Below are 71,292 nucleotides of genomic sequence, written 5' to 3'. Positions count from 1 at the left end.
ATCGAGAACATCCATAAGTGAATCAATTCCGCGCTCCGATAAGTAATTTTCGTTGCTTATGAGTTTAATAATCCTTGAAGTCATTCCTAGCCTGATTGACTATATCTTTATCGTGCTAAATTTTAACTGTGCTACCTGGTTCTTTATTCCCAGAGCACAATTTTTGATGATGCGCAAATCATGCGTCGATCTTCCTCGTAATATCAATTCTCCTTGAAGAGAAAACTTGATTTCAAGTTTGTGTCGTACCCATGGTTCCAATAATCTTTCGCTCCATCATTCATTTGACTTGATGTCATCGCCGACTGATTACATCTTCATGAAACCTCTCAACAAAATTTGTCATGATCATCATCAACATTCTGAGTTCTTCCAGGATATCAATTGAATTCATGATGAGAGATACCATCCTTGCCCCTCGATGATTTGTGTTATCATCAGCAACATTCTTGCCTTCCCCCAACACAAACTTGTTCATGTTTGTTGTTGTACCTTGATTTCCTTGCTATCTAGCTTAGGTTATGATATACCTTGTAGTATTACTGTCTTTTATATCAAGAATGTTGTGAGACTTTCACCACCTCTTAGGAAATTCTTGATGCAGTAATACTTCTCGCCATCGCCGTTCATATCTTGGTCCCGTGTTGTTTCTAACCGGATTACCAACCATTGAACTATGAGGTGTGAATTCAAAACTTCTAGTAACCCTATTGCGTTGAAGTTAATGGTCGACATTTCATTCTTAGACCATTGGTTATCGAATCACCATTCTAACATCGGTCATGCTACATAAGCCCATATTCCGGGTCACCTTTCAACTGATGTTTAATTGGGTATGTTTTCCTCGAGCATACATCATTATACCATTTGACCTGGCAAATGTTATCTCCTTGTTCACATAATTGTGGGAATCCTTGTTGGAAATCTCGATGAATTGTCGTTGAGACCGTCAGCCACCTCCTCATCCTTTCCTTGGGTTAATGATGAACTCTTGTTTTGGAACTCGCTCCCATAGTTCATTTCCCGAGAATCTTACATTGTCTTCTCGTCAATTTATGTTGCACCTTTCTTCTCATGCATCCCAAGTCTGAGGCATCCTGGCACCAATCAGATCTGGATCTCGGTCAGATATGATGGTTGAAACATATTTTCAAGAGTTATAACATTGATCCTCATATGACCCGGTAAGGTGATGTCATGCCTAACACACCTGACCGGAGGACCTATTATTATAGTTTCCTTTTTAGCAAGGTTATTCGTTCTTCCATGAGGAAAATTGTAAGACTTATTCTATAAGTTGTTTTTGACGATCCTTTGTGTATCCAAAGTCTGACCTTTGCTTGAAGACCATGTCAATGCTATCTCGAAGCATGTCTGTGGTAATCCAATTTTCAATAAGAGCATTTGAAGCACAATGCTAAATTTTCTTTAGCATTTATCCTAACATCGTTGTATGGGTAATATCATGAGATTCCTTCCCCCTTACCTAAATGGTTTTGTACTTTCTATCCTGTCATGGATATCATGCTCTGCTTATCCTTGGGAAGGATATACCCCCGAAATGTGTGTATACGCATTTTCCCTTCCATTGTTCTGTTTAAACCTGATAACCACTTTTCCTTTCCATTGGTTTGGTTAAACCTTCTTGTGATCTATATTATATAAGCAATAATATTTCCCTGCTTATCACCTCGTTGTACAACTCTGTTAGCAAGACCCTGTTACTATTGTTGATGACATTCTGGTAGCCACCGATGGACGAGAACTTTGCCTATTGGCCCGCCTCGTTCAACGAGTAGGAAAATGGTTCTCTTCGTCCCTCGCCCTTGTTACCGGTGTTGTTGCTGACATAACTGACAAGCGATACTCTGACCTGCCTTGCTATCTTGACCGTGCAAATTGATCAGCGCCATTTCTACTTTCAACCCACATGGTGGGCCCATAACCCACAGTTCCACAGGATCGAAAACTGACTCTCCTGCACTTCCCTGTTTCTAAAGGTATTCCTCACGCTTGGCTTCGTATGAAAGATCACGAGCAACCTTCCTAGTGATCTATTCGGGTATCAGACACAATACTTATTCCCATTGCTTTGAACCCCTTTTCACACCCAGTTCCAGGCATCGAACGATCGCCTGCCCGCTCGAAACTTCCCATGATACCACCTTACTTTGCTCTCGATATTTTTGTAAGTTTCAATTCGAGAGTTACTCCCGCCACCTTCCTCGATATTATCGACCAGATAGTCGACCTTGCAGAGGTCTATTCTCCCAGAATGCCCACCCTTTTTTCTTTCGTAAGTACGATGGAGTTCCTGAAGGAAGGACGCCGACTTCATCATGATGACTTAAAGCAGAGAAATGAAGACATCAATGTATTGGACCGGCCTCTTCGAGAAGAGCAAGCCAGGATGAGAAGACCCACTAGTTTTGTAACCACAATTCCCCCCCTTACACCCCTCTTAAATCTCGGGACGAGATTTCTTGTAGTGGAGGAGAATTCTCACGCCCGGATAATTAAGCTACAGTAACCCCCTCGTAATGATGCCACGTCACCTCTGATACTGTTGCTAGTCTATCGTTAGATCTAAACCTGTCCAAAATTCAAATTTAAAATAAAGACAAACAATAAAAGTTTTCTAACATTAAAACTAAAATGTTCAAATTGGGACAAATAAATCCTAAGTAACAATGGTGGAGAGACCACACTTGTAATAAATGTGTAAATACTCAAAATGAATAAAACAACAGCAAAATAAATTAATTAAATGCCTTTTGTATTTTGTAAAATATTAAACTATTTTATTTAGCTGTCCAAGTTAATGTGGTAGTGGCATATTTGGTAATATCAATTATGGTGCCATTTTGGTATTTTACTAAAACAAAAATAAAAGGAAACTAAAAGAAAATAGTAAAGAATAAATAAAAACAGAAAAGGAACAAATAAAAGAAAGAAAACAAACACATCTAACAAAAAGAAGAACCCCCCTCCCCCTGGGCCGAATGGCCTAGCTAGCCAGCAGGCCAGCAGGCCAAAAGGCCCAACCGTCCCACCCCCACTCCCCTTATCCCTGGACCCGAAACCCTAACCACTACCCGACGCCCCACTCTTCCCCCCACGTCGTTCCCCTCCTCTCCCCCCGATCCAGATCGAATCGGGGCTCGCACGCGCGCGCCTCGGAGCCCGGCGACCCTGCCGCCTGGATCGACGCCGCCTCGACCTCGTCTCGTCCGCACCGGCCTGCCTTCCCATCGCCGCCGTCCCCGTCAACCACCTCGCGCCCCACTGCCTTGACCCCACGATCACCGGTGAGGCCATGGCCTCTTCTCTCCCATGTCCCCATATGCATGCCGACTGTCTTCCCCTTCTCTTTCGTCGGGTTGCCATAGTCCCCGCCGATCTCACCCGCGGTTGACGCGCTCTAGCCGCGTTCGATGTGCGCTCACCGCGCCGTGCCCGCGCCTGCACCACGCTCGGCCACTGCCCGACCTCGCCTGCGCCTCACCGTGCCCTGGCTATGTGCGACTGCCGGCCCCGCCCGCCGCTCACTGCCGTTCTGCTGCTGCTGGCACCGCCCTCGCCGCGCGCACCTAGCCGCTGCCCCCGTGGCCGGCGACAGCGGCCACCGCCCGCGCCTACCCACTCCGTCGCGGCCTCGCTGCATCGCGCACCTACCTGCGCTGTGGCGCCCGCTGCCCACGTCGCATGTTGCGGCCTCACGGCCCCGCCCGGGTTCGCCCCCGCTCCGGCCCCTTACCCCGCCAGCCGCGGTGGCATCACCGCGCTGGCCGCCCACACCCGTGTCCCCTCATTCGGGCGGTTACGCCCGCCCAGATGCGCCCCTGCACCCGATCCGCTAAGGCCCCCGGGGCCAATGACAAGTAGGCCCCTGCCCAGAATGTTTTAATAAAAAAATATAAAATAATAATAATAATAATAATTTAATTAATTAAATTAAATTAATTAAGTTAATTAATCCTACTTAATTAGTCTAAATTGACCTGTTAGTCTAACTAAGCAGTAATTAGTTAACCTAACCCTAATTAACTAAACAGTGTATGACAGGTGGGTCCCATTGGGCCCACATGTCAGTTTGACTTAGTCAATCCCTGTTGACTGCGGATGTCAACATGACATCATGCTGATGTCATTAATCCAATTACGAATTAAATTAAATGATTAATTAAATTCCAAAATTTAGTAAATCTTTAGAAAATCATATATTTTAATCCGTAACTGGGATTAAATTATTTTCAACATGATAGTTGCTCAGAACGACGAGACCAATCCGGATATGCAGCCCGTTCGTCCGCCACACATCCCTAACCTATCGAACTCGCAACTTTCCCCCTCTAGTTCATTTGTTCGAAAACGTGAAACATCGGGAATACTTTTCCAGATGTTTCCCCCTTTCGCCGGTATCACCTACTACCACGTTAGGGCACACCTAACACCTCTAATTGTCATGTCATGCATCTTCATACTTATGTTTGCATTGTATTTACTGTTTCTTCCCCCTCTTCTCTCTGGTAGACTACGAGACCGACACTGCTGCAACCCAGTTCGACTACAAAGTTGACGACCCCTCCTTCTTGCCAGAGCATCCAGGCAAGCCCCCCCCCTGATCACCAAATATCGCCTATTCTTCTCTATACTGCTTGCATTAGAGTAGTGTAGCATGTTACTGTTCGGTTGCTACAGTCGTTGATACCTTACCCGCAATCCTAAATGCTTAGTATAGGATGCTAGTTTATCATCATTGGCCCTACATTCTTTTCAGTCTGCCTTGCTATACTATCGGGCTGTGATCACTTGGGAGGTGATCACGGGTATATACTATACATATATACATACTATACAGATGCTGACCAAAGTCGGGTTGGCTCGTTGAGTACCCGCAAGTGATTCCAATGTGGGGCTGAAAGGACAGGTGGCTCCATCCCGGTAGAGGTGGGCCTGGGTTCCCGACGGCCCCCGACTGTTACTATGTGGCAGAGCGACAGGGCAGGTTGAGACGACCTAGGCGAGAGGTGGGCCTGGCCCTGGTCAGCATCCGCGGTTATTTCATAATAACACGCTTAACGAGGGTATTTGATCTGAGTCTGGCCACTGGCCTATACGCACTAACCAACTATGCGGGAAAGATATGGGCAGTCGACGTCGTGGTATCACCCGAAGCCTTCTTGACGTCATCGACGGAGCGGCGCGTGCCGGATTGGACTGGATTGCCTGATCTTGTATTAGGGAGGCTAGGTCTGCTGCCGGCCGCCCTCGCAACGTGCAGGTGTGCAATGGGCGATGGGCCCAGACCCCTGCGTGCATAGGATTTAGACCGGCGTGTTGACCTCTCTGTTGTGCCTAGGTGGGGCTGCGACGTGTTGATCTTCCGAGGCCGGGCATGACCCAGGAAAGTGTGTCCGGCCAAATGGGATCGAGCGTGTTGGGGTATGTGGTGCACCCCTGCAGGGAAGTTTATCTATTCGAATAACCGTGTCCCTCGGTAAAAGGACGACGCGAAGTTGTACCTTGACCTTATGACAACTAGAACTGGATACTTAATAAAACACACCCAGACAAGTTCCAGAGACATCCCGGTGATCGCTTTTCCACAAGGCGACAAGGGGAGGATCGTCGGGTAGGATTATGCTATGCGATGCTACTTGGAGGACTTCACTCTACTCTCTTCTACATGCTGCAAGACGGAGGCTCCCAGAAGCATAGTCTTCGATAGGACTAGCTATCCCCCTCTTATTCTGGCATTCTGCAGTTCAATCTACTCATATTGCCTCCTTACACATATACCCATGCATATGTAGTGTAGCTCCTTGCTTGCGAGTACTTTGGATGGGTACTCACGGTTGCTTTGCTCCCTCTTTTCCCCTGTTTTCCTCTTCTTCTCGGATGCCGCAACCAGACATTGGAGCCCAGGATCCAGACGCTACCGTCAACGACGACTACTACTCTGGAGGTGCCTACTACTACGTGCAGGCCGTTGACGACGACCAGGAGTAGTTTAGGAGGATCCCAGGAAAGAGGCATGTGCCTCTTTCAATCTGTATCCAGTTTGTGCTAGCCATCTTATGGCAACTTGTTTGCTTATGTCTGTACTCAGATATTGTTGCTTCCACTGACTCGTCTATGATCGAGCACTTGTATTTGAGCCCTCAGGTCCCCTGGCTTGTATTATGATGCTTGTATGACTTATTTATGTTTTAGAGTTTTGTTGTGATATCTTCCCGTGAGTCCCTGATCTTGATCATACACGTTTGCGTGCATGATTAGTGTACGATTGAATTGGGGGCGTCACAACAGGCGAAGGCTAGCAAATAGGTTGAGAAGCGGCCAGCTAGAGAGCAACAACGATCATGAACATGCATTATGCATAAGTAACATTGGATACTAGCATGAGTAGGATATGAACCATGAACATAAATATAATAGAGGCTATGTTGGTTTTGATTCAACTACATGCATGAACATGTGCCAAGTCAAGCCGCTCGAACATTCAGAGGAGGATACCATATCATCATACTACATCACAATCATTTTAACGCAATTTTTATATCCAAGATAAGTCATTATTCACTCCTAGCTACTTATGCATGGCATGATAAACTATAATGTCTAATTGTCATTGCAAACATGTTTGATCATAATAGGCTGAAGCATGGATACTAGGTTAAACATATTTACAAAAACAGAACAAGTCGAGTTCATACCCGTTTCGGCCAGTTCATCTAATATCATCATTATTGCCTTTCACTTGCACGACCGAATGATTTGAAATAATAAAAGTGCAAGATTGTCGTGGACTAAGCTGGAATTTACAAACATTTTATTCAAGAGGAGAAGAGAAGGTAATACGGGCTCTTTGTTAGATCAACATAATGCAAATGAGAGCCGGTCAACATTTTCATCGTGGTCTTCTCCTCGGTGTGACTCGGTGAAAGAAAAAGAAATTTAGAGAAACACACTGAAATATTTTTGAAGTTTTTGGTTTTTCGAAAGCAAGCAAACGAAAAAAGGAAAGCAAAAACGAGAAAAAACTATTTACACGGGAGAGCTCTCAACAAGCAAAAGAAGAACAAGGAAATCTTTTTGGGTTTTATTTTAGTGCTACAATAACTTAAACTAGGAAGAAAAATCAAAAAGAAGCAAGAAACATGTTTTTGGATTTTCTCAAAGTTTTTCAAACACACAAGAAGAAAGCAAGAAAATAAATTAAACATGGATGATACACTGAAAAAACGTGGACACTGACAACTTGAATGAAATGTGTGAACATGAATGGAATGTCGGTGGGAATACATACTCCCCCAAGCTTAGGCTTTTTGCCTAGCTTGGTAATCAGTCAGTAGCCTGGATGGTAGTTGGCATGGTAGCTCACGGAGCCCCTAGGTGCCGATGCCTCAGCCCGCCGTGTTGCCTCCACTTCTGCGTTGTTAGCTCGAGCCTCACTCTCCAGAATATAATATCTTCCCTTGCTGTGATAGTCAAAAAGAGCAGGCGCAGGCAAACATGTGTGCACAACAGAAGTTTGGATAAACAACAAATTATACGTGAAGTCATGATTTTTTCCTTGAGGATCTTGTGGCCTTTTAAAGCCTCAAAATCTAAATACTGCATGGGTAGGATAGTGTCAAAGGGCAAAGGTGAAACACCCAGCTCCCGTGCTAGACGCGTGGCATAAATTCTACCATAAAAATAGCGACTGCTAGAGTTGTGTTGCAGTCTGCTTGCCTACTATGCATTTTTCATTGAATAATGCACAATACTAAATTGCAGGAAAATGTATGCTCTTTATTCTACCTTGTGCCACCCCTAGTTTCACCAAAGCAAAGACTAGTTAAGAAAGACTCAAACTCAGAACTAGGTGGCTCATCGAGTAAACCCCACAATGGGATTTTGTAGAGGTGAGCAAAACTTTTTAGAGAAATGGTAAATGGATTATCATAAAGTTTAAACGACACCCTAGACTCCCCGGGGGTAGAATTTAAATTCTTCAATGAATGATTCAATAAGGAGGAGTTGGCGCACTTATCTGAAATGTAGGGACCGAGTTCGGCATTGTGAACCAGTTGCTCAAATTCTTCCTTAATACCAACTCTCACCATGTAATCGTCACATGGCCATAAGCATGTTTTGGTTGTGGCACTTCAAATAGATTTTTCGCTTGGTTTAGTATAGGACCGACGAACGGAGCTGCTACTAGAGGATGCCTCTGAGGATCTCCTCTTCAAAGAACTCCTTCCAAAGAAGTTCATAATGTTCGCGTACAATTTTCTAAAAAAGAAATTGGTCATGAAAAATTTAGTAACAAAACTTCACAAAATTGATAACAACTACTCATAGGGATGTATAGAGGCCATAGCAAGCATTCAAACTACTTAGAACTCTAAGAATTCAACATGCAAGCTCATCTACAGTAGCACCAAGAGTAGCTAATTATTCTAAGTATAAATTAATAAAACAAAAACTAATTGGACACATGGAGCAACCCGAATGCAGCGAAACTTTTTGGAGATTTTTTTGGACCAAAAGACATCCAGTGGGCCAAATAAGTACTCGAGGGGGGCTCCTAGGGGAGAACAACCTACCAGGGCGCGCCCAGGTGGGTTGTTCCCACCTCGGTGGCCTCCCGCACCGCCTCTTCGCCCTATAAATTCCCAAATATTCTAAAAAGCCTAGGGGAGTCGATAGATCAGAAGTTTCGCCGCCGCAAGCCTCTGTGGCCATGAAAAACCAATCTAGATCTTGTTTCGGCACCATCCTGGAGGGAGAAATCATCACCGGTTGCCATCTTCATCATCTCGGCGGCCACCATGATGAGGAGGGAGTAGTCCACCCTCGGGGCTGAGGGTTTGTACCAGTAGCTATGTTTTTAATCTCTCTCTCTCTAGTGTTCGTGAGATGGCATGATCTTGATGTATTGCGGGCTTTGTTAATATAGTTGGATCATATGGTGTTTCTTCCTCTCTATCTTGTTGTGATGAATTGATTTTCCCCTTTGAGATTTCGTTCTTATCAGATTGGATACTTTTATGGATTTTTAGAACACTTGATGTATGCCTTGCTATGAATACCCATGGTGACAATGGGGTATCATACTGATTCACTTAATATGTGTTTTCGCATTCAACTTGCGTATTCCCGAGGTGACATTAGGGTAATCTGTGCATAGGTTTTGGTGCACGTTCTCGTCTTTGTTTCTTCGGTGGAAATCTTGGGGCACTCTTTGAGGTTCTTTGCGTTGGATTGAGTATTATGAATCTGAAATTGTTTTGGTGTTATTTCAGTAGGAACACTTGAATAGATCAATCGGAAAGAATAGCTACAAATAATTTCTTCTTATATTCTCCGCTACATAAGAACTTTGGAGTGATTCTTCATTGCATGTTGAGGGATCGTTATGTGATCCAATTATATTAGCATTGTTGAGAGATTGCACTAGCGAAAGTACGGACCCTAGGCCTCATTTTCAAGCGTTGCAATACCGTTTGTGCTCCGTTTTGTTAATTGCTACCTTGTCGTTTTTTATTGTTCCTATTACAAAAATCAATATCTACTATCATTACTACACTTTATTCACCATCTCTTCGCCGAACTAGCGCACCTATACAATTTACCATTGTATTTGGTGTGTTGGGGACACAAGAGACTCTTTGCTATTTTAATTTTCAATCACGTGATAATTATTTTGTTGAGTTTGCTCCCACTACTATTCATGAGAATAAATTTGCTTATGTGGAGAGTAATAAAATTTCTATGCTTGTGGATCACGAAAAGAATGCATTATGTGATAGTTATATTGTTGAATTCATTCATGATGCTACTGAAAATTATTATGAGATAGGACATATGCTTGTAGGCTTTTCACTAATATCAAGTTTCCTCTCTTTATGTTGAAAGTTTTGAAGTTGCACTTGTTTTGCCTTTCTATGCTAGTTGATTCTTGTTCCCGTAAGTTGTTTGCTCACAAAATCCATATGCATAGGAAGTGGGTTAGACTTAAATGTACTAGTCATATGCTTCATGATGCTCTCTTCATTTTACAGTTCTTATCTTTTATGCGAGCATCATTAAAATCATCATGCCTAGCTAAAAATGCATTAAAGAAAAGAGCTTGTTGGGAGACAACCCAACACATTTACCTACTATTTTTGTGTGTTCACATGATTAGTCTACTATAGTAATCATCTTTATAGCTTTTGTTTCAGTAAATTTCCAAGTAAAGCCTTTGGGATAGTATGGATGATAGCTGACTTGATTCTGTGCAAAAACAGAAACTTTTGCGCTCAGTTCAGGAATTTTGAAAATTCACTGGAACGTGCTTCTGATCTGAATTTTTTTGCAGATGATTGATATACAAATTATCTAAATTTTCCTAATGATTCAGAATTTTTGGAGTAGCAGAAGTATGGTTAGAGTACATATTACTACAGACTGTTCTGTTTTTCACAGATTCTATTTTCAATGCATAGTTTGCTTGTTTCGTAGTTTCTATGGCTTCTATTGCTCAATATCAATTGTGGAAATGATAAGGTACAGTACGAATTGTGTGAGAATAATTATGAATATTGTATTTGACAGTACCAAAGTGAATGATTTGTCTTTATCATACTAACCCATCTCACAAACTTCCGTTAAGTTTTCTGTGATTGAAGTTTTCAAGTTTTGGGTGTGATATCGATATGAGGAGAATAAGGAGTGACAAGACCCTAAGCTTGGGGATGCCCAAGTTACTACCAAGGTAATATTCGAGGAAGATCCAAGCAACTAAGCTTGGGTATGCCTCGGAAGGCATCCCCACTTTCGTCTCCAACATTATCGGTAACCTCACTTGGAGCTATATTTTCATTCGTCACATGATACGAGTTTTTCTTGTAGTGTCATTATATATTGTTAGGATTCAATTGTTGTTATTTATAATAATGTTTTTCATCTTTCATTTCAATAAAAATGTCAAGTATAGCCTTTACCATGCATATTTTACAAGTCTATATGTGGCTGTTTGAAAACAGAAAGTTGCACGCTAGTGCGTCAATTCTTGAAAAAATTTAGAATGTGATAAAATGTTGAAATTTTTGCACAATAAGATATGATAAATTTTCTACAATGCAGCAATTTTCAGAATCTTTGGGTTAAATAATTATTGATATTCTTGCTTCCTTTACAGACTATCCTTTTTTGGTAGATTGTTGTTTTGTTTGCATATGTTTGCTTGTTTAATGATTCTATTTGAGGATAGGAGTATTAAATATGTAGAGGTATTTAGTATGCAATGTTAAATAATAATTTTAGTGATTTTATACAGTAGAGAATGATAAGGTTTTTGCATTGATTTATACTAACTTATCTCACGAGTTCTTGTTGAGTTTTGTGTGGATGAAGTTTTTAAGATTTAGGGACACCATGATATAAAAGGAATTAAGGAGACACAAAAGCTTAAGCTTGGGAATGCCCAAGGCATACCAAGATAATATTCCAAGAAGTCTCAAGCATCTAAGCTTGGGGATGCCCCGGTAGGCATCCCACCTTTCTTCGTCGACAATTATCGGTTAATATCGGTTGAGCCTAAGTTTTTGCTTCTTCACATGAGTTTTGCTATTCTTGGAATGTCACTTTTTTTGTTTTGCTTTCTGCTTTAAAAAAATACTTAGATGTGAAAGTTTTAAACAAGAGATAGTCCTCAATTAGCTACCCGTTCACTTAACTACTCACTTGATCTTCACTTATATCTTTTTAGAATAGTTTGTCATTTGCTATAGTGCTTCACATATATCTTTTTTAGCACGACGTGCTTTAGAAATTTTGAAGAAAAACTATCATGCTTCACTTAGGTTTATTTGAGAGTTAGTAAATTTTTGAAGAAATTCTCTCATGCTTCACTTATATTATTTTGAGAGAAGAAAAAAATGTATGCTCATGTTCCTCACTTAAATTTGTTTGAGCTTATCAAAAGCAACATATGAAACTAGTACCAAAGTGGTAGATATTCAAGAGAGATATAATAAAAAAAATTCATGAAGATCATTGGACAAAATAAAGTTGATTCTTTGTAATAGTTTTGAGATATGTTGATAGTGATATGTGAGTCATGTTGGTGAGTAATTATGCTTTATTAAGAATACTGGTGTTAAGGTTTGTGATTCCCTATGCCAGCACGAAAGTCAATAGTTATGCAATGAAATTACATCCTACTTGTGGTGCTTTATTCGGTGTTTGTTATGCTTAATGCTCGCTTATGTGATTTTTCGTTTCTTGGTTGGTTGCTTCTCAATCTTTTTGCTAGCCTCCACTTGTAATAAGTAGAAATACTACTTGTGCATCCAAAATCTTTAAACCCAGTTTTGCCATATGAGTGCATTATAGCTACCTATATGTGGTATTTCCGTGTTGTTCTAAGCAAATTTGTATATGCCACCTCTAATTTTCAAAATGAATTTCCTTTTTGTGTGCTCGTACTGCTCATGAAGCGGCAGTGGTGGCCAATATTTTCCATGCTAGATGTGTTATTCTCAAGATGAATGTTTATTCACTTGTCATTGCATGAGAGTATGGCGGTAATAGGGATGCCTAGTCCCGAAATAAAAAAGTAATTTACTTTATGTTGTCAAATAATAAATTCCTTGGGAAGTGTTGGTATGGAAGGCACCCGTGGATACGGCTAGCCATGGATTGTGAAAAAATGGTGGAAAAAGGAATAAACTTTATTTTCTGTTTGGGAACCGCCTATGGTATATCTAGCATGGAAAGTGTTGGGAATTACTCGGTTGTTTTTGTTGACGGGAAAAGTATGCCTCTCAAAAAATTTATCTCTCAATTTTTTCTTTCAGCTCTAGCACCTCTACAAATCCCTACTTCCCTCGGCGAAGGGCCTACCTATTTACTTTATGCAATTTTTATTTTTATTTTAGTCTCCATCTTCTCTTATAAATCACCAATTGGGTAGCACTATGATCATACTTAAGCATTGGATGTAGCTAATATACGAGTGTGTTTCATCAATGGATCAATGATTGAGCATGATGGGCTAGGGATAACTTTCTTTAGTGTTGATATTTTGAGAGGCATGGTTGCTTGTTGATATGCTGGAGTATTCAAATCTTCATGTTAAAACTAGATTATTGCTTCGAACCATATAAAAGTCCAAATGTCCATGCTACAAAAGAAAAGAATATGTGATGAACATGTTAGGCAACATTCCATATCAAAAATTCTGTTTTTATCATTTACCTACTCGAGGACGAGCATGAATTAAGCTTGGGGATGTTGATACATCTCCAATGTATCTATAATTTTTCTATTGTTCCATGATGTTATATTATCATTCTTGGATGTTTTACAATCACTTTATAGAAACTTTATATCATTTTCGGGACTAACCTATTGACATAGTGCCCAGTGCCACTTGATGTTCATTGCTTTTTTTTACTATGCGGAAAATCATTACCAAACGGAGCCCAAACGCAGGGAAACTTTTTGGATATTTTTTGGACCAGAAGATATACAATGGGCCAAAGAAGTACAAGAGGAGGGCTCCGAGGGGAGCACAACCCACCAGGGCACACCCAGGAGCCTAGGCGTGCCCAGGTGGATTGTGCCCACCTTGGTGGCCTCCCGCACCGCCTCTTTGCCCTATAAATTCCCAAATATTCAAATAACCCTTGGGGACTCGAACAATCAGAAGTTCCGCCGCCGCAAGCCTCTATAGCCACGAAAAACCAATCTAGACCCTGTTCCAACACCCTGTCGGAGGGGGAAATCATCACCGGTGGCCATCTTCATCATCCCGGCGGCCACCATGTTGAGGAGGGAGTAGTCCACCCTCAGGGTTGAGGGTTTGTACAAGTAGCTATGTGTTTAATCTCTCTCTCTCTCTCTCTCTCTCTCTCTATCTATCTATCTATCTATCTATCTATCTATCTCTCTCTCATGTTCTTGAGATGGCACGATCTTGATGTATCGTGGGCTTTGTTAATATAGTTGGATTATATGGTGTTTCTTCCTCTCTATCTTGTTGTGATGAATTGATTTTTTCCTTTGAGATTTTGTTCTTATCGGATTGAATACTTTTATGGATTTGAGAACACTTGATGTATGTCTTGATGAATACCTGTGGTGACAATGGGGTATCATATTGATTCACTTGATATGTGTTTTCACACTCAACTTGCGGAGTCCCGAGGTGGCATTGGGGTAATCTATGCATAGGGGTTGATGCATGTTCTCGTCTTTATTTCTCCGGTAGAAATCTTGGGGCACTCTTTGAGGTTCTTTGTGTTGTATTAGTATTTTGAATCTGAATTTGTTTTGGTGTTATTTCAGTACAAACTCTTCAATAGATCGATCAGAAAGAATAGCTACCAATAATTTCTTCTTATGTTCTCCGCTAGATAAGAACTTTGGAGTGATTCTTCGTTGCACGTTGAGGGATGGTTATGTGCTCCAATTATATTAGCATTGTTGAGACATTGCACTAGCGAAAGTACGGATCCTAGGCCTCATTTTCAAGCATTGCAATACCGTTTGTGCTCTGTTTTATCAATTGCTACCTTGCTGTTTTTTATTGTTCCTAGTACAAAAAGCAATATCTATTATCATTACTCACCTTTATCACCATCTCTTCACCGAATTAGCGCACCTATACAATTTACCATTGTATTTGGTGTGTTGGGGACACAAGAGACTCTTTGTTATTTGGTTGCAGGGTTGTTTGAGAGAGACCATCTTCATCCTATGCCTCCCACGGATTGATAAACCTTAGGTCATCCACTTGAGGGAAATTTGCCACTGTCCTACAAAACTCTGTGCTTGGAGGCCCAACACGAGTCTACAAGAACAAGTTTTGTAGTGGACATCACCCGGAAAGCCTCGCCGAGGTGAATTATTCTTCAGAGGCGGTCTCGGCCGGCCGGGCTCTCCTGCCCGGCAAGGGAGGCCTCCTTAAGGTGATCTCCTCTGCTATTTGCTCTTCATGGGTTTAAAACGCCCAGCGGGGCTAGCTTGACCGGGAGGCTGCATCGGTCTGTGCACCAGTCAAGGGGAATCAAATACCCCTATTTGTCTACACCGACAGGTGATCTCCGACCAATGCTTCTTGTCCAGGTTACAGCGATTCAACTTGACATAGCAACTGCTTCGGGCACCGATGAGCATTGTCGCCTCACCCCTGCCACACTAGTCCTCGCAGTAAGGCAAGTTGTTGTTCTCTCTGCCACAACCACAACCATCTCTCTCAGCTCCATATCCACTCAGATCTCTAACAAGTTTTCTTCTTGTAAATCATGGGTCCACTAAGAACACTGGTTCTAATCCCAAGAGCCCAAACAGAAATCTCATGATCTCATCATAATGCACAAAAATGGAAGAAACACTATCTTTTAAGTGTATGGAGGAAAAACTACTGACAAAAGAATACATTCCACAACTAAAACAATAAGGATACATTAGTGTTTCTCATTAGTCATTTGAATGCAAACACAACAAAGCTAAAGATATAAAAACACTAGTAACACCTATAGGGAAATAGTCACATAATAGTAGTTTAGTAGATTTGAGCCAACATGAAACCTAGGGGAACTGACCATCAGAACTAGAAGTAAAGACTAAAATCGTGTCGATACGGCAAAATATCTAGCATCAATTCCTGAAACTAAAATGAAAAGACAACAAACGCCAAATTGTATCTCAACAAGGCACCAAACATGATAAAATTAACAAACATAGCCTGGTATAGATTGTATTTGTGGATACAATAACATAATAGGCACAAGGCCTTATTTATGAATGTCACCGTGCAATAGGACCAACACTATCAAAGTAAGTCTCTCAACTTCCAAGTTCTAACAAATTAAACATAACAAAGTCCAAAATCTACAATGTGGGGGAGACATCATGACTACTGGAAAAAAATGAAGTTCTATTTATTTTGCTATATAACGCGTCAATATTAAACAGGAAAAATGTGAAACACACTTCTGCAAATTAAGCTGACAACATGCTTAGATCGATTAAATGTGGCTACACATTAATTAATTATTGCCGAGCACCACCAAGATGAAATCACCTAATATTGTGTGAACCCATATTGCTTACAAAACACACATCAATACATCATCGGGACATCAAGACCTTCCAACAAACTGAAATTTCCCTTACTCAATGCTACTTGTGAGTAGCGTTGGGATTTTCTCCGAAAAGGAATGGTGAAGCAATATAGTAGCGGATAAGTGTTTCCCTCAATGAGAACCAAGGTTATCGAATCAATAGTAAAACCACGCATATTCTCGTCGTCAGCACCTTTTGGGTCGGGTGCCCATGGGCGACGCTGCCCATGGGTCGGATTGCCGGGTTGAGGCGCCGGTCAGTCCGGACGTTTGAGACTCGTTTAAGGCGTCTGTCTAGATAAAAAACCGTTACCAGTTAGTGACCAGACGGGTCTCCCGGGTGTTTGAGACCGGTTTGGGGTGCCAGTAGGTAGACGCTCAAAGTGAACCTACGAACTGTACAATAATTTGAGCTTCGCGCGATCTACGTCCCGTCTCCATCGATCCGGCAGCAGAGCCGCAACCTTTCCAACCGGGTGATTAACCGGCCGGCATTGAAGCCTTTTCCATTTTCAGAGAGCAATACGTACGGGGTCCTCAACATAGCGCCGAAGCCTGACCGGGGAAGTCGGCATGGCAAACTGGCAATGTTTCTCTGCGAAACTGACTACCGGCTCTGCCTCTAGAAACTGACGCGGATTCTGTCACGGAGTGATCCCATGTGCCAACGCACCTTATCAACAGCTAGTATTGAGTACACCGTCCTGTTTACGATGCTTTCCTCTCCTTTGTTGTTGAAGTGCCGAAATGTGCGGGCGTCAGGTGTGAGTCAAGGCTCAAGAGGCGTGAGCAGCGTGCGATTCTGTCTGACGTACTGACGAGTAGCAACGCAATGATCCATGAATGAAGTTTCTAACAGCAAAGGGTAACGTGACAGCGAACTCACTGTCACAAGGTTATTTTCGCCCAGGTCAACCTCGTAAACGTCGACTAGTACATTTTTTAACTGAAACTCAATCGCTATAATTAAGGGGGTAGATTCTAAGTAATTTTAATTTGACGAGAAGAAGCAGACTAATCAACCGCCCCCATTGAGCTGGTGACCATGTGCGGCGACGAAGGCTTAATCACGCACTACACACTGTACTCGTAAACTCTGAAGCCTGAAACCATGCGACGCAAGAGTATTGCTATGCAGTAGAGTACGGGGAAGCGGCAAAGTCAGAGCAATGCTCTTGTGCTTCGCGGCGATGAAAGGTCGTCGATGAAGTCAGGCCGCACGCCGAACCCGACAACAGATTGCTCCATTATTGATGGCGGAAAGTCGAAATCTAACCTCCGGCTCCGAGGGACACTAGCAGACGACGCTATCCACATTGTCTTCACACCCGAAATGGCACTAAACTACTATTACTCTCCTTAATTTAAAAACTCTCCCGATCATCTCCGATCACGGGTTGCTCCGGCCTCGGGTGATCAATTCTTCCCGTCGTCGGGCTCGTACCTTTGGTGGGAAATGTGGTGATTTAGTCCATGGTAGTAGCTATTTTTCCGTTCAGCTAACTAGTCTCTCCCACTGGCGGAGCTATGTGTAATTGCCCCCCCCCCCTATCCTGTGCTAGCTCCGCCACTCGTCTCTCCCACAGTCGTATCATATCGTATGGTTAAACTATAAAAGCCAATTAATCATCAGATTGAAGGTTAACACGCTAAAGCAAAAACATTGTGTTTAGTCAAACAAATATTCACCTTTCGATCGGGATCCGAGACCTGAGAGCCCTTCCCCCTCCTCCTACGACCGCAATGTTGGCAAAAAAAGGCCGCTTCCACCACCCGCCGCCGGAGGTGCCGTCACTCATGCCTCTTCTCCGAAATCGGCGAGCACCCCTACCCACCATCAAAACCAGTGACCCCTTCGCCAGACCTACTGGTGACGACGAGACCAACCGCTTCGTCCCCATTTTATGGCATGTTCAAGCTCACCTCATCGATGATGCTATGTCGTGACGTCCCTGTCTTGGACTCAGGCTACGCATGATTTGACCGACCTACCCAAAAATCGCAGACAATTGCATAATTACGAACACATATTCTTTTTTTTCTTCCCATTTCCTTGTAGACTCATTGTCGCTTCCATAAACCGCATTTTAGAAACTATAAACACTATCTCATCAGGGAAAAATTAGGCACCGTTTTCTTAAGTTCTCCCCCACACACATCGTTTTACATTTTGTCAGAAGTTGGCCACCGCACATGATGCATTCGTTAGGTACGAACGACATATATATAGTAGGACAAAGTAATGCGCAGATCGATGCGTCCACTGGCACGCCGGGCCCCATGTCAGCCTCATCCGGCCGCTTTGTCCCGCGGCTCATCTAGGCGTGAGCGTGACGCCGTACGTCGCCGTCCATCGCCACCTCGCCACCCGGCCACCACACATGGCCTCCTGCATGCGGGTCACCTGTCGCGGCCTCATACGCCCCGGCGGCCCGCGCCAGCAGCCGTCGCTTCCTCTGGCTCAACGGTCCAGATCATCTCGCCGCCATTTATAAGTACCACCGGCACACGCGCGGGCAAGCTCACTGTACCACCCCTGCCTGGCCAGAGAAGGGAGAGAACCGGACGATGGAGCTGGAGGCGGCGACGCGGCGCTTCCAGCTCTGGCTCCGCGGGCTGCGGTCGCTGCGCCGGGACCTCCGGACGGCGCGCTGGGCCGACGACCCGGCGCAGCTCGCCAAGCTGGTGGCCGGCTACGTGTCCCACTTCGCGGACTACTGCGCGGCGCGGGCGGAGTTGGACCCGGTGTGGACGCTGGCGGCGCCGTGGGCGAGCCCCGTGGAGCGCGGCGCGGCGCACTGGCTGGCCGGGTGGCGGCCGACCACGCTGGTCCACCTGCTCTACACCGAGTCCGGCCGCCGCTTCGAGGCGCAGCTCCCGGACCTCCTGCTCGGCGTGCGGTCGGGCAACCTCGGCGACCTCAGCCCGGCCCAGCTGGCGCAGATCGACGAGCTGCAGCGCCGCACCGTGGCGCAGGAGGACGAGCTGTCGCGGGAGATGGCGCGGGTGCAGGAGGGCCACGGCGCGGTGGGCGCCGGCGGGGAGCTGGGGGACGTGGGCGGGCTCGTCGGCCGCGTCGGCGCCGTGCTCGCCGGGGCGGACGCGCTGCGGCTGCGCACCATGAAGCGCGCCGTGGAGATCCTCGAGCCGGCGCAGGCGGCCGAGCTGCTCGTCGCCGCGGCGGACATGGAGATCGGGTTCCGTGAGTTCGGGCTCAAGTACGACGGCGTCGGCGCCGGCGGCTCGTAACGTCCAGCTAGCTAGATCGGTCACCATCGGCGCTCGGCAGGTCCAGCCCGGTTTTTTTCCAGGTGAAGTTGGTTTGACTGGGACAGGGAGGCTTTCCACTCTTGTAATCTTGTTGCCGCGACGATTGTCCGCCAGATCGATAGATCGACGGCTGTCGCGCGGTGAGTGTTTCGTCGTAGCTGGGCCGTGTCAGGGCGTGCTGTTGACCGAGAGACAAGTAATAAAATGCAGAGGCACACGCTGCATGCTTTTTGGGACTAAGAAAGTACTTTTTTTTTTTTGAATCATGGTTTCGTTGACAAGTCGGCCTTTGCCTCTCTTCTCGTCTCGTGGTAGGAGGTAAAAAAAGTATGACGTGAAAGCGGACGGATCAATGAAAACTTGAAAACTCATATCATGGACCGTCGGATCTATAACGTGCGCTATTGATTAAGGCTCATGCTAGGATTTCGCGTGGGCTACTGATGTTGCGCTTGTCGGAGCATGGACGTTGCACTTAACCAACTGTAAAAACTAAAAAGAAAAACTGTAAAGAAAAGAGACAATTGTAAAAGCTATCGCCATTTTAGGATTTATAAATGACGTGATAGGCACTCGCCATTAGACACAAGATCTAGTAACAGCTGAAGAAACAATAGTTGGAGCATCACCTCACGGTGCACATGCTTGCAATACTTCAACATCGTTCCAAGTCGCCTCACCAACAGCCCGCCGACTGCTTCACTTGATTAACACACTAATTTTCAAGATCTGAAGAGAGCAACAGAGCCGGCAACACCTGCCCTCATATGCCCTTTGTCGGCGCTGGATCAAGTGTTGTAGAGGTAGTGAGAACCTGATGATATCTTCCAACAGCTCATCGCTGTCTGTCACTAGTCGATCAATGCTGTCAGGAAACCAAAACTTGAGGGAAACAATGACCTGCTAGTATCTTCATTATTTTGCCATTGCGAGAAACTTGCATTGGAAAGAGGAGGAGCATTGGTCGGTAATGTTTTTGCGTTGTTTCTCCTTTTGCATGTTGGGTGATTGATCTTCAGGTTCCACCTTTCGTGTTATGCCATGCTGCAAGCCTCTCTGTAACTTTTTCTCAGATTTGCTATTGTGAACACAAGAGAAGTTGTTGGTTTCTTGTTTATTCATATAATTTCTCCTGCAATTATGTGTGCCCTATTAGCCAAGTCAATCATACTTTTGGTTTTCACCTAGTCAAGCTCATTAGCAATGTTACACAAGATTTCATTTTCTGGGTTTGAAGTTAAAATTAATTTATGTTTCAATACATATGCTAGGAAGGTATTGAAATTGCATGTGCATGTAGCTCCCAGTGATACGAAAGGCGTATTGGCCTAATACTTATCTGTATCGATGCATTTTAGCCGTAGGGTGCTTGCGCAAATGCCAGTACGACACATGCTTCTCCAAGCGCGACAACAGTGGTGGAAGAGAATTGTGCCCCCATGTTTGGTTTTGATAATTGATGACAATCTTTATGGACTAATGGTTGCCTTGAGTTATATTTGAAGGGTTTTTTCATAGGCATTCTTGAAGTCCATTTGATGGTTTCAAAGAGATTATGTGATGACCAAGGTGCTATTCAAGGAATTATCTAAAGATTGGTTAGAGAGAAGACATGATACAAGGTTGATCAAAACTAAGTCAAACAATGAATCAAGTTGATCAACACACAAAGCTTACAAGATGTAGCGAGAAGGATTAAGTGATCCCATGGTATGGTAAGCACTATCCATTACGCTTTTGTGTACTAATCCATGGTCTACATGAGAGTTCTATGTGAGGGTTAGGTATGTTTCCATGAGTTTGCGTCAAGAGGAAGATCTCATGCATCCCATGGAGGATGACATCAAGTGGTGATCGTCATCAAGATTGCGGTGTGCAAGTTTAAGTGAAGCATCATGAAGAGGTCATGCTTGAAGCTTGTCGTTCATTGTGGTGACAATAGACTTGTGAAGATGTGTTGATGAGTGGCTCACCCATAGTGGAGTATGGGGGAGCAATCAACTAGTCTTCATCGAGCCAACACAATCAAGGTGGTCCACCTTGAGGAAGTCAAGATCGTCATCATCTAGCTCAAGTGGACTATGTGCCAGGAAATTTTTTGCCCTTGATAGGTTTCCTATTCCGTCGGTCTCATGGTGGTAGTTGGGAGACCGGGTTGTAAGATCGATTGTCGTCCTATCAAGGGGGACTCTCAAGTGAGTAGCTTGATCGTATCGTTCGTAGAGAGCTCAAACCATTGCATCCTTGCATCAGCTTTCTTGGTTCTTGTTTGGTGTTTCTCTTTTTGAGGTTTAGAGCTTATGGTCATCTTCATGACAAGCTCGAGTTCATCGAAAACGGAGTTCATATGCATCTTCTATGATGTTTTCGATATTGGAGTTTATGTCGGTTCTTCATTGATAGAGGTTTCACACCTCTATATCATAGGCATACCTCTATAACCAGTCGCTGTTGGATATTATTTGTTGTCATCTATGATCTATCCAACAAGCTTGAGTTTGTTGTATTCAGAGCTCATTTGCAGAAGTTATGGCAGTTATGGTTTTCTTGCATCCATCTGTTTTGCCTAGGCTATTTTATTGCACTCTAGCGGTACTACCACTCTAGGTAGCGGTAGTGCCGCTTGATCGGTACTTCTGCAGTCCAGTGCCGCAGGCAGTACCGCTTGTTTGTGGACTATTGGACTCATTTCGCTTCGACGGCAATTGGGCACGGTAGTACTGTTTCAGACGGTACCACCGCACCTACCAACGGTAGTACCACTTGTCGTGGTACTTTCGCTGGCAACTATCGTCACACTTCCGCTTATCTCTTTGCTTCTGTAGTCCCTTGCAGCCTCCACGGTAGTAGAGCGGTAGTAGGGTGCGGTAGTACCGCTTTATGCTGTACTACCGTCCTACCCTTCCTCTACTACCGCTGGTTCTCTGTGTCCTGGCGATAGTACCGCTTGTGAGGACGGTAGTACCGTTCCGACAGCACTACCACACCTGGACTTGCGTTCTCTCAATCATACACCTCGAACTACCGCCCCAAGCGGTAATACCGCTTGTGTGCGGGCTGAGAGCAGAACGGTTGGATTTGTCCCCACCTATAAAAGGGGTCTTCTTCCCCAATGGACATAATCCTTTGAGCTCGTGTTTTACCCCCATTCTTGACCATCTACGAGCTTGCTTTATCTTAATCCCTCCAAAGATTCTTGCTAGTTTTTGAGGAAAAAGAGAGAGGAGATCTAGATCTACATTTCCACCAATCACTTTCTCCTCTATGTGAGGGGAACCCCTTGAATCTAGATCTTGGAGTTCTTTGTGTTCTCTTCTTCATTCTTCCTCTCATTTTCCTCCATAGCATTAGTTGTTGGGTGGGATTTGAGAGAGAAGGACTTGGGCACCAGTGGCGAAGCCAGGAAAAATGTATAACATGGGCCGACTGAAGGGGACAACACTTTTGTACAATTTTTTTGCCAAAAAAAATAGCGAAACAGATGTAATAGCAAAATATTTTTCATTGATTACACCACCATTCATCGCCGATAACTACCGGATATGCAATTTTTGAATTGTACATCACACAAAAGAAAAATCTAGACAATAGAAAGATAGAGAAACTAAGTTGCTTTAGGCCTTCAACTAAATGCCACTCGACGTGTTGGTTCATCGAACTCGTCTATAATTGCATCTATTGCTATTCCAACAGCAATCTCCTTTTCAATATAAATTAGTAAGCAATCCCTTAGAAATCCATCTTCCATTTTATTCCGAAGCCTTGTCTTCACAAGTTTCATGGCAGAAAATGCACATTCTGTCGTTGCCGTTGAAACCGGTAAAGTAAGAACAAGCCGAATGAGTCTGTTCATTAAGAAGTAGATAGTAATTTTAGCAATAAATAAATCAAACCAATATAGCAGGCTAGCAGCAGAGAACATTAGATACCTATCAATTAAGTAATATTTCATCTGATTTTCCACTAGATGCAAGTTGTCGACAAAGTTCCGATATAGTTGTCAAATTCTGAAAATTTGGGCTTGTGGGTACAACATTCTCATAATGTTGTAACTGACATCTAAGATTATTCATTTCTTGTTCTTTAAAATCAGTAGGATAGATCTTTGAAGCCAAAGAATATATATTATCAATGTTAAATGAACGGAATGAATCCTTTGGGTCCAAGGAAGCACATAGGATGAGAAGCTCTGTTACTTGTTTGTTGAATATGCAATTCAGCTCTTATGGTTGCTGATCAACAACAACCATGAAAATTTCACGGCGATAATGATGCTCAACTGTAGTCTCGTCCTCCACACGAGAATTGATGAAGTCCACATATAAATCACTTAAAGGCAGTGTTTGAACTCCATGTTTTGCACAAAATGAAAGCACATCAACTTTAAGCTTGTTCCAACCATTATGTCTTAGCTCCTGGATCAACATTTTGGTAGTCTTAACATCATCCATGGCATTCACAATATCTTAAGACTTCTGTTGCAACTTTTTGCATAGCATGTGTGTGATTCCCATAAGTTCTTTCATGACATGCAGAATAAATATGAAGTCAAATGACATCATCAACTTAACAACACCAGAAGCCTTTGCTCGTGCGGAAGGTGAAGTACCTGATCCTTTAGAAGTTGCGATGCTTTTAAGTACCAAAAATGTTGGTTTGTACAATTTCACAAGGTTGCAAACAGAAGCATGGTGTGAACCCCACCTAGTGTCACAAGGCCGTTGTAAAGTTCCGACTTGATTAGCCCCACTTCCAGTTTCAAGCTCGCCGAGCTCAATCAGATGCTCCATTTCAGCAACTTGATTTGCTTGCAACTCATCGTTTTTCTTACTAGAAGACACAACCGTATTGACAACAAGGGCAAGATGATCAAAAAAGTTGTGAACATCAGCTACTTCTTTAGATGTAGCAGCAGGAGCTAGCTGCAATTGATGAGCAAAACAATGGATATAATATGCATAAGGACACTCCTCGATGAACTTTGCTTGTAGTCCATTCCACTCTCCACACATGTTACTAGCACCATCGTATCCTTGGCCGCGAAAATTGTTCACATCTAACTGATGTTGAACCAAAACATAATATATCTCTTCTTTTAGGGTAGCCGAAGATGTATCAACAACATGAACAATATCAAGAAAACGTTCACGAGTGAAACCAGGTTTATCAACAAAACGAATCACTATTGCCATTTGCTCTCTTTTGGATTCATCTCTTGACTTATCAACAAGCAAGCAAAACTTAGCATCTCCTATTTCTTTTCGAAATTCACTTTGCATGTTAGAAGCAATGATACCTAGAAGTTCTTTTTGAATTGTAGGCGATGTGTACTTAGCATTGCCTGGAGCATTACCCAACACTACAGCACCAATTTCCTCATCATAAGAAGCTATCAATTTCACCATTTCAAGGAAATTACCTTGGTTCTTTGAATCAAGACTTCCATCATGTCCTCGGAAGGGGCAAGCTTGGAATGCTAACCACCGTATTGAATCAATGGTTAGTCTAAGCCGCAACCTATTCCTTTTGATATCCCCTTCTGTTTGCTTCACCAGTAATTGTTCCACATGGCATGGCTTATTCTTCAGATTATCATAACATTTTGCAGCATAATTGTGAGCAGATTTACTGTCCTTTTCCATGTGAGTTAAGAATTCACATCTCTATCCGTCATTAACTCTCTTCCATTTTTTGAATCCTTTCACTATAAACACATCAGACCCTTTCTTTCCGAGTGGCTTCTTACAAAATAAAAAGCATGGAAAATAGTAGACTACATCTTTATCTGGTGAATACTAACCAAGGGAAGCTCTTAAACCAATGATACTGAAACTTGCGTGGATGGGTCACCGACTCATCGGGAGGATACTCATCCATTTTAAAATGATATGCCCCATGTTGTATATATGCCATTCGAGCTTTTTCTTGATCGTTAGGAGGATAATCTGAATTTTGGCACCGTGGACTTGGTTCTCTTTCTACCACCAAAACAGCGGCATCATCATTGCCTCTTCCTCTCATAATCTGAGGTGGTGCTGTTGATATTGGAGTTTCTTCTACTTGTTCTTGTTCATCTACTTGTTCTTCTTCATTTACCAAGGCAGGGGCATCAACCAAATTAATCTGTTCTAGAACATCAGTTCTTCTTTTCTTCTCAAAAAAAGAATGCAGTGTTGCAAGCTTTCTTTTATTTTTGGCCATGGAGACAACCGATTACCCTAGAAGAATTGAACACGAACCACTATAAGACTATCCAATTTAGAGAATTGAAAAGGCAAACAAAAATTATAGAACAAATTTCAGATATGTGAGGCAGAGAAAGAGGGATCTCAAATCAAGAATATATGCCTCTTCTTGTGTGCTTGCAGCGTCTTGAAGAAAGATGAGTCGTCCAGCCAGCCGGCGGCACTGCAGCAGCCACAAGAGAGAGCAAATAGAAAGATTTAGGAGATTTGGGGGCTAGTGGTTTATCTCCATGGATGATCAGAGCAAAGGCTGTACCGCAGGGGACCAAGGAAAGGGAAAGGTGGGAAGAGGAATCACGTGTGGCTGGGAGCCGGGGTGGCTTTTGGGATAGAATGACACTAGGGAAAAGTCAACCCTTGTACATGATTCATTGTGCCACTTTTCTTGTTGCTCATCCGTTAGGGAGGGCCACAAGGCCCAGAACAGCATAACACACAACTTCTGGAAAAAAACGCTGCTCTAAATTTTTTTTGGCATGTTGGCCCGGGCCTTGGCCCTTGCTGGTCCCCTGTTGTCTCTGCCATTGGTGGGCACTCCGTTTTCCCTTGTCATTGCATTTGGTGCATATGTTTGAGTTCTCCATGGTGATACATGGAAGTGAAGTTGAGTAGCTTATTACTCTTGGATGGTTGGTACCCTAGAGCTTGTTCCTCTTGGGTGCTTGGGCGCCCTAAATGGTTGTTGGTGTCGCGGAGCTCAATTATTGTGGTGGAAAGCTCCGGGACAAACGTCGGTGTTTTCAATTAAGTTGTGGAGACTGCCCCGAGCAATTTGTACGGGTTTCGGTGACCGCCCCCAAGGGTTACTAAAGTGTAAGGGTTCGGTGACTACCCCCCCCCCCCAAGGGTTGCCACTTGTACGGATTCGGTGACCGCCCTCAAGGGTCCCTTAGTGGAATCACGTCATAATGCATTGTGCGATGGCGTGAGGAGATTACGGTGACCTTAATGGCATTTTGGGGAGCATTGTGCATCCACACTGCTCCAAACGGAGATTAGCATCCGCAAAGGTGTGAACTTTGAGATACATCATCGTCTACACATGGATCGGTTATCTCTTACCCGAACCCTTTACTTATGCACTTTACTTTGTGATAGCCATAGTGTTTCATGTTATATATCTGGCTATCAATTAGTTGTTTATCTTTCTTAGCATAAGTTGTTGGTGCACATAGATGAACCTAGTTGTTTTAGGTTTTGTGCTTGACAAATTAAGCACTAGTTTTATTCCACATTTTTCAAGTCTAAACCGTAATTATTTTAAAGTGCCTATTCACACCCCCCCCCCTCTAGGAGACATCCACGATCTTTCAAGTGGTCTCAGCCACCTCGCAGCTGTTAGTGCTCCTTCATATCTTCCGCTCGCTCTCTATTCTACCATACATAGCCTCGGTCATGCCGTCCTACCACTCTTCTACACAAATTCATCTGCCCCAAACCTTGCATTGCTCAGATTCCATCCCACTTGGCGTCGGCTTCCAAATTGATATTGTTGACTCCAACCTCTGGCCCGCATCCATTGGCTTCTCCTTAGACCCCACGCCGGGTGTTGAGTGTCTTGACTTCCAAGAACATGGATAAGAATAAGTGCACGGCTTGGATGATGAGACAGATGACACGAGGAACCGCAAGAAGCTGTTCTACAAGCTGGACGGAGGGTCCAAGGAGTTTGAGGAATATAACTTGCCCTTGCACCGCAGATGGAAGAGAGATAAACCCAATGCCAAGAATCCATCTGATTGCAAGGTGAAACCTGACAATGCAGCCCGTTTGAAGGTTCCAAAGCTGAAAGCAAAGCCTGCAGTTCATAAGGATGACATTGTTGAGTTGAAGAGGGACCGAGTGCCAACCTTTAACCAGATGGTTGATCCTTACCACCACCCTTTCTGCCTAGACATACATGTCCCGAAGGGGTGGGTGCGTGCTTGCTTCGTTCACCGAATGACCAGCAGGGTTGTGTCCGTGGCTCACTCCATATCAAAGGACATGAAGTTTGATCTGGGTTCAAGGAAGGGTATTAAGGCATGTGTGGCGGTTGGGACGTTACTTGCGAGGCGTGCGATAGAGGATGATATTCACTATGCAATTTATACACCTAGAAAAGGCGACAAAACTGAAGGAAAGATTGAGGTTGTGTTGCATGGAATAATTGATAATGGAGTTGATGTGAAGGTGAAACTCAAACAAAGGAAGCTAACAACGGTATGTCATGATTATTTATTATTGTACTTTGCTTGTCATGATGATATTTGTAAATTTTCTAATACATGTCTTAATCTTTTTTTAAAGCTATTATAATCTTTTCAGCACATAACATGTGGAACTAATTGAAAAATACTTGGTTTATACCATGTGTGCGAATTTAGATAGGGCAGATTTTAGCCGCGTTTTTTTCTTTCCTTGTTGTGTTGGTTTTCATCTGTTTTTCTTGCGGTTTTTGGTTATGATGCCTTTTTGTCGGTTTTCTTTATTTTATTTTTATTTTTATTTGTTTTCAGTTTTTCTTTCTTTCGTGTTTCTTTACTGATTTTCTTTGGTTTTTACCTTTTTATTTTCTACAAATACATGCCGTCTGCACGAGCCTAAGAGCCATATGCAGAAAGAATTTCTGTATTTGTCCTACGAATAATCGAATATCTTTTCAGTCTTGTAGGATTCAAAATGCGATGACATTGTAATCACACATTCTGCCATGCTTTTTTGGTTCTGGAGCTAAATGTCCGTGCTGAACGCTTGTGTTTATTTTAGAGTACATCAATGATATACAATATTTTTTTATACAAGAGAGAAAATGATAATTACAAGAAGCCTAAAAGCTCTATACAAGACAGAAATAATAATTACAAGAAACCTGAAAGCTCTGCAAGCAGCATGTCAGAGCAACTCTAACATAGTTGTAGTATATATCAGTCTCATAGCCAGAATAACCGTCTGTATAATGATTTTGGAAAAAAAAGAAAAAGGTATGATGATTTTGGACGAAAACAACAAAATAAGAAAGAAAAGTATGGTGATTTTGGATGAAAAAACCGGTCTAGCAGAATCGTCATCCTGCAGGAGCTATGGTAGCACAGATGGGCCAGCCTAATATGAGTTCCTGGGGTAGAAGATTTTAGCCAGTTTTTTTTTTCTTTACTTGCTGTGTTGGTTTTCATCTGTTTTTCTTGCGGTTTTCGGTTATGATGCCTTTTTATCGGTTTTCTTTTATTTTTATTTTTCTTTGTTTTCAGTTTTTCTTTTTTTGGTGTTTCTTTACCCTTTTTTTGGTTTTTATATTTTTATTTTCTACAAATACATGTTTACTTTTTCAATGCATGTAGTACATTTTTTATACATGTAACATTTTTTGATACACATTGAACATTTTTAAAGTAAATGATCAACATTTGTTCACAAATACATGCTTGAACATTTTTTGAATTAATGTTAAATATTTTCAAATGTATGTTGAACTTTTTTTGAATGATACAAAACATTTTTATAGAATGTATGGTTTTTTCTAAAAATGCCACATACATATTTTTAGAAATGCGTGAACATTTTTTTACAATGTTGCAAACATTTTTTTTGAATGGTACTAACAGTTTTTTAAACATCACATATATTTTTTGCATAAATGTTTTCCTAAATGTCATGAACATATTTTGGAAAGCATGAAGAAATTTTTGAAGTGTCACGTACATTTTTCAAATGGCATGAAACTTTTTTTAATTACGTGAACATTTTTTACATTGTCACGAACATTACTTTTGAAATGCTTGAACAACTTTTGAAAGTCACGAACATTTTTTGAATGCTATCAACATTTTTAAAAGTTGCGCGAACGAAACATTCACACTGTGTTGACCTTTTTCCAATGTGCAGTGAACATTTTCAAATATTTAAGTAAAATATTTTTGCATTTTAAAATATAAGTAAAAGTAACCAAACAGAAAAAGTAAAATACGAGCACTAGCGAGCCAATGCTCCTTCTGCGTTGGGTTGGTTCATTCAGGGAGCGCTTGAGGCGAGGGAACATTCGGTCTCTCTATAGTGAGACAATGTCGTTATTCCGCCCTTCATCGTCTTTCTTTCACAAGGCTGCTTTAAATGGAGCTCGCGAGCCTCCATAATTGGAGGGGGGAGTATATCGCTCCCTTCATCCACCAAAATATTTTAAATCGAGCTCGCGAGCCTCCATAAGTGGAGGGGATGTATAGCGCTTCCTTCATGGACCAAAGTATTAGTGCCACAGACATTTCAGGACGTGCGCCTCCTTACGCAGCCGCCCACTTCTCCGCACCACCACTGTTTGCTGCCACCTTTGCTCGAACCACCATGATTTGGCCCTACTCACCTCCACCGAGTCATTCCCGTACCTACCATACTTCGCCGCACCCCGTTTCTACTTCCCACCATGGTCGCGCCATGAGATATCCATGCAAGCATCTCTCTACCTTGTATCCACCCTTTAATGGATTGCTGAGGAGGGCGGCGTCATGAGCCGACCGTTCGTCGTCGCCAACTCCATCTCCCGTGTCACATGCAACATCTCCGGCACCCAACTTAAAGGTGTTCGCCGACTTGCCTGAAGGTATTTTTTTCTTAAATTTTGTTAATGTATACCAGTCTAGTGCCTCGTAGAATCGTGTAGATGACATATATTTTGGTAGTTGGAGACCAAGGAGTTTATTGGCGATTCATCGTCGTTTTCGAGCGACGAGTCTAGGAGTGAGGTGATGGACAGTCAAAGATGATGCGATTGTGTTGATGGTTGCTCAATAGATACTGTCAACCAAAACGAAGATGAAGCGAGCGAGATTGCACATGGGTTGTTTGACATTTCACCGGAATAGAGTCTACGGTCATAATTGGCTAATAGACGAATACTTTGTGCCTGTTGTACCTATCTTGCCTACCTATTTCGGCGACGCTTTTACATGGCCACATTATCCACATAGTTGTTCTTGTTAGCCTCAACCATCAATTAGCTAGCTCTCCCGGGATCGAACGAAGTGGATCAGAGAAATATTCCTACTAGGACGGATGAACACCAGAGTTGTACACTAATGCACACACACGCACCGGAGATGTTGCTCACGTAGTGCTACCAGTGGTTTTTAAGCTAAATTGCCTGTCTTCACAGGAGATGGATACATGTCCTTTTATAGGACCCGGGAATGGTACTTACGTGACTACTACCACGAACATGCACAACATCTTCCTATCTACACTAGAAACTACTCTGGCATGTACAGCTAAAACAAATTCCGGTCAAGTTCCTTGCACCAGTCTACTTCCTTCCTAAGTTAGTTACCATCTAAGTATTTGCTGCCCACGTGTTTGGAGACAGGGGTGAAGTCCATAGTGTCCCCCTCAGCCCTGTCGATCGGGTTGGATGTTGACGGTCCCGACCTTGTCACGCAGCTCTTGGAACAAGACACGGGCTCTGGCAAATTCACTGTCAATTCCCTCTATAGAGAGCTATCCCGCGGTCAAGTCCCTTTGGCTGTCACGGGGCTTTGGAAGGCTAAAATTCCGCTCAAGATCAAGGTCTTCCTCTGGCAACTTTGCCAAGATCGCCTTCCTACCTCTATCAATATAGCTAAACGCAATGGTCCCGCCTTCGGTCCTTGTGCTTTGTGTGGTGTCCCGGAGGATGCGGACCATGCTTTCTTCCAGTGCTCTTTGGCGCATTTTGCCTGGAGCGCGGTTCGTGAGGCCGCGGGCGTGGATTGGGATCCACGCTCCCGCTCCGAGTTGGTGTCCTCTCTGTCCTTGGTCCATGGCCCTTCTCGCTGGGTCATGTGGACATGTGCGGCGGCCATGTTATGGGCTCTATGGCATACTCGTAACAAGTTTACTATTGAGGGAGTGTTTCCCTCCCACCCTGCTGACGTTATCTTCAAATGCATCGTGTTCTTGCAGCAATGGGCCCCGCTGGGAAGACAACAGGACTCTGATCTTCATCGCCAAACTCTTGTACGCCTTTGTTCCGTCTACTCGGCGTCTCGAGCTCCATCGCCCGCGTCTGCTGCCTCATAGGGATGCGCAACCCCTTTTGGTCGAGTTTCCTCCGAGCCTGCGTGCTCGTTTGCTAGGCCGGTTGTGCCTTGTAATGCACTATATTTCGCCGCCGTTTTCTTAAGTGCTGTGCTCTTAGACCCTGCGAGACTAGTTTGTGGTTCCGAATGTTGGTTTGTTTGTTATGCACGCTGCCTATGTTGTGGGCTTTATTAATTTAAAGCCGGACGTCCCTGACGTCTATGTTCTAAAAAGAACAAGACACGACCAGTAGCCTTTGCCAGGATATCCTCCTTCTTCTCACCAGTCCTGATGAACTCCACGGCCATCCTGCCCTTCTTGATGTACTCACGTATGAAGTGATACGGAGATTGATGTGCTTGCTGTGGTCGTGAAGCACTGGGTTCTGGTAGAGGGAAATTGTAGATTTGTTGTCGACAAAGACGAGCGGATGAGCAGCGTCTTAATTCAGCATCTCGTCGAGGAGGCGAGCCAGCCATATTCCGTGACATGCCGCTATAGTTGCCGCAATGTACTCCGTCTCACACGAAGGAGTTGCGAAAACCTTATGCCTCACTGATTGGCAGCTGATGGGGCTACGTACTCCCGAGGAAAAACAACATGCCAGAGGTACTCTTCCTGGAGTCCAGTTTCCCTGCATTGTCGTTGTTGCAGTAGCCCACCAGGTTCTCGCCGCCGTCATGGCGATACACCCATCCCTGCGTGATCATGTCCGCGATGTACCGGAGCATGTGCTTGATGGCTGCGAGATGGTCACTTGCTGGAGCCTCCATAAACTTGCTTAGGTACATGACAACGGACAAGATGTCAGACCAGGTATGCACGAGATACTTGAGGCTCTTGATAATGCTGCGGTAGAATGTCACGTCCACCGGCTTCTCGGGGCTCTCCTTGCTGAGCTTGAGTCGTGCCTCCATCGGGGCTTGCACGGCATGCCTATCCTTCATTCCTGCTCTATCGAAGCATCTTGGTGGTGTAGGCAGCTTGCGTGACCATCGTGCAACTATGCTCCTGCTTCACCTCCAGTCCAAGATAGTACCGGAGCAGACCGAGGTCGCTCAAGTTGAAGTGGTGCTTCATATCCTCCTTGAAGTGGAGTACCTTGATGTGCTTGGTACCAGCGATGACGAGGCCATCGATGAATAAGATGCTGACGATGAGCGGTGTGTCACCGGTCCCGTGTGCATACACACCGTGCTCGGGAGGCGCTATGAGTTAAGCTGAGTGAGGCCAAGCTTACGTCCAGCTTGGCGTTCCACGCCATTGGTGCTTGCTGGAGACCTTACATAGCCTTGTGTAGCTTGTACACGCCCTGCTCGCATCCTACGACGATGAAGCTAGGTGGCTGGGAGACATAGAATTCCTCCTCGAGGTCATCGCTAAGGAACACCGACTTGACGTCCAAGTGATGGACCTCCCAGCCTTGATGTTCCGCGAGGGCAAGGGTTATTCGAATGAACTCAAGCCTTGCCACAAGTGCAAAGACTTCCTCAAAGTCCATCCCTGTGCATTGCACAAACCCTTTTGCGACGAGTCGGGTCTTGTTCTTGATGATGACGCCATGCTCGTCCTTCTTTACCTTGAACACTCACTTGAGCCCAATAGCTCGATGCCCTTCAAGCAGCATGGTGAGTGTCCAGGTAGCATTGTCGTCGATCGACGACAGATCATCCAGCATCGAGCAACGCCAGTAGTTTTCACATTCTACTTCGACGAACGTGGTCAGCTCCTCGCCGGCCATCAGATGCGGCACCTCATCGTCATCGAGATTCTCCACCAATTATGGCAGCTCAGTGAGAAGGTCATCGATATGATGGTAACGGTGTAGGGCACCGATACTATCATTGACGTCGAGCTAGTCTGACTGTGTTGTCGGTGGAGTTGCAAACTACACTGGCAACACCTCGCTTGGGGTATCCATGGTTGGTGAGCGCAGGGCTGCTATGTTCGCTGTGCTTAGAGCTAGTGGACTTGGGGTTGCATTGCTCGAGGTTGTTTTACCCAAGGCCATTGAGCTGAGGGTCACTTTGCCAGACATGGTCGCTAGAACCCGCCTCTGATATCAAGCGTTAGAGCATCTCCAGCCGTTGGCCCCCCAGGTGGCGCGTAAAATCGTCGCATGGGGCGCCCCGGCGCAAAAAATCGGCCTGGGGGCGAGTGGGTTCCCAGCCGCCGACCCCAGGACCGCCCCCAAACGCCGTTTATGTAAAAAAATAGTATTCGACAAAGTTCGGCTAAAATTCGGCTAACTTGGCATATATTAGACATATTCAACATTTTACATAGCAAATTTATTAAAAAAAGGCCGGAACTACAACTACGGGCCGAAGAAGTCGCTGAGCACGGTGAAGTCGCCGCCGCCGCCGCCATCCTCGCCGTCGTCGTCGGCGGCCTTCTCCTCCTTGACGCGGCCGCCCCTGCTGGACCCCTGCCCGGCGTCGCCTTAGCGGACCGGTGGCGGTGGCGGCGCGCCGTGGTTGTCACGGCGACGCCTCCTTCGTCGCGGCCCCGGCGCCGATTTTCGAAGTGCTCTAGGGCGTGGCGCTGGCGCTCCATCTCCATGTGCACCCAGTCATCGCGCGCCCATTTCAGGGCCGCCGCCTCGTCGAGCTCCCCGGCGCCGTGCTCCGTCTTTGCGGAGGGGAGCCCCGGCTCCGTTTTCACGACGGCGAGCCCCCGCTCTGTTTTTGGTTTGACGAAGCACAGAGGAGCCGAGGAGGAGGCACGCCGGCCACCCTCATTTATGACGATGTCGGCACTGCGAGTGCCTTGGCCGAGCGGCGTCTCCGCTGCAGGCTCGGCCTTGACGCTGAACACCGCCGGTGAGCCGGAGGAATGGGAAAAGGAGCGGGAGGAGGAGTGGGAGGAGGAAGTTGAGGAGGAACCGAACCTCCTGGGTATCCATTGCCCGGCGCTCCGGCGGTGGACCGGGGCGCCTGCCGTGGCAGGGTATGCCAGCGGCGGGTTGTTGCCGCCCTCGAGGTGCTCCAGCACGTCGTGGAGCATGCGTCCCAGGGCGCCCCACCATACACGGCGCCCCTCGCCGTTCTTGACGCCGCCCACCACCGGCGCCCCGTTGGTGGACACCGCCCACGATGGTGCTGGAAGTACGCCGCCATGACGCGTGGTTGTCGGCGGTGTACTGGGGGAGGGCGAGCTGCTCCTCCGTCAGGGAAGCTCGCACACGGTTGACCTCGGCGGCAAAGAAGGCGGGGCGCGCCTCGACGTCGGGCACCGGGGGAATGGGCACACCCCCGTTGCTGAGCCTCCACCCCGTCGGCCCGGTGCGCATGTCTGGTGGCGTCGGGATATTCGCCTTGAAGAGTAGCCAGGCCTCCCACTCGTGGAGCGAGCGGCGGCCGAAGCTGTTGGCCGTCGCCGCGTCGCCAGGGAATCGCACGGCCATCGGGCTCGGGAGAGAGGAAGAGGGAAGGGAAGAAACGTCGGCGAGCGGCTGCGCACGGCCGAGCGAGGGAGAGCTCGACGGCAGTCGATGGGCGGGTGTGGGCTGGTGTGGCCAGAGGCGAGGGAGGCCACCGGCTTATATAACCACGCCGTGTGTACGCGTGGCGGGAGGGGAGGCATCGCCGTGCCGCCCGTGACGCGCCGCCCGTGAGGAATCAATGGCAAGGCTGACCGGCGGCAGCCTTGCCATTGATTCCACGCGGGAAACCGAGGCGTTTCAATGACGACGAGGCGCTCGTCGCTGACTCGGCAGGCCCGCAGCTCTTTCACGCAAAAAACCGCTTGCCCCGGGGCGCCCCCCAGCGTGCCGGGTTCGGCCTGAGTCCGCCGGCGCTAATTTCGGTCCAAGCCGGCAAAAAATGGGCTCCGGGGGGCGTGACTGAGCCGTTTTTTAGGCGTCGGCGCAAAAAAATCGCCTTGGAGGGGGGGTGCTGGGGGCGCGGCTGGAGATGCTCTTAGCCTTAACTATCAAGTAGCTAGATCTCCCAGAATCGAACGAAGTGGATCTGAGAAATATCGAGTAATAAGAATGCCAGTGAACCTCCCGGCTCCTCAGCCGCTTGGGGTTCCTGGCCGTCGGATCTAGTGCCTTGATCCGATCTGGGCCGTCGGATCGACCCCTGGAGCGACCTCGTCGTCGGATCAAAAAAAGTTACTGATGGAATGAATAGTTATCGTCGTTCATGCCACCACGCGTAATTATCGTGCCCCCACCGGGGCATTTTGGTCATTTCGCTGAGGGGTGGTATAAAAGGGGCGGCTCCCGTGGGAAAAAACCCTAGTCGGCTCCCCTCGCGCGCGCCTCCTCTCCCCTCCCCTCCCACGCGCCTCCCCTCCTCCCACCCACATCGCCGCTGCCGCCACCCACCGCCTCGAACCGCGCCGTCGGCAGCCAGATCCCCGCAGTAGAGCCCCCCTTCCAACGACGACGAGCAGCAGCGGAGGGAGGATGCGAAGCACGACGGTGGCGGCGGCGGGGAGCAGCAGCGGCAGGCCAAGGTGGCACAATAGCAGGCCTTGGGCGACGGCGACGAGCGACGAGCACGGCGGCGGCGAGCGCTCCGCCATCTCCATCGCCACGGCCCGCCCTCCTGTCCGCATCTCCCGCGGCTGCTCCTCTGGCAGGAGGAGCAGCCCGACGGCTGCCTCCACAGCAGTAGTGGAATCACATCCCGCACGCACCGGAAGGCGACCGGAAGGTGGCGAGCGGCAGCCTCACCATCGACACACTCGCCGCTGACGCCGGCGGCAACGAAGGGATCCTGGCCGTCCCCGTCTCCTTCACATCAAATCCGTCAAGGTCAAGTGGATTGCATCACGGCTGGTGTGCGGATGGGCACGGAGCCACGAACGCACACCTCTACGGCGACGCTGCCGTCTCGGTGCTCCTCGCCTCCCACTCCGACGACGACAACTTCGACGTGCTCATACACCTCCTCGCCCTCATCGCGCAGGTCCGTCCCCCTCCTCTCTTCTTGTGTCTTCTCACCCGGATTCCGGCGAATGAATTGCGCGCGTGTGTGCTTGCTGTGCAGGCGGTCAAGAACGCGGTGGTGCAGTCGCTTGAGCTGAAGACGCTCGTCCTGTCTACCTCTACCTCTGCCTGTTCCACTATGCCGAGAGGTTAGCTCAGCCCCGTCCCCTCATCTGCACTCCTCTCTGCCTGTGATAAGTCGTGTACTGTAATATTTATTCAATGTAAAATGCAGATTTTCAGAAATAACAAAGTTTGAGGGAAGCATATTTAGGCCTGAAACTTTTATCTTGCCAAAACTTCCGTGCATATAGCGTCTGTTTGATTTTTTTTTTTCTGCTTCTAGGAGATGATGAGGGTTCTGAATTTGATCACCATCAGCATAGCTAGGCATGGTAGCTGGATTGATCATTGGATGAAGAGAGTGGAGATTTATGCCTATTGTGGTTGCAGTTCTGTGAATCAAAGCGCCATTCTTAAATGCTAGATTAATTTGGTTGTCTCATCTGTCACCAGATTCCAGTTTCTAATTAGCGGTCAAGGAGTGGATAACTGCACAACTTTGGAAATGCATGAGGTGAGTATGCATGTAAATCTGTCTCAATATTAACTGATAGGGCAACTAATGTGACCGTTTTATTTTGCAGGTAGTGGCTGTTAAAAACATACTCCCTCCGTTCCTAAATATTTGTCTTTTGGGAATTTCAAATGGACTACCACATACAGATGTATATAGACACATTTTAGAGCGTAGATTCATTCATTTTGCTCCGTATGTAGTCACTTGTTGAAACCTCTAGAAAGACAAATATTTAGGAACGGAGGGAGTAGATGACTGTAACAAATAATGTGTGAGAACAAGGAGCCAAAAATATTGGAAAACAACCATAAGATAGATAGTGGATTCGGTGATTTGGTTATTATGGAGGTTGATGGAACTTGGTCTACTATCGGAATTCTGAGCCATAAAGCATTGGACTTGGACAAGGTAAGTGCACTTGCAGAGTCTCCATCTAGAATATCTATTTTGGGTACTAATTGTTGGTATATTATAGCAACAAACAATCAAAGACGCGTACGTGACTGCTCCATGGTTCATAGCTCTTCCATGGCAGCAACCAGCGGTCCCAAGGCCAAGGTGAGTTCCCCATTTTCCTCCTCTCGCTGAGCTCCCTCCTTTGCCCGCCATTTCCCTCGCTATCTCAGTGATATGCTTATATGCGCTGCTAGAAGTGAGGGTTTGACTATATTTCCGGAGCAAAAATATAACAAAGCGAAAATTGTTCCAGAGATCTGGGAGTTGTACTACTACTTCTGTTGTGATGTGTCTTGCTTTCGTGTTTGTTTACAATTGGCAAGTTTCAGGCTTTTACTGTCTTCAGCCATCCTAGCAATACTTTTTACAGTTATACTGCAAGGTCTGCACTATTTGTTCTCCCCTGAAAATATGATTCTTGATGAAGTTTTACTTCACTGTTGGCATCTCCTCTGTTTGCTGATCTACAAATGTGTTTTTGTTTTTACATTGATAGACAAACTTTTAGTCGTACTTTCTAGGATCATAGTTTGTTGTCAACTACTTCCACTCATGGCTGATATATGTGAGTATTTAGGCTGGATAGATATACCATAGCCTGGACTGGTGGATTGAGTATAGTTGGTCCATAAAAATTCTGTTAGACATAACTATATTTTTTTAATCAGCCATGTGACTGCTTGCTAACGGCTTGAATTGACCCACTCCTGCATATGAAATTGTAATTTGTTGACACACATAAGCAACCACAATCTGTCCTAAAGGTGACTAACCTATCTGTTTAGTGGAGTAATGGTTGATGATATCTTGGTTTTGCTGAAAAGTCATATGTAGAAATAATGTCCGACAACCAATACCCGAGACCCTATGGGTTTATTTCCAGTGGCCAGTTCCTAAAATGCCAAGTAGTCCGCATCATTTTAATTACTATATGGAATTAGAACTAAATCAGTAATAATTTTAGCTCTCATTTTGAATATGCCATTATCTTTATTTGTCACAACAACGGACAATTAGCACGAAAGCTGCAACCAGTGCATTCATGACCAAATTTTCTTCCTTTATAATGGATTTTCAAGATTCCTTTTATACTGCTATTTTTTATTGCTTCTGTCTTCATGTACTGTGACTGATACCTGTGAGTTTTTCTGCATCAGGACAATTGTTGTAAGGAATGTGTTTCCATGCACCTGCATCGACCTTTAGGACTGGTAATTTGTTAAGTTAATAAATCTAGAATCTTCATTTGGTACATGAAAATCCATGCTTATTAGTAGCCCCACTCTCTTGATTAACTGCAGATGTTATGCTCTTCTGTTTTGTACTCAGTCAAGTAATGTTTTTATGGTTCATGAAGGTGAGATATTTGAAGCTCTACGCTTGTGTGCACTAAAATGGAGAGCATCTCCTTTTTTTAATGGTGTGATCTTGATTCTTGGATCAAACTGATTCACAAGATGACGAGCGTGGCAATCTCGGCGGGCTCGCTAAAGTCGGGGGAAGGAGAGAAACAATGGGGAAGGGAGCATAACATGGATGTGGGGCAGGAGAGGCCGTGGTCGGAGCGGCATTGCGTGGGCATATTGGTTAGTTTGCTATTTCTGGCCCAATTCAATGTTCAAAGCTTTCTATACAGAATGCTCTAATTCTTACTGGACTGCCATTCCTGACATGGCAATGGTTTCAGGGTATTATTTGAGCTGATACTCCATTTTCTTACAAGGTAAATAAGATACAACTGTATCATTCTGAACTTTTGCCTTTCATGTATATTACATAAATGATGTACATATGTTTTTCTTCTGTGATCTCCTGGGGTCATTAATTATGAAAGAAATCTGAATAATTCTGAAAGAATCCCCTGTGATCATTAATTCTGAAAGAAATATGAATGATTGCCAGAATGAGGAGGAAAAAGCAATAAAATTCTTACCATTTGGGTCATGGTTTTGGAGGAGGATTGCTGGTGTTGTGCTCACTTGGCGCTCTAATTAATCTTATTTGATCTCTAGGTCTAAATTAAATTTATCTCAATTAGATGTTAAACGAATAATTAAATGTGTTGGTGTTCATCCAAACTACATAGATCCGATTGTATTAGTGTTAGTTCTTTGAAGTCAAGTACTACTATGGTCGAAGGGAAATCGTTTTAAAGTGATGGCCAAAGTGATACAAGACAGAATACAAATTAATCAATTTTAATGTCTACATGTTTTGTTTGCTCTTATGTTCACTTCTGTCGAGTTACAACCTGACCTTGTGAATTTTTTTTACTTCAGAGATGTGGTCCCGTCGATGTTGGCTGTCGAATTTGTGCTGCAGTCCATGCCCACCACGTCCGAGTCTTCACCCCTTCGTCATCCAACACGAACAGCAGAACAGAGTAGCAGTCGTGATTTGCCAGGTTGGAGAACTGACGCAGCTTGCTGCCACAGAGTGCTCGCCCTTCTTCTGTGCCATAAAGCCCCTCGGCCGAAACTTGCAAATCAAAATTGCCGACCCTATCAATCTCGCTGGAACGACGTCTAGCTCGTTGTGCTCCACTCACTGTAAGTACCTTGACCTCTGCTTATTCTGAACCATTTATTTATCTGTTTGGGCTGTAATTTGTAAGTTTGCTTTCTTAGTAAAGAACTAAATAAAGCTTTGATGCTGATGACTATTTTCTTGGATAAGATTATATTCTTTAGATTGTGAGCTGACCTATTTGTGATTTCTATCTCAGCTAACGGCATATCTCATAACTAAAGCCATGAACAAGTGCTTCAGTTATGCTGGTGGCAATACATTGCTTGAGGTGACCTCATGTGCAAGATTATCCCCATGGAGGGAGCTGGCATGGAGACATTTGCTCACATCAGTACTATGTATGCATTATTTTTTACTTGAAGATTAGAGGATTATAAGAACTGAGACCATTGCATGGAAATCAGCTTAGCACCATAATAATGAGGTGGTGTATCATGCAGTCCAGGCAGGATCACCACTAATTGACATCTATCCTTTTTAATCTCCTAAAGCAAGAGTATTTTGGTGGAGGACAATTTATGAAGGCAGGCTTAGCTGTGTGATTAATAAACCTGAAACTTCTTAGCAACTACTTCCTCTCTAAACTAATATAAGATCATTTAGATGACTACTTTAGTGTTATAAAAGTTCTTATATTAGTTTATAGAGGGAGTACTCAATTATTATGTAACGCTAGATTTTCTCCAACTACACATGTGTTCTGTTTTTCACACTGGTGTACTGTTTTTCTTATTCATCCTTTCAAAAAAATTAGTCTCTAATGATTTGGTATAGCCAACGTGCATACTATCCGGTGTAGGCATCTAATTTGTTTTATTCTTTGTTCCATGATGAGATGATGGATTGTAACAGGGTAGCCATTTCCTTCTCTTTATAACTTTTAGAAAACGAAATGGTTTTGGTTATATGGTTTATATCGATGTTTCATTTGGACCATGATAAAACATACATTAAGAGTGCCCGTTGAACAATCCAAACTTAGATATGGGCACTATTTCTATTAAAATTAAGAGTTGCTGAATATGTCTATCTGAACACTACTTCTATTAAAATTAGAGTACTCTTAAAACTATCTCATTGTGTGATATCGACTGATGTAGCTATGATTTGGGTTTCTTTCTTCAGGAGCAGCCTGGTTGGGTGGTGACGTTTCCGAGTGGCCAAGCAAGAGCTTTTTTTGGTCTAGACCTATGCAGTGGTGACTTCTGCTACAATGTGCATCAACACCAGAACCATGTTCCCGATCATGGTATGGTGCTTAGCATCATCATTTGATTCCATTTGGTGTAGTTGAAGGGCTTCAAAAGTTTGTGTTGTCAAATGCTACCTCATTTTGGGATGTCCCTCTAACTGGTCCTCCCATTATCTTGGTTTGCAGGACGCTGTTGTGTCCCTCACCGGCTCTCTCCTTGCCATCACCGAGAGGGTTGTGCAGGCCACTACTCGCGCAACTACTTTGCAGTGTGGAGCATGCCATCGAGATAGACCAAAAGAAGAACATCGCCGACAACAACACCAACGGGGGCCTCCTTGGTTGCCACCACCGCCGCTGCCGTCGTCGCCCTCCCTGCCACCCCACACCACACTGCCAGATAGGTATGTGTGCTTTTCCCTTGCCCCCTGCTTATTGCACTCTTGCCTATATGTAATCTCCTATTCTGTTGTAAAATTCTTTTTGCTTATGATTTCTTATTGTAGTGTGAAATTTTAATTGCTTGGGTTGTTACTGCTATGAAAATATATTGCTATATTTAGGTTTGTTACTTTAGTCTCTCTTCCTCCCTTGTTTTATACTGGTATGAAATTCTATTTTGCTGCAAGATCAAAGAGATTCTTTTTGAACACAATCTGTGTCGTGAGGACTGAATTACGTGTATCTATGATATCTTTTAATTTTGGTCATCTGTATTTTACAAGAGTTTCAGTGTATACTTATTTTTCATCCTTATCAGAATAAGGATGCACCTTGAATTATATGCAGTTTTCAAGACCATCGTTTGGAATTTTATACAGTTTCTTTTGATGAAAATATTTAGTTTGTCATAAAATTCCAATGAATACAATTCTGGATGAGGACAGAATAATGTGTAGCTATGATGGATGTTCTTATTTCAGTGACTCATCATCCGGAGATAATAGTGAGATGAATTATCAATTATGGCTTTCTTTCAATATATCATACTGAACCTTCATCCTTTGGGCAACACTTGCATGCAATGGGCTTTGGCGCTCTGGATCTTTTTAGTTTTTTCTGAACCTTCGGAATATAAACCATATCTTAGTAGGTTGGATATTGATGACACAGGTGGGGTGTGGCAAGCCGCACACAAGACTCATGGGAGAATCCTTGGCTCCTCGGAGTTTAGAAATTCCTGGCTGTCGGGTGTTTTTTTATGAGTTCTCGACCATCGGATCTGCCTCCTGGATGACCTCGGTCGTAGGATCAAAGTTGAGCATTGTAGATTGAAATAGTGTCAAACAAGGAAGCCACCGCGGGTAATTCTCAAAGCCCATAGAGTTGTGATTTCGTGTGTTGGGTGCTAAGTGGTGTCGTGTAGATGGCTGCAAGACGGATAGGGGTGAGGAGGTTGTCTTCTCTTCTTGCTGGTCCACATTTCCCTGATTGGAAAAAACCCTAGCCGCCACTCCCCATCGTGCAACCGTCACCGTGCTTCCGCCCCTCCTCTCAGTTCCTCTTTCGTCGCTGAGCTCGTCGCTGCCACTACATTCCCCATCGAGCTTTGCCTCTCGCCATCCTCGAGAGGAGAGTGGCGGACGGAGCTATCGTTGCCTCCCCACTAGGCCGCATCAAAGGACCATGATCTCGTGCAGAAGTGAGACTCCATCGCCGGGATGTGTGTAAGATGCATCCTTCCGAGTGTCGAGAGGAGCCGCTGTAGCATGCTCCTTCTTGGATGCAGCACCCTGCTGCAACACAAGAGTGAGCGGCGGGTCGAGGTGGTCGTGGCCGTGTTGAACAGTTGAACTTAATGATGTTACTCTTCTGGTACAGAGTGAAATAATTGGTTCTCATGTTACATGTGTTGAACTTGCCTCGAAGTAATGCATCATGCCGTTTGATCTTCCAACACTTGACCATATCATTGGGACCGGCACCCTCGCGCCAAGGCGCGTTGCCGATCTAGTTTCTATTAAGACAGACGAACACTAGAGTTGTACACTCACGTGCACACACACTAGAGATGTTGCTCATGCAGTGCTACTAGTGGTTTTTTAAGCTAGATTGCATGTCTTCATTTATAGGGCCCGGGAATGACACTTACAGGACTACTACCACGAAGGCGCACAACACATTTTTTTTCGAAACGGAGGCAAAAGATTTGCCTCATCGATTAATTAAGAAGAAGAGAATTGCCTAGTTAATTTTCGGAAAACCGGGCGAAAACCGTTACAAACAACCCAAAGGCGTACTACTCACACAACAAGAAACACCGTGACCGCACATGTGGCCCTTCCAGTGCACCACAACCGCAACCTTCGACACTTGCACAACACAACGGAGCTTCACACAAGAACACCGACGACAATAAAAACAAAGCACTCTCCATCATGAAATTGCGGGCACCTTCCAGATAACGCCGCCCTTCTTGCTTTTGTTTCTCTTTGCTTTCTCCCTATTGGGTTTCTTCTTGAGGAGGCATCCATTTGTGTTGCCAGATCCAGATTGATCAGCCACCCATTTGTCAAGAAAGTCATAGAATTCATTGTACTTCTTGATGTAATTATCGTCAACCAAGGGGCTCCTGGGGGCAGACACCAACAAACCATCCGCATCGACATCGTCGACCCGAGGAACCCCCAACATGACATCCTCCACCACAGGAACCATAGACATAATGGACTTCGGCGCCTCCAGTTGCTCACGTGACAGAGGCGAAACATGTCCCTCACACAAAGTCGCCAATGAGTCCACCTCCAACCGCTTCAATGACAGAGGTGAAGCAGGGCTCAAACATATATCTCGAAGCTCGGGCATGAGCCGCAGCACCAGAGCCGCAAGCACGGCAATGGAGTCACCCACAACGGTAGGCACCACAATTGACGGTGCAGACATCGACGATGAATTTTCCCGAACACGAGGGGGAGAAACAACCATAGGGCTCTGCCCCTCCGTCCTCCATGTAGTCAACAACGGCCACACCAAGAGGTTGTGGCGTCTGCGTGGCCAGCAATGTAGTCGGCACAAGAGAGAGCCTGCTCAAAGCAACCTCCGCTCGCTCTAGGAAGCTCTCAATTCGTGCCTGCCAACCTTGAAGCAACTCAGTCTGGTCAGCCAGAGCGATCTGAAGCACCACATTGGATGGGGATGTCGGGCTAGCGGAAGCAGAAACCACAGACGCCCAAGATCCACGACGAATCGCAATGGAAGGGAGCGTGGATTTCATTCGGCCCTCTCTTGGAGCAGGAGGTTGACGATGCTGGGTGTCGAGGCGAGAGACGGGCGGGGTGGTAAGACATGCCAGCGAGCAGAGAGGACGCCATGGGTTGTGGCAGTCGCGAGCACGATGACCGTTCTGCAAACAACGACAGCATCAGAAGGGATCTCTGTAGACTGCCGCACGGTGCCCAGAGGCTAGGCATCTGCAGCAGCGACTCGGAGCCAAGCAGGGATAGGCCGGGGAGCCATAACCGAGGCCGGCGGCGCCGGACGACACCGGCCACCAACCTTCACCCATCCCTGCTCTGAAGACGCCTCAGGAGCAGCAGCGACAACAGCAGCAGCAGCCGGATGGCTCACCCCGCTGGAGCACCTGGCAGCCAATGGCGTCAGTGGGGCGAGCTCGTCGTCACCTTCAATGCTGCAGGTGTCGTCGGCGAGGGAAGCCCACGACACGGCCAGCGGCGGCTGCGGGGCCCGCAAAACGGCGTCGGGGGCGAGCACCTCGTTGGAGCTCCGGGAGCTTGGCCGCGCCGGAGCAAGCCCCGAAGGGAGAGATGGCTCCTCCCCAACCGCAACGGTCGTGACAACCGAGCAGGGGCTTGGCACAGGCTGCAGTGACCCATCCAGCAGGAGCTCCGGAGGGGCCAAAGTGACCTCGAAGGCGTGCGGTGGAGGAGGCAGCTGCATCTCGAGATCCAGAACGGAGCCCTCACAAGCGGGGATGACGAGCTGAGACATCAGCGGCCAGTGGACGTCTCCGAGAGCATTGGGCGGCGAGACGGAGGTGAAGGCCGGGGACTCCGCCGCCGGAGAAGGCCGGGACGTCGACAAAGAGCTCATGCTCACATCGCCACACGACCTAATGGCGGAGGCTGCTGACTGCAGGGTTGAAGGAGGGCAGGTGAGGGAGAAGATCTCGCTGATTCTGGATCAAGGCCCGACGGAGGCGGAGGAGGCCAGAGCAGCGAGATCCGGTCGGCGGCGGCCGCACGGTCACTGGACCGCGAGCGTCGCGAGAGCCCTCATACCTAGAACCCTCGAACCCGGGGCCTGCCTTTTGGTTTAGGCAGCACATAGAACTAGGCACAACACATTTTTATGTACACTAGAAACTACCACGTACTTGCATCTACAACTAAGAAAATTTTCAGTCAAGTTCCTTGCATTACTCTACTTTCTTCCTAAGTTTCTTGCTGCCCACGTGTTTTCGGAAACAGGGGTGAGGCCCACAGTTCCTAAAAAACACAATAATCGAGGATGAGAGGGATACGTCAAAAGCCTCCCCCACCCTAATCGACTTTGAAAATGTTGGCAAAACCATCAAGCCTTGCAGGCACGAGAAACCACATCCTAACTTCTCTTGAGATGTACCGGCTGATTAAAGACTGGGCCTCCCATGACTAGTTGCATAAAGGCGTAAGTGACAACTATCTGGGCGATATGGTGTTTACATTTCCTTAAAATTCATTTACTTTTACTTGAACAATTTGTCTCAGATTATTTATTAATTTGGTTTATTTTTTCGGATTAATATTTAAATGTCGTTGAGTGCACATAAGAACCAAAGAAAAATATGAAGCCACATATGACGACTTTACGTTTGCGCATAGTTTGGCTACTCTGCAAGAGTTGATCTTACACTACACATGGATAAAAGCTAGCCTAAGAGCAATTCTAGCATATTCACAACCTCCACGGCACATATGGAGCTCGCTCCATAGTTTTTCTGGAAGCTGCAGAGGCTGTGCACAAACACAGAGTTGCCATAATGCACCATTCACATTTATTTCTTTTTTCATCTATATACTCGGCTCCTCCAATTTAGATCAAACAATTCACAATTCAACACATATTATTAGAAACCATTAATACGTATATAAATAATGCAAATGAACAAATAACCTCAATACAACAAATAATCAAATGAAAAAAATCAAGTAAAAACAAATAAATCTTCAAGGAATTAAAAAACACTATCTCTCAGCTAGTTGCCGATGGTACTCAATGAGATCCTCCTTTTGCTGATCATAGGAGGCCCGGTTTTCAATCTTTCGGTACGGCTGAAGCAATGTTTGAAAGTAGTTTGTGTACCTACAAGGCCTCAATATTTTCATAATCGACGGGGCTTGGCATATTCTCTCATCCTTGATGATCATATTGTGTACGATCACACAACATGTCATCATCTTTGCCAAGACGTCCTTATTTCAGAAATGAGTAGAAACCCGCGCAATTTGCAAACCAGCTTGTAGCGCCCCCCAGAAAAACCCTCTTGCATCTTTTGTGAAATGCTTAAGTTTCCTGGTATTGAAACTATAAATTGTCTTCGCTCCGCCTTCGTGAATGAAAACAGTACCGTGACGTTGTCACCGTCCAATCCGATGAATCGTACATAGGGTTTCCCCCGGTGCTCGAAGAGGGGCCGAAAAAAGAAGCCATCACATCTTAAAAACACTGAGCTTTTATAGTTCACCGTGATGCGACCCCAAGTACTGTTAAGCTGTACTCCTAAGAGCAGCACGTGCTAATTAAGCACCAACCGAGATGGAGAAAAGTAACCACGGGCGAGTGAGATTAAAAATAGCAGCGTACACCCCCAACGATAAAACGGACGACACAACACACACACAAAACGGACCCATTTCCCGCGGCGCCTGCAGCTCGCGCCATCCATCATCCACGGGCACGCCGCGCGCGACATCGCCTCCCCCCTTTCCTCTCCTCGCCTCCCTCGCAAAACCGCCCTCCCCCGAATCTAGCCAGACAGCCAGCCACGCCCACGCGCCAGCCAGCCACCGGACATCCCTCCTCCCATCTCTCTCGCGCGCGCGGGGGCGCGAGGTCGGACGGACGGACGGACGGACGGCCGGCGTTCCCTTCCCTCCCTCCCTCTCTCTGCCCGCCTGACCTCGGCCGGCCCGCGTGCGTCGGCGTACGTGCGTGCGTAATGCGGTGGTGACTGGCGGCGATGAGCGCGTGATGGCGCCACCGTTCCTCAAGACCGGGCACGGCCGCGACTCCAGGTTCTCCTTCAGGCGGCGCAAGTCGGGCAAGGCGTCGTCGACGCCCTCGTCGCCGCTCTCGTCGGTGTCGTCCTCGGCGTCGTCGGAGGACGTGGTCCTCGACCCTGGGAGCCCGACGATGGAGCCGTCGACCAAGACCCAGACGCTGCCGTGCGCCAGGCGGATGCTCTCCCGGAGCAGCTGCGGGTCCAGGGGCAAGCTGTCGGTCGACCTCATCCCGGCGCCGCTCGCCGGCGGCCCGTCCGACGCGCCCAGGCCGTCCACCTCGGCCGCGCCGCCCCCCAAGCCCGCGCCCCGGCCGGAGGGCCCGCCATCAGGTGCGTGCGTGCGTGATCACTGTTGATTTCTAGCTAGCGTGGTCGATCAATGCGGCCTTGTTCGATCGACGAATGAATTGCTCCGGTGGTGGTCGATCGGTTGCAGACATGGACATGGTGAAGGAGAAGTTCTCCAAGCTGCTGCTGGGGGAGGACATGTCCGGCAGCGGCAAAGGAGTCTCCTCGGCTCTTGCTCTGTCCAATGCCATCACCAATCTTGCAGGTAATCACTCCCTTTTCTTTCCAATATATGTTTCCATTTTTGTGCCATCACCAATCTAGCAGCTAATCACTCAATTTCGTATCAAATCTTTCCCTTTCCATTTCGTGAATGGTGTCCACGGCTGGCCCTGCTAGTGCGAGCTAAATTAAAGCAATTTTTGGTGTGTCAAAAAATCGGTCTAATAAATGAGAGTACATCACCCAATGTGCACAATGTGCATAACCTGGCCTACTAGTATATACTCTACTTGTCACTACAAATTCCAAACAAAAGTAATGGCTTAAATGATTTTGATCCTCAAAATAATTTAGTGGAAATTGGTGAAAACATCCTCTCTTTTTTTGCGGATGAGAAAACAACCTTTTTGTACACCATACAATCGTAGACCTCGCAATGGGTACATGCACGACTAAATCGGGAGCTCTATCACGTGCTTGATGCATGATTTCTGGATTTCAAATCATTTCAATTCGTGGTTGGTTTCTTGTGGAAATTCTTACCAGTTATGTATTCCTTCTCGTGGTGGCACGCCGTTGCAGCTTCCGTGTTCGGTGAGCAGCGGCGTCTCCAACCGATGGCCCCTGAGCAGAAGGCTCGGTGGACAAAGGAGATCGACTGGCTTCTCTCCGTCGCCGATTTCATCGTCGAGTTCGTTCCTTCACGCCAGGTGGCCGAGGATGGCAGCACCATGGAGGTCAGAAACGAATCCCCTACCCTTATTTTCATCACACATGGTTGGTTATGTTGCTTTGGAGGTCCTACAAAGAAAAAATATTTTGTTATTATATTTCAGTTTTTTTTTGTGGGAAAAGTATTTCAGTTGCACAACTAGTGAAGAAGTACAATGTGGGACGTGCCTATTGGAACCTTATAGGCGGTCACACTTTTTTTTGCCTTGCTTAGGGCCCGTACTATGCAACCTCATTATGCAAATCGAATTACAACTAATTACAATAGTACATTTTTATTCTTTTTGACAAGCAGGTTATGATAACTCAGCAACGCAGAGATCTGCTGATGAACGTCCCGGCATTGCGCAAGCTTGACGGAATGCTCCTTGTAATATAAAATTCCACACCCTTCTCTGAATTGTTTACGGGATTGATGTGAAGATACCTGAGTTGCTAATTTGTTGCCGCTGCACGTTTCTGATGTCGAACAGGACTATCTCGATAGTTTCAGCGACAAGCAGGAGTTTTGGTATGTGAAGAAAAATGACAATGAATCCGAGAAGGGTGACCCAGCGGAGCAGAGTGACAAGTGGTGGCTCCCGACGGTCAAGGTCCCTCCCGAGGGTCTGTCAGACTCGACGAGGAGATGGCTTCATCACCAGAAGGAGCTTGTCAACCAAGTCTTGAAGGCAACAATGGCCATCAATGCTAATGTTCTCATGGAGATGGATATTCCAGAAGCTTACATGGAGACTCTGCCTAAGGTAATCCATAAGAACACAAGGACGTTATTATACAGCAATTACATTTACCTTGCTTGACTACATTATTGTGATCTCACATAACAAAATCCTCTTATTCTTATGCTTGGTAGAATGGGAAATCTACCCTCGGGGACTCGATGTACAAGCTTATAACTGACGATTATTTCGACCCCGAAGAACTCATAGCAACGGTAGACCTGTCGAACGAGTACAACATTGTTGATCTGAAGAACCGGATCGAAGCATCGGTCGTCATTTGGCAAAAGAAAATGCAGAGGGACGGCAAGTGGGGCCATGGCGTCAGCCACGAGAAGCGGGGCCGATTTGAGGGGAGGGCAGAGAACGTTCTTCTCCTCCTCAAGCACAGATTTCCAGGGATTTCCCAATCAGCTCTGGACATCAGCAAAATCCAGTACAACAAGGTACCTACAATTTTTCACTGTGTTTTCGGAATTGCTACAGTACCCTTTTAATTACTAATGCCAACTACATACATTTGTGTTTCCGTGTTGTTTTTGCAGGATGTTGGGAGTGCCATTCTGGAGAGCTACTCAAGGACGCTTGAGAGCCTAGCCTACACCGTAATGTCCCGCATCGAAGACGTTCTCCACGCCGACGCCCTCGCCCAAGACCCCAAGAATGGGGACTCAATGAGGATGCCGAGCTTAACAACCGACGACACAGACACAGTGGTCCAAGACGCCAAGGACGAGATGGGGAGGCTGGGAAGGATGGAGCCGGTTAACTCGACATTGTTCGACTACGTGGGGCCCCGGGACGGCACCATCGAGACCATGATACTAGGGTCGCAGGATCCCCAAGGTAAGAAGCTGAGCAAGATCTCCAAGATCGGCACCAAGAGGTACTCCTACCTGGACAAGCTTGAGAACCTGGGCGGAGCACGGAGCCCCATATCTAGACACTAGTGGCACGCTGCCGTAGGGGGTTGCGGGGGTGGCGGGGAGGTGGGGTGGGGGAAGACATATGTGCCAGATCATTCGGAGTGAAATGGATGTAAATATGTGTTCAGAGCATTGTGATCAAGGTGCACTGTGACTTGTGAGGTTTATGTAAGCTTTCGGACGCCTGTCTGTATCTCCATTGCGTTCGACCCCCAATGGAAATTTGGTGCGGAGGCCAAGATGATGTGCTGCTGAAGAGTGGACCCCCTGTTCTACATGAGCTAAATAATCATGAGATTTTTCACACTTGAGCCTGACAAATGGACATGTAGTTTTCTAGCCCACTTCTATACTAGTTAACCTCGACCTCTTCCAGACCCTGTTTTCCATGCAATGCTTGTTAAGCGTATCCTTTCCAGTGTCTTCTAGGAGTGTTATAATGTCAGTTGGATTTTTGCATAAATCGCCGACGCAATGCATGATTGATGGTATTTATCAGACATTAACGAAACAAGTGTGTTAAGATCTAATTTCCCGCCGGCAGCAGCAGCAACTGTTAGTAAGTACTCCCTCGGTCCTGAATTATTTGTCGCAAAAATGGACAGTAGTTTCGACGCACGGAGGGAGTATGTACGTGTGCAGCTGTGCACGTAGAGCCGTGAGTAGGCCGGCCGGCCGGACAATACGTATTGGCTAGAGTGACAAGTAATTTAAACCGCCAGTATAGCAAAAACATGGTACAAAAACCATGATCTAATAATTGCATGCACCATGCACGCAGCATCTTTCCAATTACTGATACAAAGTACAAAGATCAAGTATCAACAGAGCAAGCACATAGATAAGGGGGGAATCGACGAGATCCATGGTACACAAGCACGAGGCGAGGCGGGAGGAGGAAGAAGGCCTTGATTGCAGAGCTTTAGATCTTGCCGCGTGGTCCCGGGGTGGGCGGCAGCTGGGGCCCCTTCTTGATGGGGAGCAGGTCGGGGGAGGCGGTGGCGCTGACGTAGGCGAGCAGCGAGCCGCCGCCGAGCAGCAGCACCTTGAGCAGCAGCCCCCGCTTGGTGAAGGGCGCGGCGAAGGTGTTGAAGAACTTGCTCTGCAGGCCGTTGTAGGGCGACGCGGCGTCGCTGCCGTACAGGTCCCACTGCCCCGTCGTGTTGGCGATGTCGTCCAGGTCGAAGTAGACGCTCTTCTCCCCGTACTTGGCCACCACCGCCGCCCCGCGAGCCCTGCGTCCATGTGCCGGAGCTGGTCACGCTCTGTTGCTCTCGGTGCGTGCATGGTGTGTCATATGTTTATTAAGTCGTGTGTAAAGTAAAGTACCTGCGGGTGGAGCGGGAGACGGCGGCGGAGGAGGGCCGGACGGCGAGCTTGCGGCCGGAGATGGAGCTGCCGGCCAGGCCCCTCACGGCGACCGGCTGGACGGCGACGAGCGACGCCATTGCGATCGAGCTGTGCGACTGCGTATACAGTGGGCGTGTCCTGGTTCTGGAGCTGCGGCGTACGTGCACACGCTTAGATCGTGGATGCTGTTAAGGATTTGAAACGGCTGGCCGTCGATGAGGTTTGTGTGGGAGAGGCTGCGCGCGGCGGAGGCCCATAGGGAGGGCGCCACGCGGCCGCTTCCGGATAGGGCTATCCTGATTCCCTGACCCGGTGGCGAGGTGACATGGCGCCCGGGGAGGAGATCTCGCCGTCCGTTCGGGAGCGCCGCTGATAAGATCGCTCGTACAGATACTGTGGGCCCACGAGGCTTGCTAGGACAGCACGTTCCTGGGCACGGGCACGGATCATCTTTGCTGACGAAAATTAAAGAGAGATCCATACGGAGGTGGCGATGTTGCATGCACGTACAGACCATGCATGCACGGATGCACCGAGCGTGGCACGCGACGTAGTACTAGTACTCGAGGAGAGGACTATACGGTGTAAACGTACCACTTACGTATACGTGCTCTTGTTAAGCACCCCCCCCCCCCCCCCCTCGTGATGGTGTGACGCTAATGACCCATTGATTTCGTTCGTTAAATGGCTAGGGTATGTATACCAACACAACGCGATACCCATACAGCCGGGCAAGATCCAGATCTGAGATCGTAGCTAGCTGAACTCACGCGTACTCGCTCACAAAGTAAAGTATTTCATCCTAGCATGTGTGCGGGTGAACAACTAAAAAAAACATGTGCAAGTAAACGGTTTGATGGTCTTTGTTTCATATTCGATCCATATTGAACCGGGTTCCACTAGATAACGGAACATCGAACAAAAGGACAAAAAAAAGTGTCCTGGCGCAAAAGTGCAAATAACAGAACCAGGAAAGTTCAAACACCTATAAGAGAGCCAGCCGGGTTCGGCTCACCTGCTGGGTTCCCAGCAGGTACTATTGTGCAGGGCAAATACCCGAGCCAGCCTACTGTTGCATGCACCGCTAGCAGGAAAGAGAAAACCAAAAAAAAAAACTTAGTACTTCCTTCATAAAAAAATATATGAATAAAGAAATATATGAGTGTTTAGATCACTACTTTAACGAGTACCATCTAGCAACAGATTACACTTGACATGGGGTAGATAAAAACCCCAACATCTGCCCACATGCACAGGTGCATACCAAAATGACCAAGCTCTTTTAGAAACGCATCAAGGATAGATCAAGCATCTTCCTCTGTGTCTTCATTATCGACATCATTTCTAGCTTCAGTAACATCATCTTTAGCTGCTTCTCCCGCTTCAAGCATTAGTATGTCACCCCTCTGCCCAGCACTGTCACCATCATGAACTTCCAGCGCCACAATTTGTAGCATCAGGCGATCTTCATCAATTTGTAGGCCTGCCCAATATAGCATAAAAGAGCACGCATAACAAATAAACTCAGCTCATGATCAAATCATTTTCTTATCAAAACACGCATAACAAATCGTTTTTCACAGCTCCAAGGACGCGCTTTGTGATATGACGCGTAAGGTCCCCGCGTCGCCCTCCCGCAAGGGCGGCTCGGGTGAAAACCCTAGCCGCTGCCGCCGGGCACGTCCATCCTCCCCCTCTCCTCCGCCACCGCTAGAGGACGTCGCCCGGCAAAGCCCCAGGCGGCTGATGGCGGTGGCGGAGGCTCTCTTCCCTCCCGCGCCAGATCAGGTGAGGCGGGTCACCCATGGTGCCGGGGCGCTCTTCCCGATCTGTTGCGGCGGCGCGTTAGGCGACGACGCAAGGCGACGACATGGTGCTAGGCGGGGGAGGCGGAGCGGCGGCTCCGAGGAAGATCTGGTGGCGCCAGCCGTTCGATGGGCTCGCGGGCATGGCGGCCTTGGTCGCGGTGGCCGGCGGCTCGGCCTGTCGGCGGCAGCTGGATCCGGGGGCGGCGGCCCTGGAAGGTGGCGGTGGGTGAAGCTCGGGCTTCCCGCGACGGCATGGCGTGGTGTTGTCCCTATCCAAGGCGGATCTGCATTGCTGATCTCGTGGTTTTACCGCGGATTGGTTCGGATCAGGGACGGTGATGAGCGTGCGGGATCGATCTCGGCGGCTCTCGCGGTTTGGCGAGGTGGAGTGGGAGTCCTCCTCCCAGGCTCCAGTGGTGGCGCATTCAGGCAGTGGTCGGTGTGCCAGGGCTCCTACGGTGGCACTGCTGTTGCGGTTGGTCGCTGGATCTAGGCGGCTAGATCTGGGGCTTTGAAGGCGGTCGAGACAGTGCACAGGTTGTCGGGTGGATGTCTTGGGACGGATCCGAGTGAAAACTTGGTCTTCGGTCGTTGGCCGGAGCCGGTGATGACGATGCCCTTATCATCATTTCCTTCATGAAGGCATCATCGAGGTACAAATCCCAAACCCACCCAATACCTCCGGGGGAAACCCTAGATCAGTAGATCGGATGACGGCGGCATTCATGTGTCGTTAGCCCCTTGGGGGCGGCATTCTTGGAGATGCACTCGGGCTCGAGGGACTAGCGGATGGCTTCTTCGGTGGAGCGGTGTTTCTTTCTACATATTCATGGCGGCGGCTCTTGGCGGAATGGAGCAGCAGAGGCTTGGCATCAAATGTGTGGTGATGGACACGCGCAGGAGGTCGACGCTGTTTGGCGTCATGGTGGCGTCGGTGGCAGCTAGACCTGGCAAGGTCGATGCAGTAGTACAGCTCCAAAGATGGATTGGTGGCAGGTGGCTGCGGCGGCCTCATACCCGGCAGGCGTCCTAGTTGAGGAGCACTGTTAGTGTCAAAACCGGCGGATCTCGGGTAGGGGGTCCCAAACTGTGCATCTAAGGTCGATGGTAATAGGAGACAGGGGACCCTCTCTATGGAGGTAATACCCTACTTCCTGCTTGATTGATCTTGATGAATATGAGTATTACAAGAGTTGATCTACCACGAGATCATAATGGCTAAAACCCTAGAAGTCTAGCTTGTATGATTGTCATAATGATCTATCAACTAGCCTGGACTTGGCTTATATAATGTACCAGAGGCCTAGGATAACAAGAGTCCTAGTCGAATACGCCGGTGGAGAGGAGTCCTCGTCTTGATCACCAAGTCTTCTGGAATCTTCCTTGTGTATACTTCGGCTGTCCAAACTGGCCCATGAGTAAACGGCCATGGGGGTCCTCGGCCCAATCCAACTGATCGGGAGACGACGTGGTGAGTACCCCCTGGTCCAGGACACCGTCAGTAGCCCCCTGAACCGGTCTTAAAGTTGGGGACACTCCTCGATTCTTCCGAACTGTTCTTCATCTTCAGTCGTTGATCTTGAAAACTGGTTCAACAAATCTTCTCTTCGATCTTGAGGATCACCGAGGTGAATCCGAAGAGTTTACACGTCGGGTATCCGAGGAGCCCCTTTAAGTTCTCGGCCTTTGTCAATGCCTTGTTATTTTTTTTGCCACACCTCGCGTTTGAAGTTGTTCCCGTGCGGCGGTGTCCTCTTGCATCCGAGCCCCAACGCCGGACTACATTCGAGATATCTTTTGCAGCCAAGCACCAACATCGGACTGCTTCCGAGCTCCAACACCGGAATGTATCCGCGCTCCAATGCCGGACTCTGTCCAAGCTCCAACGCAGGACTGTATCCGAGCTCCAATGCCAGACTATATCTGAGATGTCATAGATCATCTTGGTTCAAAAAAGTTAAAGGAGTTTAGCCGGGCTTAATGCCGGAAATGCCCTCTATGGAGCTATCCACTGGTGCCCGAGCTTTATGCCGGACTTCTTCCGAGGTGGTGCACCACCCCAACCGCAGGCTAATTTTTTGTGAATATTTTTTACTGGTGCAATTTATTTTCTATCGAGATATATAGCCAGTATATGTATATCCAGTAGCCCTCAAGGTGTGTCTCGGTCTAAAACCCGAGATGCATCTGAAGGAAAACATGAAACCGCTATTCCTAGTAGCCCCTGAGACTCAGGTCGATGCTCGAAATCAGCCTGAGGATCAACTCCTAGCTCGGCACCATACATAGGAATAGAAACACAGTGTAATATATTAGAGATAATAGTGACCGATGAACGGCCCCTTGAGAGAGGGTCTTGAGAGGTTGCCGCAATATATTAGCTTGACGCCAGATAGGTCCAGATGGTACCTATTGTTGTTCAAAGACGCGTTTGCCCATAGTTCGGTCAAGCCGAACACTAAGCGCTTTGAATTTTCTGCATTGAACAGGCAACACAGTAGCCCCCGAGACACTGGCCGGGTGGCAACACCAGATCAGGGGATTGATGTGCCCCTTTAATATTTATAAATAATGAGCGCGAAGCCCAGCAGCCCCCGAGTCTTAATGTGGGCACATGTGGTCAAATTAAGGATCGATATCCACAGTAAAATCACAGATTATGTGTAATGATTCTATGTATCCAAGTACTCTACATCATTAATGCTCGAATCCGTATTGTACAAAACTTTGTTGACCGACCATCGGCTTCAACCTCTTCGACCAGTAGCCGAGGAATGTTTTCCTACTTTATAAAGGGACGCGCAAAACAAGGTAATCCGTATTGTACATCATTAATGCTCGAATCTGTATTGTACAAAACAAGGCAATCCGGCCATACGATTTTACAAACAATGGCACGTGTAGTGATATGTTATATTACTTCCAAGGAAAATAGTCCCGCTATCGATTCCTTTCTTTGGGTCGTCATGCTTATCATGAAACCTCACCTCCGATCAATGTGGGAGGAAAATATTGAGGATTTAGTTCGGGGAAAGTTCCCGAATTCTATGGTATTAATGAACCAAAATTTTAACTTCTGTCGTTGCCGACCAATGTGATCCTTTAAGATTGCTAGCTTTCGGCTTCACCCAGTCTGAGGTACTAACTCGGATGACCCGGTAGTAACAATCACATAGGTGCTCCCTTTACCGCCTAGCCAAAGAATCAGGAACGCAGGGGTAAGCACAGGAGCCACGCAACCCAGCTTGGCAAAAATCTTAAGTCAAATTGATGCATATTTATGGTTTTATAACGATGATTACGGAAGGCGGCCCTTGTATATTAAATACAAATTCCGATGATATGTTTATTCTGACTCCGTTGCGACTGTTTATCAGTTGAAAGTGGCCCATCATCGGCTCCTACCCCTTTGTAGATACTACGCAGGATGTTTCCGCAATAACAATACAACCCTTAGCCGACGTCTCGGTGCCCGAAGGCGGTTGTGTTAGAGGAAACCAGGCAATCAGATATGCGGGCTTTATAACTTTCACTTAGTCATAGGAGCTTAAAATTGGGAGGCCAGTAACTAGCCCCCGGTTAGTGTTCGGCGACAGTCGAGGTCAAGCCGTAAACACTTCGGCCAATGTTATGAACGCCATCATTTAACATGGGGTGACCTCTATCGATCTTATAGTTTAATACAGTCATCGGATCACTGACCAGTTTACGCTTATTGTGACAGTCAATTTTCGGCTTTCTCCACTGAGGTGCTTAACCATGCGAGCTGGAAGCACAATCGCAGTGGTTCTCCCTTTGCACATCTAGCCAAACAAAGCAGAACGTAGGAGGCAAGCATAGGAGCCGGGCAACCCAACTATTGACCGAAGACACAATTTGAAATCGATGCATATATAGCAATATCCGAGAATGTTTTTGCCGAATCTCTAAAGGTGTACGGCGTTGCACTGCGAGACTTATGCTGGAAACACACAAATAATTTAAAAGTGCCATAAGTTTGGAAAACCATTCCCGACGCGCATCGTCACCTCGTCCTTCGCCAGTCTCCGCTTATTCCGCAGCTCCTACTTTGAGTTACAAATATGAGCAACGGCACCGGTATCAAATACCCAGGAGCTACTACGAGCACTGGTAAGGTACACATCAATTACATGTATATCACATATACCTTTAGTGTTGCCGGCCTTCTTGTCCGCTAAGTATTTGGGTCAGTTCCACTTCCAGTGACCCTTCCCTTTGCAATAAAAGCACTCAGTCTCAGGTTTGGGTCCATTCTTTGACTTCTTCCCGGCAGCTGGCTTACCGGGCGCGGCAACTTCCTTGCCGTCCTTCTTGAAGTTCTTCTTACCCTTGCCTTTCTTGAACTTAGTGGTTTTATTCACCATCAACACTCGATGTTCCTTTTTGATCTCTACCTCTGCTGATTTCAGCATTCAATACACTTCAGGAATGGTCTTTTCCATCCCCTGCATATTGAAGTTCATCACAAAGCTCTTGTAGCTTGGTGGAAGCGACTGAAGGATTCTGTCAATAACCGCGTCATCCGGGAGATTAACTCCCAGCTGAGTCAAGCGGTTGTGCAACCCAGACATTTTGAGTATGTGCTCACTGACAGAACTATTTTCCTCCATCTTACAGCTGAAGAACTTGTCGGAGACTTCATATCTCTCGACCCGGGCATGAGCTTGGAAAACCATTTTCAGCTCTTCGAACATCTCATATGCTCCGTGTTGCTCAAAACGCTTTTGGAGCCCCGGTTCTAAGCTGTAAAGCATGCCGCACTGAACGAGGGAGTAATCATCAACACGAGACTGCCAAGCGTTCATGACGTCTTGGTTCTCTGGGATGGGAGCTTCACCTAGCGGTGCTTCTAAGACATAATCTTTCTTTGCAGCTATGAGGATGATCCTCAGGTTCCGGACCCTGTCCGTATAGTTGCTGCCATCATCTTTCAGCTTGGTTTTCTCTAGGAACGCGTTGAAGTTGAGGTGGACATGAGCGTTGGCCATTTGATCTACAAGACATATTTGCAAAGGTTTTTAGACTAAGTTCATGATAATTAAGTTCATCTAATCAAATTATTTAATGAACTCCCACTCAGATTAGACATCCCTCTAGTCATCTAAGTGATACATGATCCGAGTCGACTAGGCCGTGTCCGATCATCACGTGAGACGGACTAGTCATCATCGGTGAACATCTCCATGTTGATCGTATCTTCCATACGACTCATGTTCGACCTTTCGATCTCTTGTGTTCCGAGGCCATGTCTGTACATGCTAGGCTCGTCAAGTTAACCTAAGTGTTTTGCATGTGTAAATCTGTCTTACACCCGTTGTATGTGAACGTTAGAATCTATCACACCCGATCATCACGTGGTGCTTCGAAACGACGAACTTTCGCAACGGTGCACAGTTAGGGGGAACACTTTCTTGAAATTATTATGAGGGATCATCTTATTTACTACCGTTGTTCTAAGTAAACAAGATGCATAAACATAATAAACATCACATGCAATTAAACAATGACATGATATGGCCAATATCATATAGCTCCTTTGATCTCCATCTTCGGGGCTCCATGATCATCTTCGTCACCGGCATGACACCATGATCTCCATCATCATCGTGTCTCCATGAAGTTGCTCGCCAACTATTACTTCTACTACTATGGCTAACGGTTTAGCAATAAAGTAAAGTAATTACATGGCGTTAAATTATTGACACGCGGGTCATACAATAATTAAGACAACTCCTATGGCTCCTGCCGGTTGTCATACTCATCGACATGCAAGTCGTGATTCCTATTACAAGAACATGATCTCATACATCATAATATATCATTCATCATTCATCACAACTTTTGGCCATATCACATCACAAATCATATGCTGCAAAAACAAGTTAGACGTCCTCTAATTGTTGTTGCATGTTTTACGTGGCTGCAATAGGGTGCTAGCAAGAACGTTTTCTTACCTACGTAAAAGCCACAACGTAATTTCTCAACTTCTATTTACCCTTCATAAGGACCCTTTTCATCGAATCCGCTCCAACTAAAGTGGGAGAGACAGACACCCGCTAGCCACCTTATGCAACTAGTGCATGTCAGTCGGTGGAACCTGTCTCACGTAAGCGTACGTGTAAGGTCGGTCCGGGCCGCTTCATCCCACAATACCGCTGAAGCAAAATAAGACTAGTAGTGGCAAGAAAATTGACAACATCTACGCCCACAACAGATTTGTGTTCTACTCGTGCAATAGAGAACTACGCATAAACCTAGCTCTGATACCACTGTTGGGGAACGTTGCATAAAATAAAAAAATTCTACATTCACCAAGATCAATCTATGAGTTCATATAGCAACGAGAGAGAGAGAGATGCATCTACATACCACTTGTAGATCGCGTGCGGAAGCGTTCAAGAGAACGGGGTTGAGGTAGTCGTTCTCGTCGTGATCCTATCACCGGAGATCCTAGCGCCGAACGGACGTCACCTTCGCGTTCAACACACGTACGCTCAGCATGACGTCTCCTCCGTCTTGATCCAGCAAGGGGGAAGGAGAGGTTGATGAAGATCCAGCAGCACGACCGCGTGGTGGTGGATGCAGCAGGACTCCGGCAGGGCTTCGCCATGCAACTGCGGGAGGAGGAAGAGGTGTAGCAGGGGGAGGGCGGCGCCAAGACTCAGGGTGCGGCTGCCCTCCCTCCCCCATCCTTTATATAGGCCCCCAGGGGGGCGCCGGCCCTAGGAGATGGGATCTCCAAGGGGGGCGGCGGCCAAGGGGGTGGCTTGCCCCCCAAGGCAAGTGGAGGCGCCCCCACCCCTAGGGTTTCCAACCCTAGGCGCAGGGGGGGGGGCAAGGGGGGCGCACCAGCCCACCAGGGGCTGGTTCCCTCCCACTTCAGCCCATGGGGCCCTCCGGGATAGGTGGCCCCACCCGATGGACCCCCGGGACCCTTCCAGTGGTCCCGGTACAATACCGGTGACCCCCGAAACTTTCCGGATGGCCGAAACCTGACTTCCTATATATAATTCTTTACCTCCAGACCATTCCGGAACTCCTCATGACGTCCAAAATCTCATCCGGGACTCCGAACAACTTTCAGTTTACTGCATACTCATATCTCTACAACCCTAGCGTCACCGAACCTTAATTGTGTAGACCCTACGGGTTCGGGAGACATGCAGACATGACCGAGACGCCTCTCCGGTCAATAACCAACTGCGGGATCTGGATACCCATGTCGGCTCCCACATGCTCCTCGATGATCTCATCGGATGAACCACGATGTCGAGGATTTAAGCAACCCCGTATACAATTCCCTTTGTCAATCGGTACGTTACTTGCCCGAGATTCGATCGTCGGTATCCCAATACCTCGTTAATCTCGTTACCGGCAAGTCACTTTACTCGTACCGTAATGCATGATCCCGTGACCAGACACTTGGTCACATTGAGCTCATTATGATGATGCATTACTGAGTGGGCCCAGAGATACCTCTCCGTCATACGGAGTGACAAATCCCAGTCTCGATTCGTGCCAACCCAACAGACACTTTCGGAGATACCCGTAGTGCACCTTTATAGTCACCCAGTTACGTCGTGACGTTTTGCACACCCAAAGCACTCCTACGGTATCCGGGAGTTGCACAATCTCATGGTCTAAGGAAATGATACTTGACATTGGAAAAGCTCTAGCAAACGAACTACACGATCTTTGTGCTATGCTTAGGATTGGGTCTTGTCCATCACATCATTCTCCTAATGATGTGATCCCGTTATCAATGACATCCAATGTCCATAGTCAGGAAACCATGACTATCTGTTGATCAACGAGCTAGTCAACTAGAGGCTCACTAGGGACATGTTGTGGTCTATGTATTCACACATGTATTACGATTTCCGGATAATACAATTGTAGCATAAATAACAGATAATTATCATGAACAAAGAAATATAATAATAACCATTTTATTATTGCCTCTAGGGCATATTTCCAATAGTCTCCCACTTGCACTAGAGTTCAATAATCCAGTTACATTGTGATGAATCGAACACCCATGGAATTCTGGTGTTGATCATGTTTTGCCCTAGGGAGAGGTTTAGTCAATGGATCTGCCACATTCAGGTCTGTATGTACTTTACAAATATCTATGTCTCCATCTTGAACATTTTCACGAATGGAGTTGAAGCGACGCTTGATGTGCCTGGTCTTCTTGTGAAACCTGGGCTCCTTGGCAAGTGCAATAGCTCCAGTGTTGTCACAGAAGAGTTTGATCGGCCCCGACGCATTGGGTATGACTCCTAGGTCGGTGATGAACTCCTTCACCCAGATTGCTTCATGCACTGCCTCCGAGGCTGCCATGTACTCCGCTTCACATGTAGATCCCGCCACGACGCTTTGCTTGCAACTGCACCAGCTTACTGCCCCACCATTCAAAATATACACGTATCCGGTTTGTGACTTAGAGTCATCCAGATCTGTGTCGAAGCTAGCGTCGACGTAACCCTTTACGACGAGCTCTTCGTCACCTCCATAAACGAGAAACATGTCCTTTGTCCTTTTCAGGTACTTCAGGATATTCTTGACCGCTGTCCAGTGTTCCTTGCCGGGATTACTTTGGTACCTTCCTACCAAACTTACGGCAAGGTTTACATCAGGTCTGGTACACAGCATGGCATACATAATAGATCCTATGGCTGAGGCATAGGGGATGACACTCATCTCTTCTTTATCTGCTGCCGTGGTCGGGCATTGAGCCGAGCTCAATCTCACACCTCGCAATACAGGCAAGAACTCTTTCTTGGACTGATCCATATTGAACTTCTTCAATATCTTATCAAGGTATGTGCTTTGAGAAATACCTATGAGGCGTCTCGATCTATCCCTATAGATCTTGATGCCTAATATGTAAGCAGCTTCTCCAAGGTCCTTCATTGAAAAACACTTATTCAAGTAGGCCTTAATGCTGTCCAAAAGTTCTATATCATTTCCCATCAAAAGTATGTCATCTACATATAATATGAGAAATGCTACAGAGCTCCCACTCACTTTCTTGTAAACCCAGGCTTCTCCATAAGTCTGCATAAACCCAAACGCTTTGATCATCTCATCAAAGCGAATGTTCCAACTCCGAGATGCTTGCACCAGCCCATAAATGGATCATTGGAGCTTGCTTACCTTGTTAGCATTCTTAGGATCGACAAAACCTTCCGGCTGCATCATATACAGTTCTTCCTTAAGATAACCGTTAAGGAATGCCGTTTTGACGTCCATCTGCCATATCTCATAATCATAGTATGCGGCAATTGCTAACATGATTCGGACGGACTTCAGCTTCGCTACGGGAGAGAAAGTCTCATCGTAGTCAACCCCTTGAACTTGCCGACAACCCTTAGCGACAAGTCGAGCTTTATAGATGGTAACATTACCATCCGCGTCCGTATTCTTCTTAATGATCCATTTGTTTTCTATCGCTCGCTGATCATCAGGCAAGTCTGTCAAAGTCAATACTTTGTTTTCATACATGGATTCTATCTCGGATTGCATGGCTTCAAGCCATTTGTTGGAATCTGGACCCGCCATCGCTTCTTCATAGTTTGAAGGTTCACCGTTGTCTAACAACATGATTTCCAGGACAGTGTTGCCATACCACTCTGGTGTGGAACGTGTCCTTGTGGACCTACGAAGTTCAGTAGCAACTTGATCCGAAGTACCTTGATCATCATCATTAATTTCCTCTTCAGTCGATGTAGGCACCACAGGAACATCTTCGTGAGCTGCGTTACTTACCGGTTCAAGTGGTAGTACTTCATCAAGTTCCACTTTCCTCCCACTTACTTCTCTCGAGAGAAACTCTTTCTCCAGAAAGGACCCGTTTTTGGCAACAAAGATCTTGCCTTCGGATCTATGGTAGAAGGTATACTGTCGTGGAATTATCACGTCAGATGTCCTCGTGAAAGGACTTAGTCATGGAGCCATCGCAACTGGTTAGCTTGAAGGGGTTAAACCGAACAAGGGACACGGGAGTTATACTAGTTCGGCCCCTTCGATGAAGGTAAAAGCCTACGTCTAGTTTGTGATGGGATTGATTGGGTTTCGATGATCAGGGAGCGGAATACGCTGGCCTGAGTCTCGAGTTGTTGTCTGTTGTCCCTAAACCGCTGCCGGGTCGCCCCTTTATATACACAGGTTGACGCCCGGCCGGTTTACAGAGCCCGAGGCCGACTCATACAAAGTGTCCGGCTCGGTCTCTCCTTTCCTAACTTATACTACAAGTTTACATAGTCATGGCGGTTTACCACTATGGGCCCTAATCCGCCTTTAGGCTTCGGGCTTCTATGCTTCTTTTAGTAAAGCGCCATCTTCCGGATCTTCATGGGCTTCAACATAGTCAAGGGTGAACCGGACCCTCCTGGCCGGTTTATACCCAGTAGCTATATCCTCCACATTAGGCCCCAGCTTGATTTTGAATTTGTTCATGGCAATCTTCAATACTTCAAATATCCCTTGCAAGCATCTTCTTGTATTTTTGTAAACCGCCATATTGTCTTCTCCTGAAACTTTGTAAACCGCCGTGACGTCATCCTCTGAACGCAGCAACGGTCCCTCATGACATCATCTCTGTAAACAATAATTAAAAAAATTCCCTTCACTTAATGGTTATCCCGAAAATCGAGGCGACAGACGCACTTATTCTACCATTTCAGGCTCCTTGATTCCCGCGCCTGCCGTTTTACTCTCTCCTCTATAAATAAGGTCCGAGGGGCCTTCTCTCTTTTCCCCTTTTGCCTTCTTCTTCCTCGCGACGCCCAAGCTCTGGAGCTCCGCCGCCGTCCGCGACCTTCGAGATCTGCATCAACAAAGGCCGTTGCATCAACCTGAAATGGACCAGACTTTCATCATCCTTCTTCCGCAGTAGATCTGCAGTGGTAAACCTCCTTTCTCCTTCGTCTTTAGATTTGTTTCTAGGGTTCCCGAGTTCTTCCGCACAGTTCTTCATCCTTCTTCGTTCTTCCACCTGCCGCGACAATTTTTGACCCAGTAATAGTGTAGATCTCATGTGGTAGGTACCCTTCGTCCATTTTTAATGCTAGCAGATCGTTCTTTTACCTCTGTAGAGTACATGGCCTTCCCTGCCCTATTTAGCTCCTTTAGAACTCAGATAAAAACTGCTTTACATATGTTGGTAGATCCAAATAAATTTGACCATTGTGTGAAACCTGTTTCTGTCAATACTTAGCAGAAATTTTGAATCCTGGCCATTCTGCCTACAGGTGGTTTAACTCCTTAATAGTCAATCCGCCATATAGCATTAGCCCTCTCTTAAACCGCCAACTGAACTTCCACAATATTCTTCTCCGGTTTAACACTGAATTAGATACCTTAAACTTGCACTTTTATTTTCAGTTTCTCTTTCCGGAATGTCGAAGCAATTTTCTGCTTGCAATTGGGTTCCATACCGGATTACAGAGACACAGATCAATGGTTATGTCACCACTGGTGCCTTAGCCTCAAAGAGGGCTCTCCACTGGCAAGTTCCGGAATCCGAATGTCCACCTGAACCTCAAGAAGGAGAGGTGATTGTTTTTATGCAACACTTAGACCGGGGATTCAGTCCGCCCGGATCAAAAATTTTCCGGGATGTCCTCGCAAGCTTCCAACTCCATCCGCAAGATATTGGTCCGAACTCCGTGTCAAATATATGCAACTTTCGTATTCTGCGAAGTCTATCTTCAAGAAGAGCCAACCGTGGAGTTATTCCGGGATTTCTTTCATCTGAACCGTCGCACAGAATTTTTAGATGGCCCCAACACAGAGCTTGGTGGCGTGTCAATTCAAAAAAGGAAAGAAGTTGATTTCCCCCATGCCAAACATCATAGCCATCCTAAAGATTGGAACCAGACCTGGTTTTACTGCCGGAACACCGCTCCTGATGGAGAAAATCCCTTGTCGTGCTACCGCCCTCATCGGCTTAGCAATGGCCACCCACTGCCTCCGCGTTTAACCGCCGCAGAACGGAAGAATTTTGCTCCTCAACTCGCCAAGCTCCGGGCTCTGATGGCCAATGGTTTAACTGGCATTGATCTTGTCCGCTGCTGGGTTTCTTGGGGTATTCTACCTTTGAGCCGCCGCCCCGGATTGATGCATGAGTATACCGGCAATGTAAAAGACCCTCAACGATATCATGAAGTAGTAATGACCGACCTTAAAATCACCGAATGTGTAAAGAAGATGCTTGATGAACCGGTCTCTGCATGTAGCTAAACCGGCTTGGCTCCATTTTACGTCTCCAATAAACCGCCATCGGTAAGTTCATGTACATATTTTACTGATTTACTTCCGTATTGACTGTCTACTTAACCTTTCTCTGCCTTAATCTTAGGCCAACAGCTCTTTTTGGAAACGGACTAAACCGGCCCATGCTCCTTGTGTAAAAACCAAGGCCACCAAGAAGCCTGGAAAGAAGAAAACCGCCGAATCTTCTGATCCGCCGGAGGAGGAAGAATCATATGCTGAGGTAGAACTCGACTCACTTGGCTCCTTTTTCGTATATCTTATTGACAATGACCCTCTTCAGGATGACGCTGAGGCCAGCCATGCAGATCATGTTGAGGTAATTCTTCTTTCTTCCGACTCAGATCCTGTGCCTGTTCAAAGAATTCGTCGTACAGTCCGGAAAGTAAAACAATCTCACCCCCTTGCTCATTTGGATCCAAAATTTTCTTTGAAGAAACGGCGAGCGGAAGAACATCGCACAACCCGGCATAGTGGTCAACAAATCACTTCGTCCGGTTTAGCTGATACACCCACCCGGAAACGCCGTCCAGAGGTGATTTGTTATCCTGAAAAACAATATCCTTTAAAAGGTTTCTTCCAATGCCCTCTCAATCCATCTGACCCGAATTACCAGGCTTCTTCCAGCTCGTCTGGCGGTTCGTCAACCACCCAATTGCCTCCTCTCAAAGTTGTCGCTGGGTAAGTGTTACCCGATTTATAACTTTATTTGTCGGTTTACCATACTCTAACCTTTGATGTTATAGCGCCAAAGCTCGATTAAGCAAGAAGGCCAAGACCAGCGACCCTACTGTTGAAGTTGATCCGGAAAAGACGCCCGAGCATCATGACGAACACCCAGAAGTTGCCATGGACAGCTCTGCTGGACCGAATCAAGATGGTAAAGCTAATCCGCCAGAAGTTGAACCGACTGCAGAAGCTGACACTTTACATCCTCCTGCTCCGCCAAGCCTAGCAATGGAACAACGGGACTCAATTGCTGATCCGCCAAGTCCAGTTCAGAATATTGATTCTTCCAACCCGGCCAAGGATGATGACGTTGTTGTTACAGGCACTGCATATAACGCCCCTGGTAATCCGGTTGTTCTGTCAAAGCACACTGCTAAGGATGAATTTGCTGCCATGAACAAAGGGAAAGGGAAGACTGATTTGTCTGCTTATACCGATCTCACTGCTCAAGATCTTCATTCCAGCTTTCTGAACCGGTTGTATACAAGCCGCGACTTTGAAGCCGGTTTAGTAAATCTGATGAAGGAGCGCTATGAGGTAAACATTATTGCTTCTTGTTCTGTACCTTCAGTGCATTGTAGCCCCCAAGGGCCGGTTTGTCTTGAAAAAGTCAAACCGGGACTTCATATACTTCATGCGGTAACTTGTGAAATTTTCTTTATGTCTGATCAAACACACATTAGCCCCCAAGTGCCAGGATTAAAACTTGTATTAATCCTTGGGACTTCAAATACCCGCATAAAAAATGATTCGCATTAGACCCCAAGTGCCGAGTGTATAACTGGTTATATGCTTGGGACTTTGAAAAGATATTAACATGCTCTCTTACTGTTGCAGAGTGAAATAAATCAACAAATCTCGCAAATTGCTGATCTTCGAGCAAATCTTGAAACCCAACAAACAGAATCCACCAAGGCCAAGGAGGAACTGAAAACCGCCTTGACCACCATGGAGCAGCTTAAAGAATGGTTTAAGTCTGAACGGGCCAACTGGGACACCGAGAAGGCCGGACTGGTGAAGCGGGCGGAGACTGCTGAAGCGGCTCTTGAACCGGTGGCAGAAGAATTGTCTGGACTGAAGCGCCAAATCAATGCCATGACCTCTGCCATATTTGGTAAGTAGTGGTTGCCAAAAGTTGTATCCCTTTGAAATTTCATCGTTTTAACATGTATTTCCTGAACCGATATAGGGAGTTGCATCGCTCACCTAGGTTCTGACATGCGGAAAAAGCTTAAAGCTGCATATACACTGATTGAACAGCTATATACCGGCGCTCAACGGGTTATATGCGCAATTTCATATGAGAATGCGGCACCAACGCTCATCAAAGATACGCTGGATCGTCTCTCAATGACGCTAGCGCAAATAGAAGAGCTGAAGCGATCCGCTGCTCGGGCAGGCGCTGACTCGAGCTAAGGCATGGATAGCTGATCTTGGTCCGGCTGATATATCCAAAGGCTTCCCCAGTGCACAAGAAAATGGCGAAGAATTTGACAATGACACCCTCAAACGGGTAACAAGGGAGATGCGTCCTTTGGCGAGTCAACTAGCAAAAGAGGCGAACCTGACGGTTCACCGATCTTTCTATGATGCAAACAACAAACGGGTTGAAGCTGTGATTCCTGAAGTGCAGAACCTCATTCCACCAATCCGTAAGCACACTTACGCCCCTGACGTTGATCCGGCTGAGCTTATAAGCGAAGAGTCTGTCTTTTAGGCCTTGACCCGGATTGACTGGACCACCAATGACTTCCAGTCATTGGATGAGGAGGAGGCTGAACCGACGCCAGATGACCCATCTACCTCACGTCAACCTGGTGATGAAGCTTAATCCGTCAAGGCGGTTGATATATCAGGAACGATCCATGAATAATTCCATATTTTGGGCCTGGGAGTGCCGTGTAATAGGATAGAAAAAAACTTATGATGATCTGCTGCCATCGTGCAAGAGATATTTTGCGTGGATCCACCATATCAATGTCAATTTTGTTCCAAGTATCATAATATGCAATTCCTGTATTCATAAAAAAGACAAAGGGTCCTGGCGGTTTACCGCCGGACGGGTCATAATGCCCAAAATAGGCCGGATTGATAATCAAATCATAAAAATATGAAATTATACATACCGGTAATATAAGATCCCTGGTTAGTTGGTTGGCCAACTTGAATTGCGATAAGGGTGAAAAAACCCAAATCTGAAGTATTTGTATCTCCATCATTTTTTGATGTTGTAGATTAAGTCATACCGGGTGATGATTCACGCCAGATGATCCGGGCTGTTGACAGGAAGTCAACGCCAAGCCGGGTTAAGAAACTCCGGTTTAAAATGAAGGTCTGTCAACGTGTAGTTGCAAACCAAGCCGGTTTAAGGAATACCGGGCGAAGAAGATGACTGATCAAGCCAAGAAAAATCGGTTTAACATAAAATGCAGCCAAAACTCAAATGAAAACCGTGTAGTCGAGGCTTTTTGGGGGCTGCCAGGCCCAAATGCGAGGCTTTTTGTGGGCTGCCAGGCCACTGAGTTGAACCATTTAACAAAGCCTTTTAAGATGGACCTCCAACTAACCAATCACCGTTTTAACTTTGACAAGTGCAGGGTCTCAAGGAGAGTAACTGTCAAACGTTCGGAGGGCCGTGCCAGGATGACCTGGATAGGAGTGTCTTACTTGATGAAGGCAGGTTAACCCGGGGTTTTAGGTAAATGTACCAGGCTTCCAAGCCGTGGGTCGATACCCAGCTACAAGGGTCCATTCAGACTTCTTGGTATTGGACCAAGGAGCCCCCAAGTAACGTGATGAGCTGTGCTCATTAGGTGCCTATGTTTGAGTTGTGCATAGCATCGAAACTCTCTTTGGCCCTTTGGGTGTGAAGCTCCCAAGCTTTGTGGCGTGATAGCCGGTTTAACGGGTAGTACTTCTGCTTTGTCAGCTGAAGCCCCCATGTAGCTCAAAGAATATTTGAGAAAAAACAGCAGAGGCCCCGCTTTAAAGCAAGGATGCTGATTTATTTATTGATGATAATATATACATTGTCAAAATATGTACATAAAAAAGAGCCTGTGGCTCAAGTGTAGTAAGGCCGGAGGAGAGCTATGTTCCAGGGCCGCCGGGTCTCCTCCTCAGATTTGCGTGAGTCATCTCGAACGTCAATGAGGTAGTATGATCCGTTGTGCAGATTCTTGCTGACCACAAAGGGTCCTTCCCAAGGCGGGGATAATTTGTGTATGCCGGTCTGATCCTGGATAAGCCGGAGCACCAAGTCACCTTCTTGAAAGGCTCTTGTCCTAACCCGGCGGCTGTGATAACGCCGCAGGTCTTGTTGATAAACCGCCGAGCGTGCCAAAGCCATATCCCGCTTCTCATCTAGCAAATCCAGTGCCTCTTGGCGGGCTTGCTCGTTGTCCGCTTCAACGTAATTAGCAACCCGGGGCGAATCATGACGTATATCACTTGGGAGAACCGCCTCTGCCCCGTAGACCATAAAGAAAGGCGTGTATCCTGTTGATCGATTGGGGGTGGTGTTGATGCTCCACAACACAGAAGGTAATTCTTCCACCCAACAACCCGGCGTCCGCTTCAAGGGAATCATGAGCCGGGGTTTAAGACCCTTTAAGATTTCTTGATTAGCTCGCTCTGCTTGACCGTTGGATTGAGGGTGCGCTACAGATGCTAGGTCAAGCCGGATGTGCTCTCTCTGACAGAAATCCTCCATCTCACCTTTGGAGAGGTTAGTACCATTATCCGTGATAATGCTGTGTGGGTAGCCAAAACGGAAAATAATCTTTTTGAGAAATTGAACCGCCGTAGCTGCATCACAGTTGCTAACAGGCTCCGCTTCAACCCACTTGGTGAATTTATCAACTGCCACCAATAGGTGGGTCTTCTTGTCCCGGGAACGTTTAAAGGGTCCCACCATATCAAGCCCCCAAGTAGCAAAAGGCCAAGTGATGGGAATCATCCGTAGCTCCTGAGCCGGAACATGAGCTTTGCGTGAAATTTTTTGACAAGCATCACATCGCTTTACCAGATCCTCCGCATCAGCATGAGCTGTCAACCAGTAAAACCCGTGACGAAAAGCTTTTGCAACCAGGGACTTTGAACCGGCATGATGACCACAATCCCCTTCATGAATTTCCCGGAGGATCGCTTGGCCTTCTTCCGGAGAAACACAACGCTGAAATACGCCTGAAACGCTACAGCGGTGTAACTCGCCATTGTGAATAACCATGGACTTAGAGCGCCGGACTATCTGTCGGGCCAGGACTTGATCATTTGGTAACTCACCCCGGCTCATATATGCCAGATATGGAACCGTCCAATCCGGCACGACATGTAAAGCGGCGACCAGCTGCGCCTCTGGATCAGGAACAACCAGATCCTCTTCTGTTGGAAATTTAACAGACGGGATATGCAAGATATCAAAGAAGGTGTTAGGAGGTACCGGTTTACGCTGAGATCCAAGTCGGCTTAAAGCGTCTGCCGCTTCGTTTTTGCGCTGATCAATATGTTCAACCTGGTAACCTTTGAAGTGACCCACCACAATATCTACCTCATGCCTGTAAGCCGCCATGAGTGGATCCTTAGAATCCCAAGTACCAGAAACTTGCTGAGCCACCAGATCAGAATCTCTGAAACAACGAACTCGAGTTAAGTT

The 71,292-nt window shown here is 46.6% G+C and overlaps 4 protein-coding genes and 1 long non-coding RNA gene across 8 annotated transcripts; 4 read left to right on the top strand and 1 right to left on the bottom strand.

Annotated features, from left to right (window-relative positions):
- Nucleotides 1–18,622: 18,622 nt before the first annotated feature.
- Nucleotides 18,623–19,619, top strand: LOC123098637 (transcription factor TGA9). The gene has a single exon (XM_044520687.1). The coding sequence runs from the start codon at nt 18,678–18,680 to the stop codon at nt 19,356–19,358; it is 681 nt and encodes a 226-aa protein (XP_044376622.1). The 5' UTR covers nt 18,623–18,677; the 3' UTR covers nt 19,359–19,619.
- Nucleotides 19,620–20,756: 1,137 nt separating this feature from the next.
- Nucleotides 20,757–27,955, top strand: LOC123081613 (uncharacterized). Its single transcript, XM_044504164.1, is given in 3 exon segments — nt 20,757–20,820; nt 26,949–27,826; nt 27,932–27,955. Coding segments are annotated over 3 exon segments (966 nt in total).
- A 7,951-nt stretch (nt 27,956–35,906) lies between these two features.
- Nucleotides 35,907–42,054, top strand: LOC123145516 (uncharacterized). 4 transcript variants are annotated; one of them, XR_006472316.1, is made up of 13 exons: nt 35,907–36,567; nt 36,649–36,736; nt 36,934–37,164; nt 37,235–37,575; nt 37,643–37,725; nt 38,781–38,834; nt 38,925–38,980; nt 39,081–39,209; nt 39,311–39,346; nt 39,903–40,172; nt 40,349–40,490; nt 41,278–41,401; nt 41,531–42,054. It is a non-coding gene; the product is annotated as an uncharacterized lncRNA (long non-coding RNA). The 4 variants fall into 4 exon arrangements; XR_006472315.1 differs by lacking the exon at nt 38,925–38,980 and having other exon boundaries at nt 37,104–37,164; nt 38,981–39,209; XR_006472317.1 differs by lacking the exon at nt 38,925–38,980.
- A 5,145-nt stretch (nt 42,055–47,199) lies between these two features.
- Nucleotides 47,200–50,770, top strand: LOC123145497 (rop guanine nucleotide exchange factor 9). The gene is made up of 7 exons (XM_044564926.1): nt 47,200–47,894; nt 48,001–48,117; nt 48,657–48,811; nt 49,102–49,176; nt 49,280–49,552; nt 49,663–49,974; nt 50,074–50,770. The coding sequence occupies exons 1-7, from the start codon at nt 47,534–47,536 to the stop codon at nt 50,476–50,478; spliced, it is 1,698 nt and encodes a 565-aa protein (XP_044420861.1). The 5' UTR covers nt 47,200–47,533; the 3' UTR covers nt 50,479–50,770.
- A 408-nt stretch (nt 50,771–51,178) lies between these two features.
- On the bottom strand, nt 51,179–52,039 carry LOC123145507 (photosystem I reaction center subunit VI, chloroplastic). Its single transcript, XM_044564935.1, has 2 exons — nt 51,784–52,039; nt 51,179–51,689 (listed from the first exon to the last, which is right to left on the bottom strand). The coding sequence occupies exons 1-2, from the start codon at nt 51,900–51,902 to the stop codon at nt 51,377–51,379; spliced, it is 432 nt and encodes a 143-aa protein (XP_044420870.1). The 5' UTR covers nt 51,903–52,039; the 3' UTR covers nt 51,179–51,376.
- Between the last annotated feature and the right edge of the window lie 19,253 nt (nt 52,040–71,292).

This window comes from Triticum aestivum, chromosome 1B (genome assembly GCF_018294505.1).
Source record: "Triticum aestivum cultivar Chinese Spring chromosome 1B, IWGSC CS RefSeq v2.1, whole genome shotgun sequence".
In the NCBI taxonomy this organism is placed as follows: Eukaryota; Viridiplantae; Streptophyta; class Magnoliopsida; order Poales; family Poaceae; genus Triticum; species Triticum aestivum.
The sequence above is the reverse complement of the archived record's forward strand: the minus strand, read 5'-3'. Positions and strand labels throughout refer to the sequence as shown.

Excerpts from the sequence above, each read along its gene's own strand:
- LOC123145497 (XM_044564926.1), top strand. The coding sequence starts at position 47,534 with ATGGCGCCACCGTTCCTCAAGACCGGGCACGGCCGCGACTCCAGGTTC. Across the intron at positions 48,118-48,656 it reads TGCCATCACCAATCTTGCAG|CTTCCGTGTTCGGTGAGCAG; the intron begins GTAATCACTCCC and ends ACGCCGTTGCAG. Across the intron at positions 49,975-50,073 it reads GCAAAATCCAGTACAACAAG|GATGTTGGGAGTGCCATTCT; the intron begins GTACCTACAATT and ends TTGTTTTTGCAG.
- LOC123098637 (XM_044520687.1), top strand. The coding sequence starts at position 18,678 with ATGGAGCTGGAGGCGGCGACGCGGCGCTTCCAGCTCTGGCTCCGCGGG.
- LOC123145507 (XM_044564935.1), bottom strand. The coding sequence starts at position 51,902 with ATGGCGTCGCTCGTCGCCGTCCAGCCGGTCGCCGTGAGGGGCCTGGCC. Across the intron at positions 51,690-51,783 it reads GTCTCCCGCTCCACCCGCAG|GGCTCGCGGGGCGGCGGTGG; the intron begins GTACTTTACTTT and ends ACATGGACGCAG.